At 40.0% G+C, this 72,089-nt stretch overlaps 4 protein-coding genes and 1 long non-coding RNA gene across 6 annotated transcripts; 2 read left to right on the forward strand and 3 right to left on the reverse strand.

Annotated features, from left to right (window-relative positions):
- Positions 1-5,601: 5,601 nt before the first annotated feature.
- camk2n2a (calcium/calmodulin-dependent protein kinase II inhibitor 2a) lies at positions 5,602-7,286 on the reverse strand. Its single transcript, XM_079613921.1, has 2 exons — positions 6,768-7,286; positions 5,602-6,168 (listed from the first exon to the last, which is right to left on the reverse strand). Exons 1-2 carry the CDS (start codon positions 6,934-6,936, stop codon positions 6,098-6,100), a joined length of 240 nt encoding a protein of 79 aa, XP_079470047.1. The 5' UTR covers positions 6,937-7,286; the 3' UTR covers positions 5,602-6,097.
- A 6,811-nt stretch (positions 7,287-14,097) lies between these two features.
- mul2 (mitochondrial E3 ubiquitin protein ligase 2) lies at positions 14,098-17,747 on the reverse strand. Of its 2 annotated transcripts, none has more exons than XM_079613901.1 (5): positions 17,427-17,747; positions 16,596-16,746; positions 16,198-16,285; positions 15,972-16,092; positions 14,098-15,386 (listed from the first exon to the last, which is right to left on the reverse strand). In XM_079613901.1, the coding sequence occupies exons 2-5, from the start codon at positions 16,710-16,712 to the stop codon at positions 14,675-14,677; spliced, it is 1,038 nt and encodes a 345-aa protein (XP_079470027.1). In that variant the 5' UTR covers positions 16,713-16,746; positions 17,427-17,747; the 3' UTR covers positions 14,098-14,674. The 2 variants fall into 2 exon arrangements, with proteins under 2 accessions (XP_079470027.1, XP_079470026.1); XM_079613900.1 differs by having other exon boundaries at positions 16,596-16,743; positions 17,427-17,695.
- On the forward strand, positions 17,718-23,652 carry alg3 (ALG3 alpha-1,3- mannosyltransferase). Its single transcript, XM_079613893.1, has 9 exons — positions 17,718-17,941; positions 18,333-18,432; positions 19,313-19,460; positions 19,954-20,114; positions 20,426-20,546; positions 20,658-20,863; positions 21,021-21,096; positions 21,213-21,358; positions 22,485-23,652. Exons 1-9 carry the CDS (start codon positions 17,758-17,760, stop codon positions 22,651-22,653), a joined length of 1,311 nt encoding a protein of 436 aa, XP_079470019.1. The 5' UTR covers positions 17,718-17,757; the 3' UTR covers positions 22,654-23,652.
- A 1,496-nt stretch (positions 23,653-25,148) lies between these two features.
- On the reverse strand, positions 25,149-55,461 carry vwa5b2 (von Willebrand factor A domain containing 5B2; the record flags this gene model as incomplete). The annotated part of the gene is made up of 21 exons (XM_079613849.1): positions 25,149-25,712; positions 26,705-26,822; positions 26,901-26,976; positions 27,254-27,304; positions 27,981-28,109; positions 28,309-28,443; positions 28,555-28,875; positions 28,997-29,234; positions 29,737-30,014; positions 30,924-31,161; positions 31,257-31,442; positions 40,678-40,792; positions 43,981-44,183; positions 47,005-47,115; positions 47,403-47,579; positions 47,686-47,810; positions 49,047-49,178; positions 52,028-52,185; positions 53,342-53,567; positions 54,781-54,987; positions 55,323-55,461. The coding sequence occupies 21 exons, from the start codon at positions 55,459-55,461 to the stop codon at positions 25,149-25,151; spliced, it is 3,927 nt and encodes a 1,308-aa protein (XP_079469975.1).
- Positions 47,724-52,104, forward strand: LOC306999345. The gene is made up of 3 exons (XR_013797829.1): positions 47,724-47,839; positions 51,823-51,898; positions 52,002-52,104. It is a non-coding gene; the product is annotated as an uncharacterized lncRNA (long non-coding RNA).
- Positions 55,462-72,089: the final 16,628 nt, after the last annotated feature.

The following is a 72,089-nucleotide window of genomic DNA, read 5'->3' on the forward strand; positions in this document are numbered from 1 at the left end:
AGTTTGAAATTTGATTTTCAATGTTTCCAAGTTCCATTCGACCCCTTGCTTATCATTTCCTGTTGTCTCTCTCCAATGCCTAATAAAAAGTAGAAAATGGACAAAATAAAAAAGGAGTTTTGCTTTATTTCAGTGGCATACTTTTCTGTATATTTATGGTTTATACGATCCAGTTCAAACACCTTCACTTTGACTCACAGTGGTGTAAAATGAGGATTTACCGCAATAAATGTGTTTTTATCATCTCTAATGAGGGAGATCAAGGGAAGGTTGGTGCTCAACTGAGAGCAACAAGCTGGGATGAATCAAGGACAATGCTCTTAAATCAAATGTCTTTCTCACCGGCAGAGAGCTCATTCTTTGAGAATCTTAGAATGTCATCTCTCACTCTTTCTTCCGTTATCACGCTGTCATTATCTGCCGAGAGTTGAGCTTTCCATATTGGGTCAGGCCACAGCGTGGCTCAGTCACTCCAGAGCTGCCGCGGGCCGCCTGTCTGTTCAGATAATGTATCAGTAATCTCCAGCTCTGAGCAGCCTGTGTGAAGCGGTAAGGATTCCCCTGGGCATTGGAGCCATTCAGGAACACTGCAACAGCCATGCAGGTGTATTAATAGACTGAGATGGTGAAGCTGAGTGTCCTTGACTTCGGTTGAGTAACTGACTGATGGACTTTCTGCTGTGTGAGGAGTCTTTTCGAATAAACACGCACGGATATCGGGAGTCTGAGGTTAAACTGACATTGATCATCCAAAAAATCGTTTGAAAATTTTACTGGCCAAACTTGAGCTTGGGTCAAGTGGAGTTATAGAACGTTATCAGGATTGGATGAGTATTGGAGTTTAAATTGATTTAGGGCAAGCCTGACTTGTTTCCAGATGGATCCTGAGCCTCATTGCACTCATCGGACATGGCTGACCCAAAGGCCACTCATGGGCGCATGACGGCACAGATCACGGATAAAAGCGATTGATTCTCTTGCGGTTGAATCACACACATTGTAGGGAGGGGGGAGGGGGGAGGGGGGGAAGGGGGAGGGGGGGTTGTATGTGAGTGTGTGTTGAAGGAAAACATCAATATTGCTGTGAAATTTAACTTTAGATGTTTCAGAGCGTTCGGTGTAAACATAGATTTATCCAAGCTGTTTGGAAGTAATAAATGAATAACCTTGCCAGAGAAAACCTTGAAATTACCAATAACATCCTGATAACATCCAAAAATGAAAAATCTGTCATCATTAACTCTCTCTTATGTTGTTCTGAACCTGTATGAGTTTCTTTCTTCTGTTAATTACAAAAGAAGATATTTTGAAGAACTCTTTGATTACCAACATTCTTCAAAATATCTTCTTTTGTGTTCCATAGAAGAAAGAAACTCATAAAGGTTTGGAACAACAATTTTTGGGTGAACTAACCTTTTAAGGTGCCACATCTTATATTAAAGGGAAAGTCAGATTACTGTAAACAAGTATTCCTGTAGCTCATAGTAGGGCATGGTGCTAGCAACACCAAGGTCATGGGTTCAAGTCCCAGGGAATGCATGTACTGATAGAATGTTTACCTTGAATGAAATGTAAAAGCTAATTGACATTGGACTGGCAGACGCCAACCAACAGCAACTGACATGTTCTGCAGGTTTTGTCGGATCAGTAAAGAAAGAAAGTCATACCGGTTTGGAATGACATGAGAGTAAGTAAATGATGACTGCATTTTAATTTTGGGGTGTACTATACCTTTAAAGATTTCAAGGAAACCGTCAGATGATTTACCTTCAGTCTGCTTCATCAAAGCCTATAATCCATCTTCCAATGTCGATGTGCAGAAGGTCCTCAAGTAAATGTAGCTGCACAGCTCAAAGCTCTCATAAGGCCTTGTGCCACACGAACAGTCTCCCTGTCACCATGACCGTGAGCTTAGCCTGAGATCAGTCTGAGCGTGATTATGGGCATCAGCACTGGAGCCAAACTTCATGTCCTTTAGGAAATACAGGCCTGGGGTCTCATTTATAAAGCGTGCGTACGCACAAAACGGGGCTGGAAACGTACGTACGCCAGTTCCCACGCAAAGGTTGTGATCTATAAAAAACAAACTTGACGGGAGAATGTGCGCACCTTTAAGCAAACTTTGAGCCGTGCGTACGCACATTCTGGAGACAAAGGGAATTGGCGACACCGATGGTGAGCTGGAGTTAAATGTCTTTTTGGTCACTTTTAGACAGAAAATCTAAATAAAATTATACATGTACAGAAAGATAATACAAATATAATTTCACTCACCAAGCCTATCGCTTGAAGCAAATATCCATACATATATTTGTATACAAATATATATACAAATATCCAAATATCCAAATATCCCGCCAGCGAGCGCGTTGGGCCGTTTAGTGAAACTGACGCATATCTAACGGCAGATGAAGTAAAACTGTAAATCTTCATTATGAGTCCTAATCATAAATAGGCTACAGTGCATGTTCACAATTACAGTTTAAATAAAATAATGATTTAAACTGTTTTACGATATAAACATTTAGATTAAATATGCCATTCTCATTAATGGAGTTAAACACTTAAACTAGCTACATGACATTTACTGAAAAGTTAAAATATATATATAAATAGCCTATAAATATTTGTTGTGGATGCATATGCTTTTCAACACTTTTCCTTTGGCATGCTGTGTTTTAATGTTTTAAATACAGTGATAATTGCTGCCTATGATAATAGCAGATTGTGCAAATATAATGCACAGCAAGGTCTATCGGTTTCCATTACAAATATAAATCAATTAAAAACACTATTTGGTCAGTGGAAAAGATTGAGAAAAACTTTATCTGAAATGTATTTTACACTATTTGATTTATTTATTCAAAAACAAGGCAAGGATAGGCTACTAAATTATTTTTATTAATGTAATGTGACGGCACATCCGTATTTCATATTTTCCTAATGTCTTGTACCATTAAACATGTTATCACGTCGGTGAATAATCATATGCAAATGATATGCAGATGAGGATATGCATAGTAAAACTAGGCGTTGTAAGCTCCATATATGGTTATTTCGGGGAGGAGACGCATGTGCGCACAATCTTCCGCTGACTGGGATTTATAAAGTGAATCCTGCGCAGGTTCTGGCGTACGCACAGTTTTATAAGTCTGAATATTGTTTTGCGTACGCCATTTTTGGCTTTCGGGCGCACGCACACTTTTAGTAAGGATCCTACGCACAGTTTTATAAATGAGACCCCTGGAACGCACCAACGCTCACACTCCATGTGGTTTCAATCTCATAGACAACTCCAACACTAAAAATGTGAGGAGACAACAGGCTGAAGAGGATTGCAGTTCACTGACTGAGATCCACGGTAAGATATGGCCATGAATTTCATTGAAGCATTAAAGGTAGCATTACGCATTAAAGGTAGTGTAGGCAATTTTCTAATCTGCTAGCAATAGCAAGTTAGCTTTGAAAGCATTAGATCCCACCCTTCCTTCAGAGCGTCTCCAAAGCCATGCCTTCTTCATGAAAACACACAGCAGAGTAAAAAAAAAAAACGTTTCGAGACCGCGTTAAACTACCTCATATCTCAAAGCACATAACATTGCAATAATAATGAACATAAACAACTTGAAGAGCGCTGACCTGTACCACCTGACAGCTGCAGATTAATTTTGGCGTTGAAACGCATAAATTCGAGTCACGAACCACTCCGAGTATAACGTCACAGGTTTCCACCTCTTCCGAATGACAGTGGTTACGGCGTGAATGCAGCATAAGCTGGTTGTTTTGGTTCAGGAGGAACTGTAAGGTGGCTGCTGTTTTGGTGCTCGGTGACTAACGTCTGTCTAACTCTGCATAGCATGAAATGCGCTGAAGACGTGTGATGTCTGTGTAAGCAGGGTGTGCGTTGGTATGGAAATACATATGTTGACAGGCAGGTAGTAGGATATCGTATCATCGCATGCGGACCAAATGCAATGATTGGACAAACATTTTATGGTCCTACACCTTCCACAGACGATATATATATATACATATAACTACAATTAGACCACTTAGTGATTGCTATCAGGATGTGAAGAGACCAGCATAACACATTTTTTTTCCTGGAACAAGTTACATACACTTTAATACACTTCTGGAACTTTAATATTTAATTAGACGACAACAGCTTGATCTGGTCATTTAAAACAGCATGTGGATCTTTTTAAGCATGTGACTACTTGTTTAATAATTTTATGGATAGTATTTGTCTTTTATATATATATATGCTCAGCTGAGATGCAAACATCAGTCTAGTTTATTAGTAGGCCTGTCTCTAAATGCAGATGAGTTCACCAGGAGACTGTGCATGTGTAGCGGGGCCTCAAAATCAATATGTGTCAGACTTGTTTACCTCTTTGTCATGCAGTCAAATGACGACAACAATCCATATATGTATGTTCTTCCACCATTTATTAGTTCACCAAATACAGTGAAAATGGTATTTTAATATGCAATGATTCATTCTTAGAATGTCATGACATTTTTTGTCGCTTTTTTGCTTAATAAAACGATGTTCCATTATTGAAAAGTATTAAGGTTTCATGCACAACAAACCATAGTCAGTTTCCTTAGAATAATGGTACAAACAAAGCAAAAAATAAATAAATAAAATAAAATAAACGAAAGAAACATCATTTCCAAAAACCTGTCGAGTGACAAGTTATTTGAAGATATTCGTAAACAGCGCAGTATTTCTAATATCGCCATTTTTCTAACAAATTCAACAAAGCTCAAGTCACAGTTTACGATTTCCATATAACAGTAGTTCAACACAGATGTGTAGGTGTGCAAAAAACCAGAGAAACATTCATTCATCAAGTCTTTAAAAAAAAAACATCCCAACCAAACTGAATTATCCTCTCGCCCCTGTCTAAAGATTTTTTCTCTGAAATATAAACATCCTTTGTTGATGAATCTTTAAGACGACATACTAGCATATCATTTTAAATAACAAATATTTAGATATAAAAATACAAATATGACTTTTTTAAAAAGAAGCGTGCCAGGGTATACGATTCATAGTGGCACCTCTGTTGGCACCGGAGTGAAAGTTCATGCAAAGAGATGGACACGACAAAAGAAACGAGGAGCTGATGAAAAAAAAAAAAAATCGAAATACATAAAACATAAAAGGGCTTGGAAGAAACCAAGATGCATTCATGTTGGTTTAATTACAGAGGTGGTAATGCACAATGTTCCTCTGTGCTGTACTGATGATGTGAATCCGTGGCGCAGGTGCGCAAATCAGCTGCAGTGAAGGGCAAAACAATAGATCAGCAAACGACGCTTCAAAGACTATACGCTTCAACACCTGTGGGCATGTATGATAATATTCTCAATTTCTGAAAAAGAACATGATGCAAAATATAGCCAAAGAAAATATTCACATTGCACCATCCCTAGCCTACATAGTTCAATTATAATGAGAGCTCAATATATTTGTGTGTGTGTGTGTGTGTGTGTGTGTGTGTGTGTGTGTGTGTGCGTGTGTGTGTGTCTACAAGTCTATTGTCTCTAAAAGCAGCAGTCGGATTGAAGTCGACGCTCAAGGCAGATTCCTGTGTGTGTGTGTGTGTGTGTGTGTGTGTGTGTGTGTGTGTGTGTGTGTGTGTGTGTGTGTGTGAAGGGGAAGGTCTTTGAGCAAAGATACTGTACAGCTATAGTAACAGAGCGTCAGATGCGGTTCAGTCTTCGGTTGAACTTTGTGTTGCTTACAGCGCTTTTGGAAGATGATGGTCGTGGAACAATAATGACAAGTCCATCCATCTTTATTCACAGAGCCGCAGCGCGCGCAGCCACAACAACGTCTCCGACATCTTCCTCGTAGCTTTCATTCGGGTGTCGTTTGTATAGGAGAATTGCCAGCAAACCCCAAAGGAAATTCCTTCTCTCCCTTCTTTAATTCTCGCTTTCCCTTTTTGTTTTTAGCCTCCTCGTGGTTCGAGCGTCGTGCCACCGTCCTCCCATCTCTTTGCAATCTTCTTCACATGCACAACCGACAAGTGCTTCGAATCGGTGATAAAAAATTGAAATGTCTGCAAGGCATCGCGCGGGTTTAAACGCCTGGTGATGATTTGTCGGTCATGCCTTTCAGCACCTCATCTATTCGGTCGTCCTCGATGACCACTGTGAAGAAGAAGAAGATAGACAGCTGATGTCAAGACCCACAATCTTCCATCTGCGTAATTGCGCGCTTTGAAACTGCGCAACTAGGAGACTTCAACACATGCCGCACAAACGAATTAAAATGTTAAAATGCATATTAGATGCGTTTTCAGATCAACAATAAATTACGACTAAATTACCTAAATTACGACAATTTCTCAGTCGGGTTGCATTAAATATTATTGATACATTGAGGAAGACTGATGACAGATTAACTTCTTTACATAAAAATGGGTTGGCTTGTTTGGAGATCTGTCCTAACGTCACCAAATGTTCCAATCGTATATAACATGCAAAAATGAATGTCACTTTAAAATTCTATCGTTTGCTCGCCTTGATGTTGTTCCAAACCTGTAGCCTATGACTTTTTGTGAACTGTTATGGGCTGACACTGACAGTCTCGGTCACCATTGCTTTTTTTCCCCCGTGCAATGAAAGTGAATGGTGACCGAGGCTGCCATTCTAACTAACATCTCCTGTTTTGCACATCGCTAAGAAAGTGAGTAGTCTCTGTTCCTTTAACTTCAGTAAGTTATCTTCCATCGGCATAACATTCTCACCTCTCTTCGCTCTGCCGATCTGTCCAAGTTTTGGAGGTCTTTTCGCTTGCGACGCTCCGAAGAACGAGTTGGTGTCCTGCAGCCCGCAGCTGAAGGACATCTGACTGACATCGTTGTCCGCTCCGTATCCGCTCATTTTCCCCTCTCCGTACGGCAGAACCTCGGACATGACTGCTGTGAAGGACGGGCTCGCGACGCAGAAGGCGCTAAAGAACTGATGTAGGTAGGCAGCTACGGTGGATATGGCAACTATCCCCGCAAAACAAGTGCACTTCTTCTTCTTTTTTCGTAGATATCCCCGCGCGTAAATGTCAGACTCCTCGCACCGCCAACTTCCAAGTGACTGGAGAGCTCAGTGCAGAGTGCGTCGTGTTGGGGAGAGCGAGCGAGTGAGAGAGAGAGAGAGAGAGAGCGCGCGAGACTGAGTGTACGGCTACACCAGCGGTCAGGTGAAGTCTGCTGTAAGATACGGGAGATCCCGCGATCATAAAGGAAACCCGGGCGGAACAGTGAAGTCATCCATCCGGGCGTGTGTGTGTGTTTAGGAGAGAGAGAGAGAGAGATGGGGACTCCAAGAGGCGCAAGGGTGGCCCCATCAGGCGAAAGCTGAGAATGGCGAGAGGAAACACTGAACTGCGCTCTGCAGTGCTTTTGCATGTGACGGTGTTCGCATGGACCACTGGAAAGCCTGTGGTTTGGGAGCTAAAATATACAAATATAAAAGATAATATCGCAAGAAATAGCCGATTTATGGAGCTCAATTGAACCTCAAGAACTGTATACAACAACTTTTATTAACCTATATCTGCTGTTACATTTGCATTGTTGTCACTGTTTTGCTGCATAGCATATAGGCCCTATGTGTAATTTGTCAACTTTTTGTTTTACTTTTTTTTCTTAAATGTTTTAAAATAAAAATAAAGTTCACATTAGTTTTGTCCATGCCTTTATAATTTATTGTTGCTGCTTTTCAAACGCATTTTATATAGGCCTATTGTTTTTGTATTGTACACTGTTTTTTTTAGCATAGCCTACACGACTCAGACTTTCAAACCTAAACTATGAAAACTCATAAAAATATTAACTGATACTTTTTTTGAAAGCAAAAAGTGATTTGTGTGAAAATCACCTTTTACCTTCTTTATTAAAGGTTTGTTCTTCTCCTGTTTATGTTGTCATCATGTTGCCAATTAATGGCCTTTGACTTATGTTTCCCGATAAATGAAAGTTAAGAAGAATCTGGGAAATGTTTTGTTACTATTGTTTTGGTTCGCTTAGCCCGATTACATTGCGTACCTGAGAAATGATCACCGTAACACGACAGTGATGCCTGCTGCTTTGGATGGCGTCATCAGCGCACGTCACTCACATACACGTCGCATGATACCGTCGCACGTCCTCGGCCTCCAGATGCCGGATGTTGTTCGTCACCGTGGCTGATGGCTCACCTGTTGCCTTTACTTCCTTTCAATAAACTTGTATATAGTGCCGAAAATAGTTCCGGCCCTGAGATATATTTCAGCACCATGGATAGAGCTCACAAGGTCCAAAAAAATAATGTCAATACAGGAGAAATACATCTCTATAGCCTATATTTTACTGTGTCCCCTGCAGCATAACAACTATAGGTTTTTTCCCCTCAACTCATGCATTTGATTGTTGGCATGGCAACAGTCCTCAGAAAACTGCAGTTCTCAAAGCTCATTTTCATATCTTCACTGTCCTCCTGAGCAAAAGGATTTTCATAATCTGTGCTGCTCCACTGCTCAAGTAAATGAATGAATGACAGTAGGCCTATCCACACAGACAGGTAATTTGAAAACCAGTGGTCTGGTCTCTGAAATAAACCATATCTTATGGAATCTACAGAAAATTCAGAAAATGGGTGAATGTCTGTTTTATTTAGACATTTCAATGTCTGCTAACTGTACTGTACTGTACTGTACTGGTACTACACTGTGTAGCCTAACTTTTTTTCAATACACCATCAATCCTTCTTCCAAAACCTGTTTGTGTCTTATCCTGATCCACTATTGTATAAACTATAAGTGTTTATATTTTAGAAACGTTGAGATGGTTTCCGCGAGAAATTGCACACATAGCCTACGTCACTCGTCCCTGCGTCATATCCACTAATATAGAGAAAAGTTGCTCCAGCTATTTGACGCCTGTGTGAGATTGAGGTTAGTTGTCACAATGAGTGAAAAAGGTTGACATAAAGCACGCTAAATCCCGAAACCGGCTATGGAATCACCCGTTTCAAAATAACAGGACAGAGGAGAGACTGCTGGCAAAAAGAGAACGCGTCAGAGCTATAGAATAAAACGAGAATCAACATTGACTTGGCTTTTCGGAGATGGCAAGAACTGAGGGGTTTGAACTGTTGTAAAAGCGGTGGTTTTATTACTCAGCGATGAGTGAGGTATCCTATTGAGCAGATAAACTGCCATAGCTCTCTAACAGAGATCACTGTAAAGCATTATCTATCGTGAAGGGTCATTTCCATCCGCACAGTCAAGCGAGTCAAGTACATACTGTAACGATGTTCTGCAAAATGCATGCAGTTTTTTTTTTCACTGCTGATTTGCATATTGTGCCTTTAAAAAGCTTTGAAAACAGTTTGTACTGTTTACCGTTTACTGGCCAGTTAAACTATTAAGTTTAAAGGGCCAGTTCACCCAAAAATGAAAATTCTGTCATCATTTAATCACCCTCATGTCATTCCAAACGATCTATTTATGAACTTTTTGGAGCATCAAAAGGGGTTGGATTAAAAAAACAACACTGATGTGTTAATGAAAGTTTATATGTACATAATTGCCTAAATTAAATCTATTCATCATATAAAGCAATCGAGTCTCTTCAAAAAAATGTGGACTAAACCGCTCAATTAATATAGATTAGTATTATGATCTCTTTATAAACTTTTTGAAGTGTCAAAGTAGAAGTTGCATATAGCTGTCAATGGAGGGACAGCTGAAATGTCTCAGTTTTCATCAAAAGATATCTTCATTTGTCTTCTGAAGAAGAATGAAAGTCTTACAAAAGTCTAAATGTCTGTCAATTAATGACAGAATTTTCATTTTTGGGTGAACTATCCCTTTAAGGTAGTTCGAGGCTGGATCGTCATTTCGTCATAACTTTGTCTTCAGTTAACTCTTTATCAAGTAATTGAACTTCAACTTTGATTCCTGATCTTCATTAAGCAAATTGGTCTCTTTATGTGGTTTAACTGTAATTTCCCTACAGTAACACGAGGGTGAGTAATTAATAATAGACTTTTCATTTTTGGGTGACTAATCCTTTAATAATGTTCTTCTTCTCACACCACAGCAATGCACATTAGTGAAATAATTAACAGCATAATTTCTAAATCACTTGATCTATCATTCATTGCACCTTTCTTTCTTTCTTTCTTTCTTTTTCTTTCTTTCTTTCTTTCTTTCTTTTTCTTTCTTTCTTTCTTTCTTTCTTTCTTTCTTTTTTCCTTGGTCTTCAGGTGTTGTGAGCATTGCGTTTTGAAGTCACAGAAGTGGGCTGTGTGTTTAGGTTTGCACGGAGAGAAGTGTTTATGGTCACACTGGTCTCTGCTGACTCATGCAACGTAACTGCTGACTCACTAGCAGGGGGGAAAAACACAAAATCCTGAGTCAAATGAAAAAGTGAAAGCAAAAATTAGGTTTTAAGGGAGATAAAATGGGTGATAAAATGTACAGATGTAGTACATGTGAGAATTGGATAATATAGGCTACTTACCTTTTAGCTGCTGGTCAACAAGGCACAGGTTAAAATTAATAAATAAATAAAAATCAGTTATGGTGCAATGTCCACCACAATAAATAGTTTTGCCATGGCAAAGTTTTTCCAAAAGTTAGTGTAGTTACAAAGGCAACAGCAATGTCAGGTAAGAACATGCCTAAAATGAGCGAGAAAGTGTGATCAGTGAAGAAAACAAATTTTTTTATTTGAAAATTATCAGATATTGTATTTAGCCTACATAAAATGCTATCTATAAAATTATGAAAATAGGCTACATGTTATATTTCAATTGGTCTCGTTTTTAGAAATCAATAATATTGTTATGATTATTTTCATATTTTAAGATTGAATGTCAAAAGTGTAAAACACTGAAATATACACTACTGTTCAAAAGGTGTCAGTACGATTTTCTTTCTTTCTTTTTGTGTGAAAGGACTAAATTAAAGAAAGAAGGACACATTAAATTGATCAAAAGTGACAGTAAACACATTTTTTATTTATAATAACTATTTTTATTTCAAATAAATGCTGTTCTTTTAAACGTTCTATTCATCAAAGAATCCTGAAAAGAAATGTACCACTGTTTCCACCGAAATATATTAAGCAGCACAATTTTCAACATCGATAATAATACAAAATATTTCTGAGCACCTAATCTGCATATTAGAATGATTTCTGAAGGATCACGTGACACTAAAGACTGAAGTAATTATTCTGAACATTCAGCTTTGCCATCACATATTAAAAAATATTCAAATAGAAAACAGTTATTTTAATTTGTAATAATATTTCACAATATTACTGTATTATTGATGTGCACAAAACACTCAAAAACATTAACAAATCTTACTAACCGCAAACTTTTGAATGGTATTGTATGTGAAAATCATCAGATATTTTTTGTAAAAGGTTTCCAAGGCAAAGAAAAAAATCCCTCTGACCTAGCAATATATAGTTGAAATAACATCTGTAAACCTAAGAGAGGAACAACCTTCTTCTCTGCCAGTTTCACTCAACTGGCTCAAATGTGGGAGAGTTGGCTCTTGAAGACAGTAGTAATTGGCACCAGCTGATGAGTGTCTTTGAGAATTTGTTGCCCAGTTCACCTTATTTTCACACACACCCACACATTCTTCCCACTGGAGCTTTTAGTCATAAACACTAAAGCAGGAGCATGATATACAGACAGCCTGTTTAAGCCTGTGGCACAGAAGCAGGTCACTGGAGATGAGATGAGAACAGCTGGCACACAGAGACCCCTCCAGGGTTTCAGGAGTCACACTGAGAAGCATAAGGAGTTACGTGGCTGGGAAAATGCCATCATGTTTTTTTTTTTTACTCAATGTGAAATTCTCTCTGAGCTTTTGTGCTCCTGTCACATCATCTTTGAGTGTGTGCTGTTCTTGTCTTGTCAGCTACTTTATTTTTCCACATTATCCAATGTTTCATTAACAAAGCTCGGGAGGAGCACGTTCAAATAATCTATCCAATCAACTCGTCATCAGCAATTACCACGTCTATCCTATCAGCATGAGAGGAAGCATCTAAATTCCTTGACAGTTTTCAGCATCCCTCCACCACCCGACTCCTCACTCTTGGTTTGTTCCTTCCACAGCCAGGAATACGGGGGGAGTACTCTGGGTTCGGGTCAAAATACCGAGCTCGGAGTCCTCTCCTCGGATAGCATGCCAAATACGCATACTATTTATTCTATCTGACTAATTTGTTAGTGTGAATTCGTGACCCCAATATGGCAGCCGATATCAATAGGCTACCCCATGGTGTAGGCCTATAAAATGCCTTGGCATTACCACCCAGTTCCATCATTCTACCACAGTACCACCACAAACAATTTTCAATAGTTTTAGTTAACAATATCCCAGACAGCAACATCAAGATCCTGCTCACATAGGCGCATGGAATCTACATGTACCAGATGTGGGCCGGATTTGGGCTGCTGTCTGGGATACCATGGTATTAGAGGCAAAAGCTACCTCATATCTCAAAGCAAAAACAAAAAACAACTTAAAGAACACTGACCTGTACCACCTGACTGATGGGGGTTATTTCACTGTTGATAATGATGCCATTGAAACGCATACATTTCCATAAAACTCTGAGTACGTCACAGGTTTCTATCTCTTCTAAATAGTTATGACGTGACCGCAGCATAAGCTGATTGGTTTGGTTCAGGAGGAACTGAAAAAGGTGGCTGCTGTTTTGGTGTTCGGTAACTAACGTCTGTCTAACTCTGCATAGCATGAAATGCTCTGAAGAAGTGTGATGTCTGTGTGAGCAGGGTGTGCAGAGGTATGAAAATACATATGTTGACAGGCAGGTAGTACATCGTCATTGCACTCGGACCGAATTCGATGATTGGACGAACATTCAATGATCCTACGCCTTCCACAGGTGATATACATATAAATACATTTAGACAACTTAACTTAGTGATTGATTGCTATCAGAATGTGAAGAGACTTTCAACCAGCATAGCAAAATATATATCTGTATATTGGAATAAATCACCCACCTTGCCTTTAAAAGTAGCCTACCATAGTATTATCAGCTGATGAGTAATAAAACAAGCCAAATAACCAAATAGGCTATCAAAACTCTATGTGCCACTCCCATACCTGATACATATTTTACAGTCACTGTTTTGCGTACACAATTTGAAAATCACTAGTATAAACAGTCTGTTTTCATTAGCAGCTCAAAGGCCCCTCCCTCCCAAAACTCATAATCTATCTAGCACAGTTGTATAGTTGGTAAAATGAAAAAAAAATACTTCAATACAAGCATTTTAATCAAATACAGTTTTATACAATATGTTAAACCGCGGGAAAAAATATACCCGCGGCAAAAGTTTAGCTCAAAAGTATCTCAATTCCGCGGAAACCCGTGAACTTGGCAACCCTGGTCATCAAAATACTCCTCCCCAGTCAATTCTGCATTTTTACTTGTGAAATTGATCAGGTTTTCAAATTCTCTATAAATGAATGAAAAGATAGAAAGTTAATCAATTGACAGAGTTAACTAATTGGAAAGAGTGAGATGCAGAGGAGGCAAGCCAATCATGCTGTTTAAATTCTTAATTTAATGCAACATGTTTTGATTCATGCAAATATTTTTTCTTCACTTTTCCAGAGTCTGACACTCTTTTGCCTACTAGTGGTTGAATGTAGAATGACAAGCGCTGCTGGTAAATGCAGCATCATAAGAGGTTCAACTTGACCTCAGTGAAGGTTTTTTTGTTTTTCCAAGTATTCCTTCTGCATCTCATTTACTTAAATTTACTACATTTAAGAAAGAAGACAGAGGGAGAGGGGGAGGCTGTTGTGGGTGATTTACAGAGGTTACGCGTGTAACAGGATCACAGCAGCTGTTGCATAAGAACCCTTGAAAGATTCTTTGCTGGCAAACACACACACCTCTCTCAGAAGAGAGAGACTTTCCATGCCATAAGCACTAATAAATCAGCAATATCACTGAGTGTAGCAACACCTGAGTTATTTATGCCTTAGAATCTGTATGTGAAAACTCCAAATAATGCTGAAGCAGAAGAACAGCAAGTAAACAAGTGTTTTTATTGATCAAACACAAAGTAGCCCAAAACTTTACATGTTGAGCTGAACATTTAGACTCTGGAAATCATCCAAAACTCTCATTCATAAAGTAAGGCACTGAGCTAATCATATTAAATAACTTATTATTTTAGGTTTATTTATATGAGCCATTCAATACAGTATTTAACAAGAGTAACCATTTGATGAGTGTCAAACATGGGATGCACTAAAATAATAAACAGGAAGTCAAAGAAATATTTCATTCACACACATCTGCTTATCAGGATATTCAGTAAAATAACAAAGTATATTTCCTCTGATTTTATGCTATTTTATCTCAAACTGTGTAATGATGACAACTTAGTGCTCTGAGAATCTTGACATACATTACCATCACTAAAACGGTGAAACTAAAGTGCGTATCAGGAATCTGTGCTTCCATCGCAGGTGTCCTGTTCACAGTATTTAAGTTTAAGGCTGTTTCAACATGTAAATCCAGCATGACTGTGGATATAACATTAAACCATGTTTAGTTGTTTGAAATTTGCTCAATGCAGTGGATAGTTGTAGATCAGTCTCTCAGGCCTGGTATAAAGGCACGACTCGTTTGATGTTCTGTCTGCAGATGGGACAGTTGGGTTGCGGCAAGGCCTGATAGCAGCGGAAACAGCAGCACACGTGACCGCAGTCCAGCAGCACGCAGCTTCGTGGATTACTCAGGCATATCACGCACGCATTCTCTGGAATATCCATGCCGTTCTCATCCTCCCCTCTTTCTCCCATCAGTTCAAAGTCCCTCCTCATGTTCTCTTGCTCCCAGCGCAGCTTCAGTTGCCGGTAGTACCTGCGTCCCGCCCACATCAGCACGGCTACACCCGCCAATGCGCAAATACACGCCAGCACCCTCCACACCTCCGCCTGCCCTTCCTGCTCCAGCAGCAGAGTCTCAAAGTCTGAAGTGCACAGGAAGTACTCGGAGCCGTCGGTGGGTGGGCGGAGTTTAGGGAGGCGGTCCGTGTCCAGGATGAGCTCGCCCACTGCGGTTAAGGATGCACCCACTTTCAGCATCTCCTCTGTTTCAAGTTGACCTTTGGGCTTCTCTCCGCTCAGGTACTGACCTATCAGGTCCGTGAAGCCATAACTGGCCTGGTGGAACTTCTCGTGGATGATTTCCATGTTGGGACCCGTGGCCTCCAAGGGGCAGAGCACCCGCACAAACGCCTTGTTCACACCCAGCAGGTTAAAGGGCACAGCATTCACGCGCTGGTGAATCACACGCTCGCTGTCTGTCCTGAAGGATGTGAAGGAGAATTGCTGTTAGACTGACGTATATACACTGTTGTTCAAAAGTTTGGGGTCGGAAGTTTTTTGAAACATTTTTGAAAGAAGTCTCTTATGCTCACCAAGGCTGTATTTATTTTATCAAAAAATACAGTAAGACTGTAATATTGTGAAATATGATTATAATTTGAAATAACTGTTTTCTATTTTAATATGAAATAACATTTTAATTTATTCCTGTGATGCAAAGCTGAATTTTCAGCATCATTACTCCAGTCTTCAGTGTAATATGATCCGTCACAAATCATACTAATATGCTGATTCAGTGCTCAAATGTGTTTTTTGAAAAATGTTGTGATGCCTAATTTTTTTAAATCTTTTTTTTTCAGGATTCCGTGATGAATAGAAAGTTCAAAAGAACTAAATTTATTTTAAATCATTTGTTAAAATTATAAATGTCTTTACTGTCCTTTTGATGCATCCTTGCTCAATAAAAGGATTCATTTGTTTTTATAAAAGATACATCTAAAATCTTGCTGACCCCAAACTTTTGACCGGTAATGTATATTTATAACAGCAAGGGACCAGGTTTTACCAGGTACGTGCTAAACTGTTCCACACAAGCTTGTGTTCTCGGAGGAGCAGTTTCTGGATGACACCGACACTGCCTTCCTGAAACTGACTCCTCAATGGTTCCCCTACAGGCTGAACTGTACCTACAGAGACAGAAAGACAGAAAGCAAATCAGTGGAATTGAAAGAGAGACCGAGTTATATTCTTCACATCAGCTGAGACACTATTTGGTGAAAAATATAGGTTACCCTCGATGACCACATACTGCAGACACTTCCCCGGTGAGGCATTTAAAAGATCTGTTAACTTCTCATCCAGCGGCAGAACTGGAGCTTCCTAACATAAAAAAAAAACAAGTGAGTTTCTTTTTTAGAAACAATTAGGAACAAAAATTTGTTTCTCTAATTCTCATACTCTTTCACTTCATGTAGCAGACACTTTTAATCCAAAGCAGCACTATTTCCATATATCTGAGTTTAATACAAATTAAGCTTCATTAACAGTATTGTGATCCTATCTATCTATCTATCTATCTATCTATCTATCTATCTATCTATCTATCTATCTATCTATGTTATTTGAGCTATAAAGCTGTCTTAGTTATCATTATTGCACTGCTACTCTATGATTGCTACTCAGTACTCACGTTAAGCTTGCCCACAGTTTTGCGTTTCTTCCTGTAGATGTAATAAAACAGACCGGAGAGAGCCACACTTGAACCCAAGCACACAATCTCCAGTGTCCGGATGGGGAAATCCTCCATCTTCCACCTCGCCCTCTTCCTCTTCTCTAGACTACTGAACACAGAGTCAAATAATAGTGAACAGATGTAAGCACCAAGAGGAATAAAACAAAACAAATGGGGATTTGATTCAGCATTCATTTCCATTCTTTTTTACTACATTTTTTATTTATACATGTATTCATTTGTTGGCAGTCTCAGAAAAAAACTCAGACTGACAGATCTTCTAGCTGAGTACAATAAGTTGCTAGGCTGTTCATACTAGTTTTGAGGAATTGTTAGGTTTTCTGGTGGTTGTTAGGCATTGACAGGGTGTTCTGGCTGTCATGGATGGATGGATAAAAAAGCAATAATAAGAGAGAGAGAGAGAGAGAGAGAGAGAGAGAGAGAGAGAGCGTTTACATTATATTTGATAGTTGCGCGTTATAAACATTCCGACAATGTTAGCCCATGGGATTTTAGGGTGTTTTTTTTATTATCGTCGATTTAAGGAAAACCGACATAAAACACGTCCAACACCTCCACAATAAAATACATAACAATAATAACAGTTCTCCAAACATGGTGAATAATTTGTCGGCTGTCAAAATGAAATGTGTGACCCATAAATGACCTTTAAATATTTGAATCAATGCTTTGACCACTATTACATATGGACATGCTCATAAACAAATATTAAAGTTCTGTCTGAAACAACAGAAATGAACATCGCGTGAATAAGGAGCAGAACATCACCTTTATCACTCACACGATCCTCCTGATTTCATTACCGGAAGAAACGATGTTGTTTGGGTCACGTGGTACGTTAACGTGGGTAGCTGCGAAATTTGCCTGAATGAATCTGGTAACTCAACTCTATGTAGCGAAACACACGATTTAAACATATACTTTATGTGATAATTATAAGTTTGTTGTTTATCAGATACACATATTGACAATAAAAAATAAATACAACATATATAGGCATTCAAATTGCCTTAGTGACTTTTAATTTGCTATTCAGTATTTCCGGTTTCGACACGCGTTTGTTGAAATCGCTGACGCTGACTTCACCAAGGCGGCCAACATGGCAGCAGGAAAGAAAAAATCATCTAACGTTACTCTTCCATCAAGATTTCAAAAAACACTTTCCTCCATATGGCAGGACAAACACATGGTGTTGTTCAAAGCAGAGTACACGTTCTTGATCACGGCCGTACTTTGGCTCCTGGAAATTGTGATTAACATATGGGTGATCCAAAGAGTTGCATGTAAGTGCATTAGAAGTCAATCACTGACATGATATTTGAATAATTATAATAGTCAACAAATCATTTATGGAACTGCAGAGTAAAGAAACAGAGCATCATTCCATTCTGCATAATCTCTATATAATAAAATAGGATAGTGCATGCTGTTGATGCAATTGTTTATTCATTTTATTTTTTATAGACTGAACGGTTACATTTACGTTCCACTATAAACTGTATTAAATTAGTGTTATTTATCTCGGAAGGGAGCACGTGTAGAGACACACTGCTCGTGTCACTATGAGTCACGCGCACCATAAAGACAAAATGACACTGAATTGCAAATTGATGCCGATCAAAAGACATGTGCTATACTGATTCATCTGTCTAATGATGTAAATGTTATGTGTAGACACTGAGATTGACTGGAAGGCGTACATGGATGAGGTGGAGGGCGTTATTAACGGCACATATGACTACACACAGCTGAAGGGCGACACGGGACCGCTGGTGTAAGTGTCAACTTAATTATGTATATACCATCAGAGTTGGAAAAATATTTATTTAAAATCCCGACTTATTTATATGCTATTTAACACACACATATCCCTTTTCAAACACCTGGCAAAATCTTCTGGCCCTTGTTACTAATTATTACTAATTTTGTTTTCCGCTACAGGTAATATGGCGAATTACATAAATTCTGCATGGTATTCACGATTGTTCAGAATGTCAATAAAGGGATAGTTCACCCAAAAGTGAAAATTCTGTCATCTACCTTTCCTGAAGTTGTTCCAAACCTGAATGAACCTTGTTGTTTCTTTCTTTTGCTGAACACAAAAATATATAATTTGAAAAGTGTGTTTAACCAAACAGTTGATGGACCCCATTGATTTCCATAGTATTTTTCCCCAATCTATTGAATTCAATGGGGCCCATCAATTGTTTGGTTACAGACATTCTTCAAAGTATCTTATTTTGTGTTCAGCATACAGGTTCGGAACATTGTGAGGGTGAGTAAATGACGACAAAATGTACATTTTTGGGTGAACTATCCCTTTAATGAGGCTAGAATACACTACACAACTTTTAAAATCTGAACAGATTTGAAAACACTTGGCATTAAACTTGACGACTTTTAAATGTTTTCAGAGAAAAACTGGGCATCAGACACTAAACAACTGAGAATGTTTAGTGTCTGCAAGATTGGATTTGATTTTCAGGAACTAGCATTGACTCCTCCAGAATGCAAATCGGGGCAAAAGTCATGAAGTGTATTCTAGCCTTTAGATGTCCAGTAGTCTACTTGTTCTTGTACAGCTCTGGGAATGACATATTAAATGGAAACCTGGCCACTGATCATTTGCTGGATTGTTTGTATTTGTGTTTCAGGTATCCAGCTGGTTTTGTGTATATATTCACAGGGCTGTATTATCTTACCGATCATGGACAGAATATTCGTTTGGGTCAGTACGTGTTCGCTGTGTTCTACCTCATCACTCTCCTTCTTGTTTTCCGCATTTACCATCACACCAAAAAGGTAAGAAGAACTCCATATTAAACAAATCCATGTCATTTATCATTATGCGTAATTCTGTCCAGTCATACATGTACTTTTTTTTTTGGTCTAAGTTTGTTTTCATGATGTTATACTTATGATATTATGTTTATTAAATGTTTAATATGATGCTGATATGGCAATAAACTCAAAAACTACTACTGTCCAGTCATCTTTTTTTTCTTCTTTTTTTTATACCCAAGAATAGCCAGGATATTTTCACTTTGAATTTGAAGTGTACATGCTACCATTCAAATGTTTGGGGTAACTAAGATTTCATAAAACAACTTTTGCCAGACTTGAACCTTTGAATTCAAGCATAAGCAACTACTCATTACTACTTAAAATGATAACAAACCTTACTAATATTTCAATACATTGCTGATTTCTAGTGTATTAATGGTTTTTAGATATTTACAGAAGATTGCTTTCATTGTTCTGATTTTTAAGTGCGTGTCTGTTTAATCTTCTCTAGGTTCCTCCATATGTGTTCTTCTTCATCTGCTGTGCTTCGTATCGGATTCACTCCATCTTCATCTTGCGTCTCTTTAATGATCCGGTGGCCATGATGCTGTTATTTGGAGCCATCAATCTCTTCCTGGACAGCCACTGGACTCTAGGATGTGCCCTTTACAGGCAAGTAGAAACAGCATCTTCATTCTACATTGTGTTTTTAAAAAAACAGCAATTTTCATGGCCCCCAGAATATTTTGTTGTAAGTGAACATGCAGTGTATCAAAGGAAAGAACAGAGCTTCTGATTTTTAACAAAACAAAATAAAAGCTGAGAAAATCTCGTTTTTCGTGTGATCCAGATCCACTACTTCTGTATATTACAATGATCTCTTCAAAACCACATAAGAATAATTATTGATTTATATAGGACTGGTCATTTCAGCGATGTGTGTGCATGTATTTAAAGTAAATATTTCTCTGTTCTATGGACAGTTTAGCTGTGTCTGTGAAGATGAACGTTCTGCTCTTCGCTCCTGGTCTCCTCTTCCTCCTCTTGAGTGAGTTCGGTCTATGGAAAACTTTACCCAAGCTCACTCTCTGTGCTGTCATTCAGGTTAGACACGCATAAGTAAACACATTCACTTATTTAATAAGTGATTCAAATGTCGTCTTGCAGTTTCACACCAACTTTTCATGTACCACTCTTTTTCTCCCTCTCTAACAGCTGTTACTGGGACTGCCGTTCCTCTTAGTGAACCCTCTCGGGTATGTTAACCAGGCCTTTGACCTGGGCAGGCAGTTTCTGTTTAAGTGGACCGTGAACTGGCGTTTTCTTCCCGAGGATGTGTTTTTGAGTCGATACTTCCACCTAGTGCTGCTTCTGGCTCACATTACCACATTGCTTCTGTTCGCACTGAAGAGATGGAAGAGGTAAAAAAAATCAAGGTCACATTTTACATTAGGTGGATAGTTCACCTTCCATAGTATTTTTTCCCCCATCTTTTTAGTAATCTAAACATGCTACAGGTCTGGGAATATGGTTTAAATGAACTGACTGCATAGTTATAAAAATGTGTGTTCATTACAGGTCTGGGAACAGCATTTGGTCTATTCTAAAGGATCCATCTGAGAGAAAAGAGACTGTACACAAGCTTGATGCTGATCATATCCTTTTTATGGAAGATTAGTTTAAAATCGTTTAAATATCCCAGCTATTCCTTAAACTTACATTAATAGTCCTAGTTGATAAGATGAAAACAGATCCTTAACTCCGATAATACAGACAGTTCTGGTTTTGTTCACCTCTAACTTTATCGGCATGTGCTTCAGTAGATCTCTGCATTATCAGTTTTATGTCTGGTACTTCCATACGCTCCCCTACCTTCTGTGGAGTGGAGGAGTCAAGAAGCTTGCACATCTTCTCAGGTACAGCACAGACATGTTCTAATGTGTTATTTTGTCCTTGTATAACTTTTTTAGTTGTTTGTTCTTGTTGTGTTTGTATATACACGGATGAGCCAATTAATGATTACCAGTGACAGTTGAAGCAAATTATGATCTCCTAACAAGACCACATATCATAGTCTGGGTAAATTAGATGTAAGGAAACACTCAGTTCTCGTAATTAACGTGTTGGATGCAGGAGAAATGGGCAGGAATAAAGATCTGAGTGACTTTGACAAGGGCCAAATTGTTTTGGCAAAGCATCTGGGTCTGAGTATCTCTTTAACGTCTAGGTTTGTGGTGATATGCTGGGAATCCCTGGGTCCAGCCATTCACGTGGACATAAATTTGACAAATATTGTTGCAGACCAAGTAGACCCCTGCATGACAATACTGTTCCCTGGTGGAAGTGCTTTCTTTGAGCAGGATAATGCGCCCTGCCACTCTGCACACATTGTTCAGGAAAGGTTTGAGGAACATGATGAAGAGTTCAAGATGTTGCCCTGGTCTCCAAATTCCCCAGATCTTAGACCAATTGAGGATCTGTGGGATGTGCTGGACCAACAAGTTTGATCCACGGCGGCTCCACCTCACAACCTACAGGACTTGAAGGATCTGCTGCTAACGTCTTGGTGCCAGATACCACAGGACACCTCCAGGCGTCTTGTAGAGGCCATGCTTTGATGGGTCAGCGCTGTTTTTGGCAGCACGCACAGGACCGACAGCAAATTAGGGAGATGGTCATAATGTTTTGGCTCATCGGTGTATATGTATGCATATGTTTATAAGTAGAAAAAGTTGAGCCCTGATTATGTATCATGATTCTGGATTAAAAATGAACAAATTTCACAGCATATTATTCAGTGTTTGTTGATAATACATCAACAAATGTTCATTTATACAACTTAAAATGTAAAAAATGCATTAGTACATGTAGAAATGTACGTTTTTTTAACAATATTTTTTATTGTTAGTTCGTAATACCTCATGCATTAACGAATGTTAACGTATGGAACGTTATTGTAAAGTGTTATCAAGCTTGTCACACACAACTGTGCACGATTATAGCCGATTAGGAATCATCCATGTATGTTTCACTCTCTTTTAGGGTGTTGATTCTGGGTCTGATAGAGCTGTCCTGGAACACGTATCCGTCCACCAACTACAGCTCTCTATCGCTGCATGTCTGCCATCTCATCATCCTGCTCTGTTTGTGGCTCAACCCAACCCCAGCTCTTCCGCCTCAGAGGTCAGAGAACAAGGCTAAGCGCCACTGAACCCTGGTGTGACCGGGGCACTCGCTGTACCAGAGTGACAAACGGCACCTGTGCCCCGAGTATGATGCTCAAATCGTATCAAGGGGTTTTGTTAATGGAGGTAGTGTGATGTTAATATATGGGGGTACAGAGAGTTTACAATGCTTCTCAGGATTCTTAAGGACTAATGGAATGCTCTGTCTGGGATGTCGGAGCGGGAAATGTGAATGTTGTGTGGATCTTTATTGGAAGGAAATTTGTAATTAAAAAAAGAAATTTATGCAGCGTATCAACACTGTTGACCTTTGAGACATCAAGGATCTCTTGTTGTCAACCTTGGACGTATTATATTAAGTTACAAGGGCCTAAAGATGCTATATATATTATATATAAATATAAAAAAATATATCTGCATTTCAACTGTCAATTCAATTATGAATCAAATATGAATTCAATTAAAGTTAATTTATAATTATACCTTTATTCAAAGCTATTCAGGGATTTGTTTCCATGAAGATTATAGTTCATGCCCTGTGTTATTTACTCACCCTCATGTAGTTCCAGAACCTGTATGCATTTCTTTCTTCTGTGAAAAAAAACAACAACAAAAAAACTTTGGGCCCATTGGTTTACATTGTATGGACAAAGAAAAATCTCAAAATCTCATATTTTGTGTTCTGCAGAAGAAATAAAGGGTGAGTAAATAATGACAGAAGTTTCATTTTTGGTGAAACATCCCTTTAACTGTTTTCCAACCATGCAGAGTTGTGACTGTAAGCTCAACTGGATCACATCCACTAGTTACTGTACATGTATAGGGCACAAAGGAACAGCATAGATCTGCTTTTCCATTTCTTTTTAATTTAAGGCAACCATAAACCTCCAGTAGTGCCATTTTTTTTGTTTACTGTCTTGAGCCTTTTTCATTTTGTGTTCTTTATGGTTTTTTCCTTTTCTAGAGTGAACCGTTAGATGGAGTGCTGAAATGCTTAACATTTTGGGTGATATTAAAATTTTTCTGTGATGAAGAGTGAATGAGTGTTCTTATAAACATCTGTTTGCAGTTGGGTTTTTATTTTCTTTGCATGAAATACATTTGCTTAATCCAAAGTGTTATCGCTAATCACAACGCAACTGTAGTCCATGATATTATTCCATTTCCAAGGTTAATGACAGGCTCACAGCTACAAAAGTCTGGGCAAAACCAGGTTGAAGGTACAGTGAACGAATACAGCCCTTACTGTTTGAAATTATTCTTGTATCTTAACCTGAAGAAGCATCATTTGGTATCATTCAGAGCATTTTATTGTATAGATTTGTAAGTGATACAAAATAAAAAGTCATAATTTCATAACATACATTGTATCTCTAATATACTACCATAGTTATCATCCCTTTTTTTGCACATGAAAAAATATAGCCCCGTGGTTTGCACATTGTTTATGTGGTGTTCCCAGAAAACTCTTACATTTATGCAAACTTTAAAAGGAACAAACTAAATGCCTAAATCCAAAATATTTCAAGGAGACTAAAAGCAAGCAGTCAAAATAAACAAACAAATGATCCTAAGAAAATGGAATTTACTAATATTTTGCAAAACTGGACTGAGAATCAGTCATTGAAAGAAAAAGGTGGTTTAAAATTGTCCAGTTTAGTCTAAAATTTGATTAAACTAAAAAAGAAATAAAATAAAATTCTGATTTATCAGATTCAAGCAGCTGTACACTACCGTTCAAAATGTAAATGTTTTTTGGAAAAAGTCTTATATGTTCACCTAGACAGCATTTATTTGATAAAAAATACAGTAATATTGTGAAATTTTATTACAAATTAAAATAACTTTTCTTTTTTTAATATATTTTAAAATGTAATTTATTCCTGTGATTAGTAAAGCTGAATTTTCAGCATTATTACACGCTGAATTGTTGCTCAAGAAATAGTTCTTATTATTATCAGTATTGAAAACAGTTGTGCTGCTTTATATCTGTTTGAAAACTGATGATTTTTTTTCAAGATTGATGGATTGAAAGCAAAAAAACAGCATTGATTTGAAAATGAAACATTTTGTAACGTTGTAAACGTCTTTACCGTCACTTTTGATCAATTTAATGCATCCTTGCTGAATAAAAGTTAATTAAAAAAAATTAATTAAATCTTACTGACTTCTGATTGGTAGTGTAAATTAAGGCAAGAATGTGTCATTTTGGCCTGCTGTTTATGTTGGTTTTATAAAGCATCCAAAACTAGTAATTTTGCTATTGCTACCATAAAGTGCTGTCAGACCTGCAGTTGATAACGGTGAACTACATTCTACTGCATAATTAAACTGAAGCCCATAGAAGGCAAAGCTTGTTGTGGTCTGGACATGAGAGAAACCGAAACACAACCCACAATTCAGCTTTATCTCTGTTCCTTTTTAAAGGACATCTTAGATGAATTCGATTCTGCCAACAGGATTAATTTCCTGGTTTAAATTGAATTAAAGACCCAAGAACTTCATCTTTGAGGTCAGCTCCTCACATGTTATTGGGGTTGTAGCAGAGCACGTTCAGTTTAATATTTTCGTCCCAGTGACGCAACAGCAGAAAAAGCTGCCTGGCCGCTGCCCTCAACCCTACCAGGTCGACGCTCTCTGGCAGCGATTGACACTTCAGCCAGAAATCTGCCTTGGCAGCCACCAATTCCCACTCCACAAAGAAGCCAGCGCAGCGGTGCTCCAGCCAGGCCAGAGCTACCGCCGTGGCCCAACTGGAGCTTTCTACGTCCATCTGCTCCAGTTTCTCTCCATGAGGATCTGCAGGATCCAACGGAGGACCTTCACACGTGTCCGCCTCAGAGCCACGTCCACTGTCAACCTGTGGGACTTTTGGAGAACCCTCCTCCAAAGGGTTGGACCATGACTCCTGCATGTGTCTCGCTGAAGCGCTGGCGGGTGGTGAGGTACAATGGAAAGGAGGGCTCAGACTGCTGCGGTGGCTCAGGTATGGGGACGCTCTTTTTAGGCGGTCCAGAGGGATCTGGATGCACTCGGAGTATGATTCGGACAGCAGAAACGCACCTGACGCCAACTGAAGGCGTACCTGTGGGGACACGAGAAGTAAAGTGGGTGACACTAGCTTTACATTGTAAATCAGTATGCATTGCTGGGTAATAACTGATTACATGTAAACTGGATTACAAAAAAAAAAAAGATGTACTTGTAAATAGATTATATTATGTTTTAAAATGTGCATAATCAAGATTACAGTTTTTATGGATTACATATTCACATAATGACAGTAAATTAAACCAAAAAATCTAAAATTCTAAAAAATCCTATTATGTCATACTGTTTAGCTTTGACTATATTCACAATATAGAATGGTCATGTAAATTAATTTGCGATCCATGCTTCTAAATTTGTAGACAAAAGCAATGTACTGTACGGCTATAAAATACTATGCCGTCATCATTTCCTGTGACCTTCACTAATTGATTCTGGAAGTCTGGACAAAAATATTTAAAACCCGGCAGACTTTGGCCATGTAATTCATCACTCTTCATCTTTATAAATGTTTTTTCATATAATGCTTTTTTTTGTCAGCCGAACCCCTTAGACCTAAAATATTTACTTGAAGTCACCTAATGTTAACATTTTAATAAGTTGACAACACATTTGCATGTTTGCATTTCACTGATGTTGGTTATTGGTCACACTGACATGCAGGTAAACAAATCAAATATTTATATTTTTACTAATCAAGTGTTTTATTTTGATTTGTTTTTATTTTAAAATTATGTATTCATTATAATTGTACATATTTAAATAATTATTCAAAATATGATTTAATATTTGATTGAATTTGATATGATTTAATTACTATTAATCAAAATGGTATACAATAATCCCATTCAAATCTGTTATAAACGAGTTAGGTCAAAAAGTAATCAGAAAGTAGTCTGATGTGATTACCTGAAATCAGTAATTAATAGATTCTGTTACTAACTACAATTTTCATAATGTAATTTGTAATCCTTAATGGTTTACAATTTGTAAGAATCTACCCAGCGCACAGTATGCAATTACACCAACCAATGGCAAGTAGTCAGGCGTGTTTCTCTCCATGTGTCTGTCAGTCTCTGCAGAGAAACAGTGAGGTTTGAGAGGAGCTTGTTTTCCATTATTGCCCTTTAGTCTTCCCAGATTGAACCTGGAGAGAATATAATGAAATTCAGTGTGATTGCATAATAAAGTATAAATCATTACAATTTGTGATACTTATGCAGACTTGGAGCCGAAGAAGCTCTCCACAGAGCGCTGAGAGCGAGACGACACCGCTGATGGACTGACGCTCCCTCCCGTGCCTGAAAGACACCTTCATCATTACTCCCACAATTCACCATTCAGATGTTGGTTCATTTTCAAGGTATAAATAATACTATAGGTGTGGTCACACTTAATGTTGTTCGGTGAAAAAGTTTCCTACTCAAATTCCACAGCAACGACCAGCAGAAAATTCTTCCTTTGAAAATTAATTCATGCTTAATGCATCGCTACACTATAGACATTGGACCTTTATTTGTCTGCGAAATTTAATGTGACCGCACCTTAATGCATCCTTTTCCCCCCTCATATACTCACTGCAATCCCAGGATGTCATGCTACAAGGGGATGCAGGTGTGTCGTCTCTGTCTGGGTCCAAGAAAACAGAATAGAAATTCAGAGTTGCACAGCACAGAACGCAAAGATGTTTTTATAGCCTCATGGTTTCTTGTCCTGCTATTTCAGATTATTTTCCTTTTCAGGTATCTGCATTGGTGTTTATGGAAGTGCTTGTTGAGCCTTGGGGTCTTTTTATGGACTGTTTAATGCATATTGCGTGCAAAAATGGCAAGAGTTAGCTGAAATCGTAAGCTCCAAACTAAAAAACTAAAAACAGTAATATTGTGAAATATTATTACATTTAAAATAACTGTTTTCTATATGAATTTCTGTGCTGGAAAAGCTGAATTTCCAGCATCATTACTCCAGTCTTCAGTGTCATATGATCCTTCAGAAATCATTCTAATTTGCTGATTGGACACTCAAGAAACATTTCTTGTTATCAATGTTGAAAACAGTTGTGCCGCTTCATATTTTTGTGGAAACCATGATACATTTTTCAGGATTCTTTAATGAATTGAAAGTCCAAAAGAACAGCATTTATTTGAAATGGAAATCTTTTTCACTTTTGATCATCTTAATGTGTCCTTGCTGAATAAGTGTTAATTACTTTTAAAAAAACACTGAAAATTAACTTGTATGCTGGTATGTGCCATGTTATTTAAATGTACTATATGTGGGTGTACATATATAATTGATAAGATACCTGTCGAGGTGTGTGTATCTTCTGTCTCCTCACTGCCTCTGCTGGAAGGGTGGCGCCCTAATCCCACCGAGCACAACTTTTGTCTTCTGCTGCCGGAATGAGAACTGAGTCTGGTAACAAACCGCACACCTGATACACACACACACACACACACACACACACACACACACACACACACACACACACACACACACACACACACACACACACACACACACACACAGGGGAATTTCATTTCATTCATCAATAAAATATTTTAGATTATCTGTTTTGTGTCACAATCTTTATGTGAGATTGTGTGTGGTGTACGTGTGCTGTTTGTGTGTACCTGTGTGTCGTGCATCTGTGCCCTGGGGTTGATTTCTTGCATTGGTGTCTGTAGTGAAGAAGCTTGTGTACATGCAGACAATTCCACAGCTTTTGCTGGTCTGGATCGCTTTCATTCTGTACCGCTTGGAAGGTCCTACATACACACCCGTACCAGAATACACATTCAAACGAGAGAATATGTTGATGGATCAGTTTTCAATTTAAAACCCAAACATTTTGTTTTTTACTCTTATTCCTATCAGACCTCTTTCAACTTCAATTTCTGTTTCTTTCTCCGCCATGTTTTCAAAGTCTGTGATGACAGATCGTGCGGTCAGCTGGTGGATAATCTCATCCCAGGCCCCGGTGCTGGGTGGCAGGGTTGCAGAGTTCTCCGTGTCCCACAAAAGGGACAGATCCACATGGACCTCCCAGGATACGGCCCGTCCTCCCAGCTTGCCGTGGATCACCGAGTGACACTGGGCCCCTGAAGCCTGGAACTCGCCTGGGGGAGCGGCTGAAAACAGGCATTCAGGATCGGTGAAGGTGTCCCAGTCTAGCGGGGAAGCAGGGAACAGGAGGCCATCTGGATAGACAGTGGTAGGTGAAAAGAAAAATCTGATTTAATATTTGGAGAATATTATATATGCATCTGTGTATTTATGTTAATGCATAAAGGTATATGACTGCAGACTGTTTTCCCTCACTGGAGTCAGTCAGACTGGGGTGGGATAAACCTCCTCGTGAAGTGCTGTGGGTGTCTGTGTCACTCTCCTCCAGTCGGCCCCCCAAGGCCTGCTCAAATGAGACCCTCTCTAGTGCCCTCCTCAGGCGGTGCATGTCCAGGTCACCCTGCGGAGATGAGAAACTTCGGCCAGCTAGAGCAGAGCGAGCTAGCGCCCTCTGCCTGAGACGAGAATCATCACGGTCTAAGAGCTTGTCAGCCTACAGAAACATGCATAGACTACCAGTTAGGATTATACTTTTGAATCTTTTTTTTTCTATTTTATGTTAAAGGAATAGTTCACTTAAAAAAAATATTTTATTATTAATTTATTGAGACATCCTGTATTCATTTTTTTCTTCTGCTGAACACAAAGGAAGATATTTTGAACAATTTCAGTAACCAGACAGTTGATGTACCCCATTGACTTCCATAGTAGGGGAAAAAAATACAATGGAAGTCAATGGGGTACATCAACTTGGTTTGGTTACCGACATTTTTCAAAATATCTTCTTTTGTGTTAAGCAGAAGAAAAAAATGAATACAGGTTTGAAACAACTTGAGGGTGAGTAAATTATGATATCATTTTAATTTAAGTGAACTATTCCTTTAAGGCTGTCTTGTCTTGTTTAGATTACTGGTATTGCACATGTAAACTGATGTTAAACTCTCTCTACTCAATGTGAAGTGAATTCTTAGTTACAAATGTCATGCTGATGTCACCTTCCCTGATGCAGAATCTGTGTCCCCTGAAGAGGTGGCATTCTGAGTCCACGGAGATTCCCAGCGGGAGAGGCCTCGACCCTGTGTTGGCTCCATTCTCTCCAAGCCATGTGGCAGAGAACCCATGCCCAGCACAGAGCTCTCCGCTTGGGGAGAAACAGACGAGAAGGCCCTCTCGCTGCTCAGTGAACAGTGTGTCAACACGTACTGATCTTGAACATAAGAAGCCTGTTGAATACGCCAGCGCACGTCGCTGGTGCTGTAGTCGGTGTCACCACCTGTAGATAACACACACGTAAGGTATGTTTCGATTGGCTGCTACTGCTTTTTTAAAGGGACAGTCCACCAAAAATGATCCATCCAGCATTCATCATTTACTTAAACCGCATTGTGTTTAAAACCTGTGTGACTTTCTTCTGTGAAACACAAAAGAAGATTTTGAAGAATGTTAGTTACCAAACAGTTTCGGTTCCCATTGACCTCCATTGTATGGACAAAAAAAATACAATGAAAGTCAATGGGAACCAAAACTGTTTGGCTACTAACATTATTCAAAATATCTTCTTTTGTGTTCCACAGAGGAAAAAGTGCATAAATGTGTTTTTTTTGGATGGACTATCCCTTTGAGTATGCATTATGTCAAACACTATTTTAAACATTATGTTATTTTAAATATGAAATTTAATTGTAAGCTTGGCGAACAGTTTTGGAGAATTTGATGTTTCCCCATCAAAAAGATGGGAGCTGCACTTGCATGCCAGAGAGGTGTTTCGACGACAGCCGCCGAGTGAAATGACTTGTCTTAAAAGGCCTCGATTATTTATACTGTGCTCTATTACTACGTCAGTGGTTGTCAACCAGGGGCCTGGGGCCCTCAACAAACTTTCAAGTGGTCGAGTTAAAATAAGACAAAACAAGCATTAAAATGAGCTAAAACCATTAAAAAGCAAGATATTTATTATTATGTGGTTGTTATTTTTATAATGAATATACATTTAATGCCAAGTTCTACAATATTTTCTCATGTAGAAATTAAGTGAGGTGGGCCTTGAGATATTGTTGTGGACAATGTGGGGGCCCTGAAGTCAAAAAGGTTGAGAACCAATGTAATACATACAACCTGAGCACATTATGTGCTATCCCACAATGCAATGCACTTAAATCTTAAACAGATCCCATAGTCTTACCCGGGCTGATAGCAATATCGGTGGCATGTGCGCAGGAGAATTCCGACGAGATTTCTCGAGAAATTTCCCGCAATGCTTCTTCAAAGTCTCCCTCCACCCCGCTTTCTTTTACAGCATCTCTCTCGCGCTCCTCCGGGGGAACCAGAGGCTGAAGGAGCTCGGAAGTGGAGGGTGAGAGCTCGAAATCAGACCCCGCTGAACCACTGGGGCGGCTTCTGTATGAACGAGGCTTCATCTGCTTATGAGAAATTGTGCACACACTAACTAAGACTTTGTACAAATATATGCATTTAGTTTATATTAACATTTGGCATATATTGGCATGTGTCTCACCTCAATTTTCTGGGCCCTGAATCCAGATACGTCATAGAGAGTGCAGTAGCCAATCAGGCAGTTGCCAGGATAGAGTGGAGGGATTTCATTTGGTGAGAGAAGCGCCTCGACATTGTCCGGCACATACCAGTCAATCCGTACATCCGTCAACACGGGTTCCAGAGCTTTCTTTAGACATTTAATCAACTGTAGAGAATAATTGAAACATAGTAACTAACTACACAACAGCAGCTCTGCTGATGTCCACAGAAAGTTTCAAGGCACTACCATGTTTTGGGCATGGTAACGCAGTACTTTCATAGTATATTGAAGAAGTATCATGATAGTACCATGGTATTTTTCTCCAAGTACCTTGGAGCAGTGTTGTACTAGAAAGCAATACTTGAGTAAAAGTACAAGTATGGTACTAGAAAAAGACTTTGGTAGAAGTAAAAGTTACCTTTTAGAATATTACTTAAGTAAAAGTCTTAAAGTATCTGATTTATACTGTACTTAAGTATGAAAAGTAATTTAAGTAAAAGTAAAGTTTTTTTTTTTTTTTTAAGCAAGCGGTTAACTTTGATTGTGAACTTTATTGTGGATTTCTTATACTAGGCATACTATTAACTGGTACAACCTGCTGTTTGTGTTTTGTAGCCTGTACTGTACTTGTGTTATCGTTTATCTCGCACTGCATGTAGGCCTACTTTAAGTTAGCTGCTCTACTAAGAAAAAATCAGTCTGCAATAGTGCACTGTTCTGTACCTAGTTCTGTAATTCATTGTATTTTTCAAAAATATAATTTTATATTCAGTGCAATAGCCGTACACAGGGTTTTATAAATACAGAGGTCCCAAAAGTGATCTTGCTAGGGCGTTCGGGGGCATATTATTTTTCCACTGTCATTGGCAAAAAACATATGTATATCTGTGTTAAATAGGAATCCATTGTAATAAAGTTATTCTCATTCTGGGCACAGTATGCAAAAGGCTATTGCTCTACCTGCTCTCCTTTCTCATCTCCATCTCTCGTTCTTCTTCCCTCAGTCTCTTTATCTTTACCTGTAAATAGTCTCCCCTTACCGAAGATGAGCTTTGCAAACTGATTATTTATGTCGGTCGTTTAAAACTTCTATCGTAAATCAGCGGTTTAGTTTAGCCACTTGCATCTTATCTCGTAAAGCGGCGCGCGTTTGGGATTCGCGCGCGGCCGCGGCTCGCGCTTCCACGGGTTCAGTTGTGCATCCTCCTCCATGGCAACAAACGTACTCGGTTACTAACGTAACCTCGGTTCTCTCTAGAAGAGGGAACGAGTACTGCGTCGAAGAACGCTACGGGAAAGATATTTCTTTGTCGAGATTGAAGCCAAAAATTAATCCTTAATTTTGTAATACAGTGCTATGCATAAGTTTAGACACCCATGCTAAAGTTGACTAAAAAGAGGAATAAAAAATCATCTTTTGGAAATTGAACTTAATGCCTTAATTTAAAAAAATAGGAAAAATCCAACCTTTAAGGACACCAATTTTCGTTGTGAATGAATAATGTATCGTAAATAAATAAATGTTCTTCCTTAAAATACAGGGTGCATAAGTTTGGACACCCCTATGTTAAACTCCCATAGAGGCAGGCAGATTTTTATTTTTAAAGGCCAGTTACTATATGGATCCAGGAGACTCTGCATCCTGATAAAGTTCCCCTGGCCTTTGGAATTAAAATAGCCCCACATCATCACACACTCTTCACTATACCTGGAGATTGGCATGGAGTACTTTCCATAAGATCATCTCTCAATGCAAATCAAACCAGCTGTTAGGCTAACTGAAATAAAACCATGCCAATCTCTAGGTATGGTGAAGGGTATGTGATGATGTGGGTCTATTTTAATTCCAGAGGCCAAGGGAACTTTATCAGGATGCAGAGTATCCTGGATCCATATAGTAACTGGCCTTTAAAAATAAAAATCTGCCTGCCTCTATGGGAGTTTAACATAGGGGTGTCCAAACTTATGCACCCTGTATTTTAAGGAAGAACATTTATTTATTTACGATACATTATTCATTCACAACGAAAATTGGTGTCCTTAAAGGTTGGATTTTTCCTATTTTTTTAAATTAAGGCATTAAGTTCAATTTCCAAAAGATGATTTTTTATTCCTCTTTTTAGTCAACTTTAGCATGGGTGTCTAAACTTATGCATAGCACTGTATTGTAAAACGCTTTTCTGAAGCATACAACCTAGGCGGAGCAATACAGCTCACCCATTGGCTGCTCTGCCAGAAAAGCACAGCCTATGCGAGGCCAGGACGCTGACCAATGAGGGCGCTTCGCGCCCTTCTGCGTCACCTCCCGCCCAAACAGGCGTGGCCTAGGCCTATAAATACGAGCATAGCTGTCTAACACGCCGATTTTCGTCAATGAAGCGACGCAGCGCGGACACGCACGGCCATGAGACGCAGTACTCGTTCCCTCTTCTAGAGAGAACCGAGGTTACGTTAGTAACCGAGTACGTTCTCTTACGTAGAGTTCTCTCGTACTGCGTCGAAGAACGCTACGGGAACCCCATGTAAAACGCCGTGCGTGCTCTTGGACCGACACAGACACCTAAGGGCGCGCGCGCCCTGGTATACAAGTGCCTACCCCAAGAAGTATAGGGAGAGCGGCTAAATTAGCATCATCCCTTTATAGTAGTGCCTCTTAAGGCATAATAGCATATATATGTAAATATAGATATATATGAGGGGTAATAGCATGCTCATGGGACACATTGTCAGTGAGTGATGCTTAAACATTGAAGTGACCTGGGCCGCAGCGCGGGGCAGGAACACTTATACACATTAAACATTGAAGTGACCTGGGCCGCATCGCGGGGCAGGAACACTTATACATATTAACATTGAAGTGACCTGGGCCGCAGCGCGGGGCAGGACACTAATACATAGTCTTCTAGACCGAGAGCAGTTTAGCCTGCAACGCAGGAACCTCTAGGTTATAGAACCTAATAAATGTAGACGGGGAGGCCCAGCCTGCCGCCATACAGATATCTTGTAACGAGATTCCGCTATACCAAGCCCATGAAGAGGCCATGCCTCTCGTGGAATGTGCTCTGATGCCCAAAGGGCATTCCAAACCTCTAGATGCGTAGGCTAGCGCAATGGCGTCCACTACCCATCGAGACAGACTCTGTTTCGTCGCGGCTCGCCCCTTGGAGCGTCCGCTGAACGAAACAAAGAGCTGCTCCGTCTGTCGAAAAACAGCGGAGCGGGACACGTAAGCTCTTAATGCCCTGACCGGGCAAAGGGAGCTATTTCCGTCCTCTGAGGCCGGCAGGGCCGACAGGGAGATGACCTGAGCCCTGAACGGTGTGTTGAGGGACTTAGGCACGTACCCATGCTTCGGTTTCAATACGACTACAGAGTCGTTTGACCCGAACTCCATACAAGAAGCTCTCACTGAGAGCGCTTGCAAGTCTCCCACACGCTTCACTGAAGCGAGAGCCAAAAGAAACACGGTCTTGAAAGACAGGTGTTTCATGTCAACTGAGTGAATAGGCTCGAAAGGGGCCCCTTTCATAGCGTTCAACACTGTAGAAAGGTCCCAAACGGGGACTGAGGGGGGCCTTGGAGGGTTTAACCTCCTGGCGCCTCTAAGGAAGCGGACCACCAGGTCGTTCCTGCCTAGTGAACGGCCAAGCGTTGGATTAACGAACGCTGATATGGCAGCCACATAGACTTTGAGCGTGGATGGGGTTCTTCCCTTATCCAATAGCTCTTGCAAGAAGGAGAGAATCTCCGGTTCTCCACACTGAAGTGGTGACAGACCTTGATCTGAACACCATCCAGAGAACACCGACCATTTGGAAGCGTAGAGCCGTCTAGTAGACGGAGCCCTAGCTTGTTCGATCGTGTCTAACACTCCTCTTGGGAGGTTAGCGGGTACCCGTTTATGGCCCATACGTGTAGGGACCAAAGCTCGGGGTGAGGATGCAGAATCGAGCCCTTGGCCTGTGAGAGGAGGTCTCTCCTCACTGGAATCGGCCACGGGGCAGTACTTTTCAGTCGCATCAAAGCTGGGAACCAGGTCTGATTCGTCCAGAATGGAGCAACTAGCAGTACTGAGCATCCGCTCTCCTTGATACGCTCCAGCACTTGAGGCAGGAGTGAGACAGGAGGAAAAGCATAGAGCGGGCGGCGGGGCCAGACTCTGGCCAGCGCGTTCGCGCTCTTCGAAAAGAATTCTGGGCAATGAGCGTTTTCCTGGTTTGCAAACAGGTCTATTTCCGCTCTGCCGAACGTTTTCCACAGCAGACGCACTGTCTGTGTGTGTAGGGACCACTCTCCCGTGGGAACGTTGTTCCGTGAGAGTCTGTCCGGGCCTACGTTCAAGTGGCCTGGCACGTGCATTGCTCTTAACGAGCGCAGGTTGTGCTGGGCCCACACCAGTATGCGTTCCGCTAACCTGAATAGGTTCCGGGATCTCACGCCACCCTGGCGGTTTATGTAGGCTACTACCGACATGTTGTCCGAGCGGACCAGGACGTGGTGTCCTTTTATCCGGGGACAGAAGCGCCTCAGCGCAAAGTCCACTGCCATCATTTCCAGGCAGTTTATGTGCGGTAGTTCGGCTCGCTCTGACCACTGGCCAAAGAGCGGACTGCCGTCGAGCAGTGCTCCCCAGCCTGAGGTGGACGCGTCCGTGGACACCACCTTCAGGCTCGAGGAAGTCCCCAGGCTTACACCTGACCGGTACCAGTCTGACGCTCTCCATGGTGTCAGGGCTGAAATGCATTCCTGAGTGACCTTGAGGCGATAGCGACCGTGTAGCCATGCTCGGCGCGGTACGCGCGCTCTCAACCAGAACTGTAGTGGGCGCATGCGCAGCAGGCCCAACTGCAGCACTGTTGAGGCTGAGGCCATGAGGCCCAGCATTTTCTGAAATCTCCTGAGTGGCACTATGTGGCCGCTGAGGAAGGATTTCGCCATTTGCAGGGTATTTCGCCTGCGCTGTGATGACAGCTGTGCTGTCATAGACAGTGAGTTCAGATCCAGTCCTAAAAAGGAGATCCTTTGACTGGAAAACAGTGAACTTTTCTCCCAATTGACTCTCAGACCTAAGCACTCGAGGTGATCGAGTATTAGTGTCTTGTGGTGAGCGAGTTCTGACGGCGATTGAGCCAGAATTAGCCAATCGTCCAAATAGTTCAGAATTCGAACGCCCCGGAGTCTCAGGGGTGCCAGCGCCGCGTCCATGCACACTGTAAATGTACGAGGTGCTAGGGATAGGCCGAATGGCAGGACTGTGTACTGATATGCCCGGCCCTCGAAGGCGAATCTCAAAAATCGCCTGTGACGTGACGCAATTTGTATGTGAAAATACGCGTCTTTCAGATCTATTGCCATAAACCAGTCTCCTCGGCGAATTTGCGCGAGGATACTTCTGGTCGTGAGCATTCTGAACTTCCGCTTTGTTAGCGTTTTGTTCAGACGCCTTAGATCTAAAATGGGTCTGAGACCCCCGTCTTTCTTCGGTACCAGGAAATATCTGCTGTACAGACCCCCTTCGCTCTGAGCTTGAGATAAAGGCTCTATGGCCCCTTTGCTCAATAGCTTCGCTATTTCGGCTCGAAGTAGATGTGCTACTTCTGTTTTTACCGTGGTTTCGACTTTTCCCGTGAAACGGGGAGGGCGTCGATGAAACTGTAGCGAATAGCCTCTTTTTATAGTCTCTAGCACCCATTCTGAGACCCCGGGAAATCCTTCCCATGCATCTGCACGTGTGACTAGGGGTTGAATGTAATCTGGGCCCTGGTCGCGAAATGGCGGCGACACGAGAGCAACCGTGTGCTGTAACATGGACGCCGTGGCGTGTGAGGCGGGGGGGCATGTTTAACACAGTATGCATCCCGCGCGCGCTCGGCTCTCTGTGTCGAGAGAGAGCGCGCGGGACGAGTCCCGTAGGGCTCGTTATGCTTGTGAATAAACGTGGGCGCTTGGTGGCGGGCACATTTATAACACCGGGGACACTGTGTTTGTGTACTGACTGACCGTTCGTTAGTTTCGTTTATACAGAAACCGCGGAACGTGCAGTGTGTAGTGGTTGTGGGCACTTGGCAGTGGACACGCTTACTACATGTAAAGCACAATCGATCTGAGTCGATTTTAAGTGTGCAAACCCTGTGTTGAACGGGGCTGCCCGTAGGGCTCGTATATTTGTGAATAAATGTGGGCGCGTGGTAGCGGGCACATTTATAACACCGGGAATACTGTGTTTGTGAACTGACTGATCGTCCGTTGGTTTCGTTTTTACAGAAAAACCGCGGAACGTGCAGTGTGTAGTGGTTGTGGGCACTGGACAGTGGGCACGCTCACTACATGTAAAGTACAAACGACCTGAGTCGTTTTTATGTGTGCAGACCCTGTGTTGTACGGGGCTGTGCTTGCATGGGTTGAAAAACCGGGCTCTGGTCGCGAAATGGCGGCGACACGAGAGCAGTCGTGTGCTGTAACATGGCGTGATGCGGGGGCGCGCTTATCGAGCGGGCAGCCCGCGCGCGCGCTCAGCTCTCTCAGCTGAGAGAGAGAGAGAGAGAGCACGCGGTGCGAGCTCCGTAGAAACCATGTTGACATGTAGCTTGTAGTGATTGTGGGCACTTGAAAGCGGGCACGCTCACTACATATAGTGCACAATCGACATTGAGTCGATTTTATGTGTGCAAGCCCTGTATTGTGTGGGGCTGTGCTTGTGTGTATGAATGGGCACTGGGTCGTGGGCATTGCAGTTACACACATTACATCATCGGCTGTGGCCGGGACACCGTGTAGCACAGAGAGTACTGTCTATCAGAACCGACTGACCGTGCATTCGTTTCGTTTTTACAGAAACCACGGGACATGCAGTGTGTAGTGATTGTGGGCACTAAAAAGCGGGCACGTTCACTAACTTACATGTATTGCACAATCGACACGAGTCGATTTTATGTGTGCAAGCCCTGTATTGTGCAGGGCTGTGCTTGTGTGTATGAATGGGCACTGAGTCGTGGGCATTACGGATACACACATTACACCATCGGCCGTGGCCGGGACACCAGAAAATACATTTTCAGATTTACCTGGGGCGTCGTGAAAACGGCGTTTGTGTGCAGGCAAACGAGCATTGATGCTGATTTGGTGACTGCAAAATACACTGGCACGGTCGCGTATGTTGGGACTGTGCGAGCGAGACATTTTAGTGAAATCCGGCCGCGGCGGGATTTTAACACTGTAGCTTCCCTCGAAGCAGAAGTGCGCATCCTGGCTAAAGACGGGGCTTTCCGGGACTCCGCGCTTTCTTCGTGAATTCAGGAAGAAAAGGGCGCGGGTCGTGAGGACGGTAACGTACGTTCCTCTGCAGAAAAACAGCCATCCAGCCGGTAAGCGCATCGATGCTGGTCTTTCTCCGTCGACGCTCATGAGCGGCGGGGGAGGGGAGATCCTCGGAGCTCGCCCATCCGAAGCGGGAGAGAAAAGCAGTCTTCCTCCACAGACGCGGCTTCACCTTCCTCGTTCATGACGGACGCGGCGGCACACAGCGGCCCTTGTCCGTCGATCATAGAGTCCAGCGAAGCGGGCGGAGAAGCTGGCGGCAGCAGCGGCGAGCACCTCGTGGTGAAGGGAGGTTCCGGGCTCTGCTAAGCACGGCGCTTTTCACGGCGCGGCACTACAGCAGGCGGAAAAGATGCAGCTTCAGTAAATGAACGCCAGGCGAGTCCGCAGAGTCACCGTAGGCATCAAATTACAGCGATGGCAGCCGCCATCGACGAGAGCTGAAGCTGCGTGATACTCACAGGCAGGAAACACAAGCACGTGGTCCCTGTCGCTGAGCGGGGCTCTACACGAGCCACAGGAGGTGCGAGGCATCTTGAAAAAGACGCTCGGCTCTTTTAGTGGTGGAAAAACTGTGTGTCGCGACGGCGAACACACACACAAAACACACACACATAATGTAAAGGATATTCCACGCCGGAGAAGCGCAGCAGGGAACGGCGGCTGAAGGCGGCGAAGACCAGCGGCTTCAGGTAAGAGGCGCGTCCTGCTGAGGTGCTTGTTCCAAACGGCTGTGGCGGCTCGAATCCAATCCAACGATGCGTGTAGCTCGTGAATTTTAGAAAATCGGCGTGTTAGACAGCTATGCTCGTATTTATAGGCCTAGGCCACGCCTGTTTGGGCGGGAGGTGACGCAGAAGGGCGCGAAGCGCCCTCATTGGTCAGCGTCCTGGCCTCGCATAGGCTGTGCTTTTCTGGCAGAGCAGCCAATGGGTGAGCTGTATTGCTCCGCCTAGGTTGTATGCTTCAGAAAAGCGTTTTACAATATTACAAAATTAAGGATTAATTTTTGGCTTCAATCTCGACAAAGAAATATCTTTCCCGTAGCGTTCTTCGACGCAGTACGAGAGAACTCTACGTAAGAGAACAAGCTTTACGCTGAAATAGAGCGTGCGTCATGCAATCTAGGAGCAGTGATTCGCCAAACCTCAAACCCACATTTCTTTTGATTTTATTTTGTAGTAACGAGTAACGAAGATGCTTGGTGGAAATGTAGCGGAGTAAAAGTATACATTTTATCTAGGAAATGTAGTGAAGTAAAAGTAAAAGTTGACATAAATTTAAATAGCGAAGTAAAGTACAGATACGTGAAATTTCTACTTAAGTACAGTAACAAAGTATTTGTACTCCGTTACATTACAACACTGCCTTGGAGTTCAATGTAAATACCGTGGCACAAGAATTTCAGTACATTTACAATTAGTTTATTAAATATTTTGGCTAGATTAAAATGTTCAGCTACCAGTAAGATTTTTTTTGTAACCAAAATAAAAGCTTTACAGTAATTAAGAAATTAAGACAGTCATAAATAATAGTATTGACATTTTACTGTTGTTCTGTAAAATAAAATAATTTGTATTACTATTAAATATGTATTTGTTAAATATGTTTTTGTGTTATAGTACAATAGTATTATTGCAAAAGTAATATACTGATATATTGAATGTTTATTGATTTGTTTAATTTTTATAATTTAAGTAATACAAATATTATTTTATTTTATAATACATTTAATTATTATTATTTCTAAATAATTGTTTTTATTTGATAATACAATAGTATTATTGCAATAGTCATATACTGATGTATTATTTAAATATTATTGTGAATAATATTTATTATATAATATAGTCTTATAGAATGGGGGAAAACAGGTTTCCTTTTTTTTTTTCCTCAACTGATCACATGCCTGACAATATAAGATATTGTACTTGTACAACAATAACAAACAATAACAAATATTTTTTTTAACTTGCATAAAAGCACATTTTAAATCAAATTGTCCTCAGCATGGCATAAAAGCAGAGTTGATAATAGCGGTTCTGTCTCTACTCCCTGTAGAGGGCGCTGTGTACTCTCGCACCTTCGGCTGAAGCCTCTCTTCTTCACTGAGAAACTCCATGCTGCCTCCCGTAACCTTGGCAACGCCCTGCAGTAGCCTTCGACAGGCCTGAGGACCAAGACCCAGGCCGAAACACCTGTAACACCAAAAATAAGTTATAACATAGGTAGGAAAATATACTTTATATCATACAAATGTACTATATATATCTTTTCTCTCACTCTCAATCCCTCATAGCACATTGTCAATCCATGTTTTTACAAAAAAATTATAATTCAGTCACCGGCCACTTTATCAGGTACACCTGTTCACCTGCTCATTAACACAAATATCCTAATCAGCCAATCACATGGAAGCAACTTAATGCATTTAGGCATGTCCTGTGTTCGAAATCACCCCGCTATACCCTCATTCACTATTCCCTACATTACTTCACTAATATAGTCCACTTGAAGGAGTGAATGAAAACGAGTGAGTGAATTCGGACACTGGGTGCGCTGGAAGGGCTGCCGCTTTTGCATAGTTTGTGCCTGCTGTTTAATAATTCATTGACACGTAGCAAACTGGCAGCTCTAGTAGTATTGACATTTTTTTTCCTGAACTCTGCTATGGAAACTAGCATGTATGATATTCCGCTGAACCAGCGCGGTTTGGAAAATGGATGGATGATTGATTCAGCTGCGGCGCCATCTCCAGGCGAGACGCGGGAATTCATTCAGCGACAATCACTGTCACAGTGCATTATGGGTATTCTATAGCCATTGAGCATACATCAGTTGTACACTCGTTATTGTAGTGCATTGTGGGATTGAATGAGTGAACTCAATAACGTCCACTATGGGTTCAGACACCACTACAAATGGCTGTCCCCTCAAATAGTGCCCTATTAAAGGGTATAGGGGGCGATTTCAGACACAGCCATGGTGAAGACGACCTCCTGAAATTTAAACTGAGCATCAGAATGGGGAAGAAAAGTGATTTAAGTGATTTTGAACATGGCATGATGGTTGTTGGTGCCAGACGGCCTGGACTGAGTATTTCAGAAACTGCTGATCTGGGATAGAAATATTTGTAACCAGAAATAACAATACTGTGTAGTTGAAAAGCCTGTTTGTGAAGCTGTTTCATATCTATACATGACAACTGCTCTCTCTGGCTCAGCGGCAGCGCCAACGCAGATATGAATATTCTGGTTTGATTTTGTCAAAGGTTTAATAGAAATAGGCGAATCACTGTCATTTAGGAATGAGATCGTGTGGGTGTTCGCAATCACAATTTTTTTAACGATTAATCATGCAGCTCAAATATATATGTGTGAGTGTGTGTATATGTATGCATGTGATTTGATTTCTCATGACTCAAGACACATATGTTTGTCTCTGATGGATTGCCAGTCTGCTATGAGGGATTGAGAGTGAGAGAAAATAGAATATGTTTAGTATTCCCCTGACAATAATCTGGACCATTTCGCTAATTAAATGTCTGAGTGGAAGCAGAATCCAGACGACACACACACAACACAAGCTGTTTTGAATTCAGGTCTGCTCCGTCTGGGTCGAAGGCTTTTAAATGTCTTGACTGAGTATCAATAACGAGTCTGTGTTGCAGTACAGTGAAATCTATATCTGAGCGTGTGTGTCTGTGTTTGTTGAAGAGCATTTCTCTCTAAACATTAGTCAGTGATTTATGGGAGGGGAAACTTCGTGCTGTGTAATGTGAACCACGGTACAATTAAATTATTTCTCTCAGCTTCAGCTTTACAAGGTCATTGTGGGATATTCATTTTAAGGTGACCGATACTAGAGTGTATAAGACATACAAGACACCAGAAAAATTGTTCAGAAATCGACTTACAAAGTGTTTTGCATTTAGATACATTGTTGAGGCATGGGGTGTTTCCATGGTAATGCCTTGGATAAAATTGATTTGAGTTTAACTGGCCTAAGTGTTTAGCCGGTGACAAAAGTGTTTGCCAGTGAGCATCTATTGCTGTAGTAAAAGGTGTTTAGCTTTTATGTTTGGATGCTGATAGGATTTTTTTTTTTAAATAACTTTTAAGGTTAGTTTTTGAAAGTATTTATTTACTGATGTAAAATGTGTATAGCTCGTGTTAAAAGGGTATTATTCAAGTTTTAAAACAAAGGTGTTTTCTGCATCCCTTTTGAATAATGTACTGACTGACTCTATATATAGGGTGAACGTGATTTCACCAAGTACAATATGTTCTTAGATCAAATTAGATCTTTGTTGATCCTGGAACAACATTCCAGTCAACCAATATGATTTGAGGGACAAGTTTACAGTTTATAACAAGTTTAGGCTTACAACCAGGGTTAGGTGCTTCTACATCAGTGTTAGGCTCAATCCCAATTCACCCCTTGCCCCTACCCCTTGTTTTCGAGTGTACCCCTTGGCCCTTAAAACAGAGTTACAATGGCCAAGGGGTTGAAATATTCCCCTACGAAATGGAACAACCCTTCATGAACCCGATACGTCATCAGACGTCGACGATGACTCTGACGTTACGGAAGCGAAAAGTTTTTACAGGATTTCTCCATGACAACGACTGACAACAATACCAATATGCCGTCCTCCACTGTGGCAATATCTGTCGTATGGGCTGTAAGCACCTTTCCGCACTTTCAACATGCTAGCGGGTGAATTAGCAATCTCTTTTTTATGATTGTTTTGAAGAAAATCACCATACTAGGCTACGTTAGGTTACGTAGGTAATGACCATAGCATTACAACCATGGTTATTGTACATTTTACGAAGAAAATACTTACATTTGTGGCTTTCTTTCACCGTTTGTGAAGCCATCTCGCTGGTGATTCGCGATGCATTCTGGGAACTTTCTTGTAGCCCTCCGTTCGGAGTGTGCCTCTGAAAAATCTCCGTTTCGAGGGTACCCCTTCGCCCTACCCCTCTATCGCAACAAGAATTGGGACACCCTACCCCTAGACGTGAACACGCAAAACGGGGCCAAGGTTTAGGGGCAAGTGGTGAATTGGGATTGAGCCTAATTCACCATAATTTCCCTCTGATTTTAGGGATAAGTTATGAGTAGGGTTAGTTATACATTTTCAGGCAGGAATGTTGTTCCAGGATCACCAAAATACTTATTTGACAAAATATACAATTAAGCCCCCAACCGAGTTTGATCTGGCTTTTCAGATTATACCTGTAATATTTGTGTTATTTTTTTTTTTTTTTTTTTCTGAAACAAAGTGTTTGTTTAGATTTTTTTTTTTAAATTATTTTATAGTATATGTGTCACCTGGCATAGTATTTTCAATGGCAATTTAATCTGACGTTAGTTTTACCTGACGTTGCATGCGTTCCTCCTGACCAGTTCTAACACACGGCCTACATTGCTAAAGGTTCCGTCCGTGATGATGAAGAGCTGTCGTGGGCAGCTGCGGTGGACGGGCTGCTGATAAACCCAGGACAGTGTCCCCCACAGGTTAGCACCACCTTGGTCAGTGCGCATCTTCTGGATGTACTCCAATGCCTGAGTCACTGTGCTCTGAGAAACGAGAGAGGGGGAGGATGGCAGAATTCCCATTAGCCTTGAAAACAGTGACGTTTTAAAGAAATATCCCAGGTTAAACATAGCTTTATCATAAATAACAGCACTTGAGGCATCTACAAATAATTTTCAGAGTTAATCAACAACGTCTACCCACCACAGCCTTGGTAAAAAAATGATGTTACAAAAAGTAAATATGGTTCATAGGGCTTAAGTTTACTTGAAAAACTCCTCTAGAGAAGCCTTTCTTGATGTAGATGTGGAGCAGTGGTGCATAATGGAGCAAACAAATTTGTTTTTGATCATTGCGTGCTGTAAAATGCATGACAGTGCCATATGGCTCTCGCTGTTTTAAAGCACTTTGTCCTGCCAGACCCTGGACCTGCTTGAACCTGATATTGCAGCGTCATGGAAACCAGTAGTAGCAAGTGACCTGGACAGAGATGGTTATCAATTGGCCCCAGGTCCCTCACAGGTAAACATCAACCATCTCGCACACATACAGAACCCTATGTAGCCTCCATCTGAGTTTCTCTTGAAATAAACACATTGATTTGTCTGGCTACTACAGGTAAGATGAGTCTGGAGAAACGCATACAAATCTGACTTGTGATGCAGCTTGAATTAAATGTTTATTCATTTGGCCCTCCAACTTAGCCTGATTTCTCCCAAGTATTTTTTTCCACTGTTGCCTTTGGCTTGCTTAGTTGGGGTTTAAAAGACGCTTGGGGCCAGATTTACTAACAGCTTGCATCAGTGCAAACAGCAGACTTAAAGCATATCTTAACCCATTTTGTGCTTGACATGGCTGCTTCTGTGTTCTTTAATTTGCACATTGTCAGTAGATCACCTGTCGAACTTTCCACTCCCATTGCCCCTTTTATGGGATTGGAGTCTCACGATAATTTGCCCTGTTTAGTAAATCTGACCCCTTAATATTCAGTAAAGGCCCGTTCACACCTAGAACGATAACTATAAAGATATCTATAGATAACTATTTTGGCGTCCACACCAGCGGATGATATTATTCTCTTTGTTCTAATTGCGTATTTGTCTGCCGCTTTAAATGCACAAGCTTGTTACAGCAGGATATTGGCCGTCAACGTTTTTATCGTTCATCAGCTGGATAAAATCATTCTGAAAGTGATTCCAACGATATTGTTTCTCTGTGCCGTTATCGCTATAACTGTGGTGTGAACTCTGCTGTTCTTTAATATTGAGAATGCATTTAGAACTATATCTTTATAGTTATCGTCCTTGGTGTGAACGGGCCTTAATACTGCATTATCGATTTAACTACATTGGCACTATTAGATGAGAACAATGAATTGAGCTGGATGATGACACTACACTCTTCTGTAGAGCTGCTTTATAGCTGAATCGACCATTTTATAATTAATTCATTTAGCAACATCGACGCTGTTATTGAACTGAATTGAATCAACATTGAACTGACTCAAAGTGAACAGTGAGTGACACTATTGTCTTCTGTAGAGCTACTTATAGCTGAATTGAACTCATTTCATAATTGATTAACTTTAGGTTGCTTTCACATTAGCACTTTTGTTGTGCACCCGGGTTCGAATGACATCTGAGTTTGGTTCCTTTGGATGATGAGAATGCTGTTTTCTGAACTCTGAGTCTGGTGTGCACCCCCGAACCATACCCGATTCTGCCTAAAAAGGGTGATCTGGGGTATGGTTCATGTGAAGTCTGGTACTGTTTGCTGCTGATATGAACGTTCTCACTCACTTTCCTGATGATTGTATGTCATTTCTGCTCGCCTTGAGCAGAAATGGATTCCTGCTTTCTTTAGAACATTTGCAGTACATTTGCAGCAGATAAATGCAAGTGCCATTATGGGCTGAATTTGGAAACAAAACCAAAGGTTCAAAAGTCAATATATAAAAGGCGAGCAACGCTATGCATTTTGCCGTCTTCTCTTGTGTTGTCGTTACCAAGCAACATGAGTAAACAGCTGCAAACGCAAAGCACAGAATAAAAACTGTGAACTGTGAACACAGTCCAGTGGGGGCAGGGAGTGGAAGCAATTGAATTATTGTCTGTTAAGATAGTCACCGTGTCAGATTATGCGATTTTGACTCCTAAATTCTTGTAGTTTTCGGGACAAGAAACATCTCAGGCACATGTTGCTTCCCGACCAATTATTGCTTGCCATCTTTAACGATGTGCGTGATGTCATCGAGAAGGCGGAGCTAGCGACTGACTTCTCGAAACAAGAGCTAAAAGAAAGAAGCACTTACCATTACCAATACCATTGTCTCTTTTGTTTCGCCATGAATGAAAGCTGTGTATGAAAGAGCTTCTGTGCTCATATTGGTCAACATCACAAATGTGATTTAAACCCGTCGTGGAGGAGTGGGAATTTTTTTAACATGCTAGTCTTTCTGTCGGAACTTCATGAAAAGACGCAGCATCGATTGTCGTCCACTATGACACTATATGAGATATAACTCTTTATCAATTCTTGCGTCCAAATTCTTGCGGTGGCCATTGTTGTTTACAAAATCACCACAACACCATACGTCAAATGGATCTTGCCAAAATCGGGGTGATATCGTGTAGTCTGAACCCGCCATTACAGTTATTGAACTGGACTGAACCAACACTGAACTGACTTGAGTTGAATAATGACACTAATGTATTTGTAGAACTGCTTTACAGGAGAATTAGAATTTGTCCTATATTTGGTCAAGTTTGCATCATTGATTGTTGTTTTTATTACTGTGAAGCTGATGTGAAACATTCTGTAGTGTATAAAGCGCTATAAATGTAAAGGTGACTTGACTTGACTCACATCTGTGCAGGGCTTGCTGGAGCCGAAAAGAGGCCTGACAGGAGAGCAGATGCCAGCGATGTTCAGCATGGTGCGGCTCGGCAGACTCTTGATGGCCACTAACATCGCCTCCTGTCAAAAATATGAAAGCACAAGAAACATTTATGGTTATTTTCAACTTGCATAATACTGCATATTCAGAGTGGAATCCTTTCAGGGCCATATTTAATTAGCTTAATTAGCTTTTTCGAGCTACTAACTTCTGGTGGGAACAAATATTTTAAGAACCAATGATCTATGCTTTATAACAATGACAACATTTTGAGAAAAAAAGTATGTACTCAAGCAATTAAGACAAAAATAACTGCATGCCACTGCACTGTTCACACACAGCAGCTCATACAGTAGGTCGCAAGAACCTTGATCTTGTTGATGTTGTGCTGTGTCATTGTGCTGCTGTTTTCAATGAGGAAGATGAGTTCCCTGCTGGCCTGCTGCAGTTCTGTTGGTTCTGACAGCAGATCTGGGGAGAAGTTAAGCATCAGGACCGGGTTCAAGAGCAGATCCTTATGATAGCGTCTCCGCACGAAATCCAGCTGGGGGAGGCACATGCACACATGCAGTAACAAATATATTATACTGTTCTTAAAAGACAATCACGATGAAGTCAGCAATGCAAGTGTTTGACACCAGTAATCTTACCCTCTTCTCAGACTCGGACTCCTTTCGGGCACAGCGAATGAAATCACGACGAGCACGGATCTGCTGCTCATATTCACTAAATGTGAGCTGGCCCCTCTCTAGGATGACCAATGGGCTGTGAGGCTCTGCAGGCAACAGTGGCAGTGACTTGCAGGTGATTACATTGATGGAATTATCCCCATCCAAGAAGTAACCGTTTATAAAACCTGATGCCTAATGGTCATATTTTGTTCTAGCTGATCAAAAAGCTTTTTTTGTCAGCCTTCTGCTAAATTGCATAGAGTATGATGGGTAAGCAGTCTAAGGCCTCATCCACACTACTGCGTTTTAGTTTAGAAACGGAGAATTAAAACGAATACGATCTCAGTCCACACCAGCGTTTTAGCTGCGTATTAGAATTGATCTCCATCCACATTAAAATGACTGAAAACGCGGATCACGTGACCATTCACCAACACTGGGCATGCGCGTGCTGGTGTAAACAGGCACATGTAGGCAGTTATAGCATTGTAAAATTTTGCAGAATTGACTTGCACAACAGCTGCTAGCAAAGACATCAAAGTCAGTAACGCTTATAATTCGTTATCCATGTGCAGTCACTAACGTTACGTAGTCCAGGCTGTTTTTGTATGTTTTCTTCCCGGGGACGGGTCATGTGATTGGTGGCTGACGAATCAGGGAAGGATACGCCATGACTGATGATGACACCCAATCATAGAGCCGAGCGGCATCTTTCTAAAGTCCTACGTTTTGACCCGTCTGCACTAAAACGCTCTCCGGGGATTCAAAACGCAAAACGGGGTCGGCAGCGTTTCTAAACTTCTCCGTTTCAGGTCTTCGTTTTTGCCGTTTTAGTCTGGACGGGAGCAAACGTAGCAAAAGGTCTCCGTTTCTAAACGAAACTGCAGTAGCGTGGATGGGGCCTAACTGACGATTCAAACTTTAGATTGACCATTTATATTTCAAAAGACTTCAATGTAAAAAAAAACAGCATCACAGGAAAAAATTCAATTGTTAGGTATCTATTAAGTTGAAAGGAAGTCCCACCTTTCGGTTAAAAGTCTATTGTCTTACTAGTAAAGGCATCAGCTGTATTTTTTGCTATAAAGTGTACATTTTCATTAGCTGTAAAAAAAAAAAAAAAAAATTATGATTCAAAATTCAGAATGTGTTGCTGCTTTGAAATATCAATACGTTACTGAAATGCAATCTAATCATCTCCTAAAGTTTTGGAGATTTTGGTCTTTCTGCATTCAAGCAGATAATGGCTATATGACATGCACAACTAGAAAATAGCTGTGGAGGTGTTACCAGAATGACCAACAAGTTTGTGATTTTAACATTTTAGGCCTAGCTCTCACCGCTAAGGTGTAGTATTATTTCCAGATGTCGGTCACATGGATGCTCCTCGGCCAGTGTGATGTAGGTTGCAGACGCAGACTGTGCACTGGGGTCAGCATCCGCACGCAGGGCATGGGTTGGGCTTTCCAGACCTGCAAATGCAGAGACAGCATAAAAAGAGGTCACAGAGCCTGTTCACATGACATTTCAGCACTGATTTGATTAGTTGCTGTTAAAGAATATTATTGGTGAAATCTTTGACATCTAAGCCTCAGGGAACTAAAGCTATAATAAAATTGATCCTGAATCTCTTGAATTACATTTCAGTCAGACATTTGATATAAACCTTGATATGCATCTAAAACATCAATTAAACTAACAAAAATGGTTAGAATTTTATATAAAACAAAGTTGTTGGCTTTATAAATCAGTTCAACCATGTACAGTTGTTTGCTGTTTTCAATGAACAAAAATAATAATAATAATTGATATTACTGAAAATGCAACTTTTAATGACTTCTGCAGCCTAAAATTATATTTAATCCCCTGAATAGAATCCCTCACAACAACACAAATCTGCAAAACAGGTGTTGTCTCAAGCACACCTGATGCAACTAATCAAGGGCTTCAATAGTTGCACCTGGTGTGCTTGAGCTAGAGCACATGAAATATTTGAACTGGCTAGGTTTGTTAAGTGTCATGTTTGACTGCATTTTAGAAACACTGCTATGTAAAAAAAGGATCTAAAAAGTTAAGAGAAGATATCGCCCTTAACAAACAAGGAACGGGATACAAAAAGATAGCAAAGGCACACAATGTTCTTAGAGGAAGCATAGTTTGCAAGTTCAAAGTTGAAGGAACAGTGGTTACACTACCTGTACGGGGCAGAAAAAGGAACCTATCAACGGCTGCAACAAGATTTCTGAGAAGGCAGGTTCGGAAAAACCCTCGAGTGACTGCAAAAGACCTGCAGCAAGACTTGGTGGCAACATGCCAGAACTCCAAGACGTTTACCACTACTGACCCAAAAGCACAAGAAAAGTTGGCTCCAATTTGCTCAAAATCATATAAATAAGCCACAGAAGTTTGGGTATTCTGTTCTGTGGAGCGATGAAAACAAAACTGGAACTTTTCGTCCCTATGGTTCAGCCGTATTTCTGGAGGAAGAAGAATGAAGCATATGCTGAAAAGAACACTCTGTCTACAGTTAAGCATGGTGGGGCTCGGTAATGCTCTAGGGCTGCTTTACATCCTCTGGTACTGGAAACCTGCTGCAAATGGAAGGCAAGATGCATTCATTGAAGTATCAGGAGGATATACTATAACGTCATGCCGTCAGTGAGGAAGCTAAAGCTTGGGCGTCATTGGAACCTCCAACAGGACAATAATATGTGGAGGATACAATGATCCCGAGCATACCTCAAATTCCACCAAGGCTTGGTTGCAGAAGAAGCCCTGGAATATTCTACAGTGACCATAGAAGTCACAGTCACCTGACTTGAACCCCATAGAAAATCTTGATGAAATTTGAAGAAGGCTTTTGCAGCGCGCAAACCCAAGAATATTACTGAACTGGAGGCCATTGCTCATGAAGAATGGGTTAAGATTCCTCAGAAACACTGCCAGAAGCTGGTGTCTGGCTATACATCTTGTTTGCAGCAGGTCATAACAGCAAAAGGGTGTTCTACTAAGTACTAAAGATGCTTGCCATGAAGGGGTTGAATAATTTTGAGACTGCAGAAGTCATTCAAAGTTTAATTTTCAATTGAATTTGAAGCTATTCAAAAGTTTAGGGACAGAAAAGAAAAGAATAATTTAGCAAAGTAATGTTACAAAATATTTCAAATAAATGCTGTTCTTTTGATCTTTCTATTCATCAGAATATCCTGAAAAAATAATTGTTTCCACAAATATATTAAGCAGCACAGCTGTTTTCAGCATTGATAAAATAATAATAATAATAATATTTTTAATAAATGTTTATTAAGCACCAGATCATCATATTTGAATGATTTCTGAAGGATCATGTGACACTGAAGACTGAATGATGCTGAAAATTCAGCTTTGCATCACAGGAATAAATTACATTGAAAATATATAAAAATAGGAAACGGCTATTTTTATTTCACAATATTGCTGGTTTACTATATTACTGATAAAATAATTGCAGCCTTGGTGAGCATTAGAGACTTCTTTCAGAAACATAAAAAAATCTTACCGACCCCAAACTTTTGAACCGAAAGAGTACCATATTCATATACTACAGTATACTGTATATATACAGTATACTATATGATATTACCAAGGTAAATGTAAAATTAAAACTATATTACCAAGGTACATGTCTAAAAAAATATAATAATCTGATACATGTACAAACAAATATTGTATTAACATGGTAAATGTATATTGTTGGTATTTTATATTTATATAATATAAAAATTTATATTACCATGGTTCAGTTTTCAAAAAAATATTTATTTGGAGTGTCCAGCTCAATGTCCATTAAAGTCAAGACGGCTGAAACAGAGTGGCCACTTTCCTCTGGAGCAGAACAGTGTCACTACTGTGATTTAGGACTCTATATCACCCTGCCTCAATCTCTCTTCTCTGTTCTAGTGGCCTGGAGCCTGAGCCAAACACACTCTCGCTCTGCACACACCCTCCCCCACACACACACACACACACACACACACACACACACACACACGCTTTGACTCCTTCTGGCAGGCTCACTGATGTCTATCATAATCACTGATGTCCATGCCAAGTTTTACGCTAACTGGATTATTTCAGATCACTAACTGGACCTGCATGAATGTACAATGCTCTTAAAAGGGGGCTCTTGTCCTTCTGCGACGGACAAAGACAGGTAAGAGACAAGCCCACTTTTGTCTCCTCCTCCAGATATCATAGTTCTAGAACTTTCCTGCTTTTACATGTAAGCTCTTGATGTAGTGACTTATGTTTTATAGATTGGACAGAAAGATTTAAATGTTACCGGCCAACAGACATGCTCCTCGAACCAGCAGCTGGAAGCTGAGCTGATAAGGCGAGAGGTTGGTGGCTGAGCTGGTGAGCAGAGCATGTGTGCACTGGTGCCCGACTCCCAGCATCCTCTCCTGCTTTCCAGACACATTGCCAAAGCACATAGTCGGGCTGAAGGAGAGACGTTAAATAGGATTCTTGGGAGGTCAAACTCACAATTTTGTTATTCAGGTGGTATAAATAATTAAGCAAACAGTAAGGGTGTTTTATCAAATATATACCCTTACAAGCCATTGATAATAATAGAATAATAAGAAATGTTTCTTGAGCACCAGATCAGCATATTTGAATGATTTCTGAAGGATCGTTTGACACTGAAGGAGTAATGATGCTGAAAATTCAGCTTTGCATCACAGGATAAAAACATTTTAAAATACATAAAAATAGCAAATTTTTATTTTAGATTGTAATAATAATTTCCACAATATTTCTGTTTGTATTGTATTTTAATCAAATAAGTGCAGCTTCTTTACAAAACATTTTTACTGACCCCAAACTTTTGAATGGTAGGGTTAAAATGTCATGGAAATGGACTATATAAGCTATATTGACGTCACCAGACGCTAGTGATTACAGTTTATAAAGTTATAATTATGGATATTTTTCTTACAAAAACGCATTGCTTCGCTTCAGAAGGCCTTTATTAGAGCTGTATGGATTACTTTTATGATGGATGAATGTGCTTTTTTGGGCTTAAAAAAATAAGGTACCATTCACTTCCATTAAAGCTCAGAAAAGCCAGGATATTTTTTAATATAACTCTGATTGTGTTTGGCTGAAAGAAGAGAGTCGTATACAAGGATGGCTTGAGGGTGAAAATTATGGAATATTTTCATTTTTGGTTGAACTAACCCTTTAACGTACCCTCATGTTGTTCCAAATCCGTAAGACTTTCATGTGAATAAAAGCCTAAATTAAATATTTTCATAATATAAAGCGATTCTGTCTCTTCAGAAATATTTGACTAAACTGCTCAATTCATATTGATTAGTTTTACGGTTTCTTTGTGAACTTTTTGATCTTAAAGTGGTAGTTGCGTAGACTGTCAATGAGGGGGACAAAAATCTCTCAGATTTCATTAAGATCTTCATTTATGTTTTGAATATGAACGAAAGTCTTACAGATTTGGAACGACATGAGGGTGAGTAATTAATGACAGTTTTCATTTTTGGGTGAACTAACCCTTTAAATGTGGCTATAATTTTTAGGACCACTGCAATTATTAATAGTAGTAACAATAAAGAAGAGTTAAAGAGGTTAACTTTACCTGTTCTCCTCTGATTTCCCCCCATTTTCACTTTTTCCTGGTTGGATTCGTGTTCTGACAATAGGTGTGAGCACTGAGGGATAGACCAGGCGGATTGCACCATTTTCAAGTGTAGGAAGTTCAAGGGTGGTACTGATGACAACAGACACAATTTCTAGCGGTCCAATCTGTCCTGTGCTCACAATAAAAGTGCTCCTCTCCAGATCCTCATCCAGCAACAGATGACCTGAAATGAAAAAAAAAGTGCAACAATCTCTCAAAGACCTGAAAAATTATGTTGTTGGAATGTCAGAATATAATCTAAAATGTTTCAAAAGACAAAATAATAATGTTCAATATTCCACATTTTTACAAAAATACCCAAATTGAAATATTTGTATATTGATAAAAGGACCATCCAAGTGCAGGCACAGAGCCAACAGAGCTCTAAGCAATAATGAATGCTGCCCTCACACTTCAGACTGTACAAGTACAAAGCACTATAAAGAGAGAATGGCAAGATTTATGAGAACACCAAATACACTTCTGTAGTGTGTGCTTGTGAATTGTGACAATAGAAAGATCTGTTTTTTCTTTATCTGGAATCAGTGTTTCAAGAGAACAGCAATAAAGATCAGTGGCGATGGCATGTCTTGTCATGCTTCTCTTAGCTTCTTAGCTTGGATAACCTTTAAATAACTTCCATAATGAGGCAGTTGTCATAATGAAATGTTAATGTTGTTAATGTACCAAGTGTGGTTCTGGTAAACCTTACATTATGGGGACAAAATGTCCCCATAAGAATGGCAATACCAGAAATATTTTGATCCCAATGAGGAAAACAGCTTCTATATCATTCAGAATTATGTTTTTTGATTATGTAAAGGTTTTCTGTGAGGGTTGTGTTTCGGTGTAGGTTTAAGCTAAGGGGATATAATACAGTTTGTACAGTATAAAAATCATTATGTATATAGAAAGTCCCCATAAAACATAGAAACCCAACGTGTGTATGCTTGTGAGTAAGCTTGCAGATTCCTTGTTGGAAAGTAGGAGTAGTGATTGTGTGTGCCAGCTGAAGTGCACATGCAAGTCCAAATTTCTTCCTACCCTAATCCTAGAGAGATTATTATTATTACAATTATTTCATCGTAAACAATGGTCCAATATTACAGTTCTCCGATAACTCCACACCACAGTTATAACAGTAATGACACAGACAACACTATATCATTGGAATCTTTTTCAGAATAGGAATGATTTTGGGGAGAAAAACATTGACAGCCAATCAGAATCTACAGTACCGGGCGTTAAAAAGCTCAAGCGTTTAAAACGGCAGAAGACATAAGCGTGCTTACAATAAACAAAACGTTATCGTCAGTCAGTGTGGACGCTGATGTAGTTGTTTTTATAGTTATATTATAGTCATCGTGCTTGGTGTGAACTGGCTTAAAAACGCTCACCGTTGGAGCACTGCATCTCCAGACCTGTTCCTCCACAGCATCCCCACTCCTTGCTGTGACCACACTGTGTGTGCAGCGCTGACCCTGGGCAGCAGTCCAAACAGCAGTCCGCTCGGCTCTGGAGCTCCACACTGACCAGCCTGCCAGACACCACTGCCTCAAAACCCACCACGACCTCCTTCTCCCCCAGAGGATACACAAACATACCTGAGCAGGTGACGAGGACATTGTTTTATTTAAGTCTTTGTTTTCTTACCTTTTACATATTCAGTGTGTTTGAATTGTTCTGCAGTACACTGTCAAGGCCAACTACAATTGTACCTTTATGGATACAACATTTCACTGGTGCAGTACCTTTAAAAGGACAACTTTGTACCTTATAAACCCCTAAAAGGTGCCATAATGTTTCCTTGAGGTACTGCTATGAACTTGTATGGGTAAAAAAGGTACAAAGGTGTCCCTTTAATGGTCCTGCACCCAGTGACATGCTGTTGTACACCTACAAGTTTTGTACAAGAGTGTATGTGTGCATGATCTCTTACCCTCCACAGGTTCGGGGTCAGTATTCACATATGTCAGATGAGCTGTAATGCCCAGAGAGCAGCCGTTGGCACAGGAAGTGATGTGGGATGTCTTCAGCAAAAGTGGTGCCCATGTGGTTCGGCTTTTCAATCCTGGCATTTTCCTCAAGAGAACATTATCAGCCTAAGTTAATTATGCTTGTTAAGTGGATGTCAGCAACAAGATCCCTTAAGAATATTAAACATGATAATTAATACGCTTCATTTAATTAAAATGTTGACTTTGGTAATCATCATGACAGTGTAGAACTTTATTTTACAGTCCTGTTCCCCATGTACATACTATGTACTTATTACAGTAATTACAACATTTCTCCCTTTTGTTTAGTAAAGGTTAAAGTACTAAAATTAATCAAACTAAAACCTTCAACTTAATTAAAATGTATAGGCATATTTAAAAAAACTATAAGCTAATATAAAATTACAAAAACAACAAAATTACTAAAACTTTAAAATGAAAACCGATAATGTAAAAACATAAAAATTTAATAAAATTACCATTTAATATAATTCAATCAAAAGTCTAATGATTTATTTTAAAAAAAAATTAACAAAAACTATAACATTAAATTATTATAAAATAACTCTGTTTACAGCAAACCCACCAGAGTTAGACTATTTCAAATACAGTAGATGGGTGGTAAATAGAGACTGATTATAAACTTTCTAAACCAAATCTACACAACATATCAGAGTCAGTAGCAGCAAATTTCCATTAGATTATTTGCTTCAGCAACCATGAAACATTTTAAGAGCAGACACAAGCTCTCCTTCACACTACTGGACGTGTCCACCCCACATGCTGCCTGGCAACCGGACGGCTCTCATCCTGTCACAGTGGGAATGTACGTGTCAAACATTAACCGACTGGTCAACATGCATACAAACATAATAATGTCAACAGCCTGCTGTCTCTGCACAGGTACAGATGCTAATGTTTGGTGAATAAACTAAAGACATACTGTATCTGAAATCTTTCAAAAGCATTCCCCTGATGACACCTAAACCCTGACAGATGTCTAATGCAGTCTAATTACTATTATCATGTTCTGCCCAATGATCAATCTAAAGGGGGAATTAAATATTGAGGATGTAGAATCCACATGAAACACTAGTAAATGAGAAAGCTGTGGTGTTTGTTCTGTGTCTCACAGGTGCTCCTTGAAAACACCTGCCATCTGGACACTGGTCCACTTACTGAGATTTACTGTGCCGTGATTAAATGTCAAGCGCACACGAATACAATCATCACAGTAGTGAGTGTTTGCGAGTAAATTGCTCTTATTAACATTGAAGATTCACTTTTGACTTTTTGCAACTAAATACGTTGTATTTTTGACAACATTGTTGCACACTACAATATTTCTAAAAGCACTTAGATAAATTATTTGTATTTCTTTTAAAAAAAGAAAGAGAAACTTTTAAACTGTGATGTACAGTGTCTCTTATATAGGTACCAAGCACATGGAACAATGCCACCACAATCAAAATGACCTTAATATGCAAGATGGATTGCTAAGTAAACCATAGGTAGATGCAAAAGTCAAAGGCAACAGAGCAAATGAAGGTGGGAAGATTTGATTTTCATGAATTGGGAAGTTTTATACAGTGATCATCTTACTTACTGCACAATGCTGTATTATTTTATAGTTACATGGACCTGATGGAGTCAGAGTTTTTTCTTCTTCTAGCTACACAAATAAACAAAGTTCCACTTGACAGTTTAAATCCAGAGCAGTTTGACTCTCTGTTAGAAGATATTGCATTTATAAGATGACAGAGAAAATATAATCAGAAAACTATAGAATAGATGTGGTTCACATATTTTAATATCCAAACCACACTGAACATTTATACTGTAACCATAGGCTACATAAACAGTTCGATGCAACAAAAGTAAACATAGACAACATCAAATTCGCAATTTAAAAATGGAATAAACAAGGAAAGATGCATAAAAATCACTTTAGATTTTGAGTAAATTGCTCTTATTAGAATTCAAGATACTCTTTTGACTTGCTAACTTTTAGTTGTAGCTAAACATATCTTGCAACTAAATTGTATTTTGGAAAACATTGTCGCACACTCTTGTCTTTTTTAATGAAATGAAGTGACATTGGTAAGCTACAGAGACATTTTTTTGTGACTTCAAGCTTTAGGGCTTTACCAATAACGAAATAAGGAAAGGGACATCAAATTAAATTATAAAAATAAAATAAAAAGATTAGCGGAAGTTGCTAAAAATTAATTTGCAAGTATCATTTGAGGGAATATATCACTGAATCATTCAGAATATGTTTAGCCTATATCAAATACCTGAGAATCATATCGGTAACAAAACATTTCATATTTTGACGACAAAAGTAAAGTTTACACACATGTATTGAAAAAAAACTATTATACACATGCACTTATCATTTGAGGGTGTTAAGTTCATAACACCAGAGTCCGTATGATTAATAACAAATAATACAAATTACAACGACTGAACTGTTTTGGTATGTTTTGAAAAGGATAAAATTATGCACTTTGGGTACACGTCGAGTTTTGACTTACTTGATGAGCTGCTCCCAGATTTTTTCCCGGTTTGCTGTGATTCGGACGGTGACGTGTTACAGGTCTCTCTCCATCTCTCCATCACGCTCTGGGCGGAGGGACTCGAGCGCGAGCACACTTCACTACAGCTCGCGTTCACGCACGCGCAGGGAAACCAGGACTAATGCATCTTAACAGGTCTCCATGATTTACATCTGTCATTTTATACCGAGCTCTGCGTCGTGTGAAATTAACAGTTCTGCTTGCAGAGTCTACATTATGGGCCTCTGACACGCCAAACTTTTTATCTTATCAGTGTATCGGCTGAAAATGAGATCACAACTCACAATTTCATATTCACGACTAATGTAATTTTTTACTAGGACAATACCATAGTACACTAAGGTTTCAACCAAAAGTATAAATTGACAATTACTTCCAAACAGCCTGCACTTCAAACTGCTCGTAACACACAAAAATGAGAAATTATGTAGGCTACTCTAAAGCCTAAATTCGGATTCATTGTTAAATGGCCACATAAACATCTCGGAGTGTCCCTTTACACTAAGTGCAAATAGCCCGTCTTGTTTTTTTTTTTTTATCTTTATTTATTGCAGCTCGAATAGGCATATTTCACTGCATCAGCAAATACTGCATGCTGAATTGTTGTGCTTTTATATAATAAACTTTGATTTGACACATTTTATTGATCAGGCTCTATACAGTGAAATTGAGTTGCTTATTTGGTTTGAACTTAAAAGATCCACCAGAGGGAGACAAGAGAGCTCTTAAAAAAAAAGAAACAGAAAAGAAATAACAAAAGAGAAGAAAAACTTAAATCTGTTAATAGTCAAGTTAAAATATTGCCATCAGAATGACTGGTCTTGACTCACATTAAGACCAGGCACGAGGCATCCAAAACCAGAATATTATATATAATTTAAAATAACCTAACGTTAGTTCGTATATTCAGCACCATGGACAGTTCTATTATATTTTGTGACACAATTTGCCGTTAGGGAAGATTAGAATTACCATTATAATTATTAATGCTTCAGCAATATAAAGCTTATTTTTATCATATAAAAATCAAATAAAATTCAATAAATTTATCAAATAAAGTACATTTTTATTATGTCAATAAAATAAAACATCTGTGTGTGTATATATATATATAGTGTGAATGCATTTAAGAGGTTTGTCATTGCAGACAAATCAACTATGCAATGTATTAATCCAGATATGCAATTTAATTTAGGCCACAATACAAACAGAAAAAACTAAACAAATAAACAAACAAAAAAACAAACAAAAACTTGGATTCAGGGCCCAATGGAGTCAAACTTTAAACTACTTTCTCATAATCTGAACTGAAAGAGAGACTGAGCTCAATAAGGTTAGTAGTCATGTAAGTTGCAATAGCAATAAACAACTTTGTCATCAAGCTTGTTGAATGTTGACAATTTTATTGGAGTTTTTATTACACAGAAGAATTTGTGTTTGTGTCTAGAGGAGGTTGTGGTTTGATACAAGGCAGGGGTTTGTATCTGTTAAGCGTGTGAGGGGCTTCATGAAGAGGAGCTAGAGACTCTGTAATAATCTCTGATGAAGAAGGTGGAAAATAAGTTTGCCCCTTTTCAGTCATAAAGGTGGCCTGACCTGTCTGGCTGCTGGGGGAACTTTGAATATAGTTTACATCTAGTCTTGGGTGCCCCTTGGATTCTTTAGGTCTTGCTGGTTTGTTTCTACTGGACTTCTGGGAAGTTTTCTCACTGACACTTCTAAACTGCTGATTAATGCTGCACGATTGTTCAGAATTTTGCTGGCTTTTAAACAAATGTTTTCTGTGACCTCTTGATGATTTGACCCTAATCCTAATCCTTGGATCAACTTGAGCAGAAACTCTATTCAAGGTCTCTTGACGATATTCCAAAGATATTTTAGTCTCTGGTGAGAAGGCGGTTTCATTCTTGTTCAGTGTGCTGTGCCAGTCTGTGATACTCTTCTGGTTTGAGTCTTGTGGTAATGCCCGTTGTCTTCCTTTTGCAGATATTGGGCGCGCCAGGTTTGCTCGCTCTGCCCATTTCTCCTGAACACAGGTGGCACTGTAGTCTTGCACACGCTCTAAAAAACTGTCTCCCATTAGCCTGTGTATATAAAATGTAAGATTGATTCTTTAACTCATATGTGGTAAACGGTGGATTAAGGAAATATTTCAGATCAATGAATTTGGCTTTTAACAGCATTTCATTAAAATGAAAATAAACTTTTACAAATGTGAATGATACACAAGGGGCATTCAAAGACACAAAATAAGGCTGATACAACAATGATTTCAAGAGATGTAGATTTTCCATATAGCCCTTCCAAATGCCCTGTTGGGTGTTGTGTGTGTGTGTGTGTTAAATCATTTACTTGAGAAGCAAGTCTTGCATTTTGTCTGTGTCACAAATAAGTGAAAAAAATAAAATAAAAAATAATAATCTGCTAATGGGGTAAGAAAAATAAAATTGTTTTCCCTTTAAATTAAGTTTATTATTCTACCCAACTGGCAGATATTTTTTCTTGTTTTAAGCATTACGTCACTTAATTTTGATCAGGTTTTCATAAAACAAGACTTAATAACTTAAATGATTTTGTAAAAACTCATTATATTTACAAAAAGCCTAACAGCTGACCAATAGCCTACCTATATTATGGTGTATTTGGGGGGAACACTTATGGTAGCCTATAAGAAAAAAATCATAAGAGAAAACAACATTGAATGAATCACGAGAATGTTCTCACCTCTACCTGGATGTGTATTCTTACCCAAATATCTTCAATTGGAAAGAAGATCACTTTACACTGTTGGATACTACCCTGGAGATAGCTAGGCCTACTCTGTTGTAGAAGATATTTGTAATTTGACGTGGTTTTACAGTCTATGGTACGAACTGATAAGCAAGAACTGAACTTTCTGGATTGCCTAGCAACATAAACTGCTCCGACCTATTTTCCTTTTGACGTCTTTCTGACGTTTCTCCCATAACGGTATTTATAACTGTAACATCAGTGAGTGAAACATTCTCCTAAAATCATTAATACTATTAAACAATTTACCTTTCTGAAAAATAAATAATTAAATAATAACATAATTTTCATTGAAATCATAGTTTGGCCAAATAAATCGCGAGCTCTCGACTTCCCACCCTCACGAAATTAACGCAGGCCCACTAACGACTGTGGAAACTGGTGGTAACACTTACAGCTCGCGGTAGATGATCATCTTGTTATGCCACGAAAAGCTTTTTCTTCCCTCAAACATGGTCTAAAATATTGAATTCGATCAGGACTAACAGTGTAATAAAATGTACTTTTTTTTTTTTTTTTTACAGTTTGGCTTTCCACTGCCATTTTGGTGCTGTTCAGCGGAAATGTGTTGGATAGCCTAACAACCTAACAAGAAAGTAAAATCAGGTGTAAACCAAAATTAATTGGTTGATTTATTAGAAATGGTGGGTTTTCCAGAAATCCTTTGTGAATCCTTTTTTACACATTCTTAACGTTTAAAGTCTTTATTTTCTTGTCAAACGCAGTTGCGGACTGGTCATCCAAATATAATTTTGGAGGTTCCTGGAGTGTAGCCCGTGTTTACCTCTGACAGAAGGTAAAATTACTTTAAAACAGATTATACGAAATCAAATCAAACTCATGGGTAGGCAATATCGTCATAGTCCGGTAGGAGGCGCTGTTGACATATCCTAACCTGTGAGCCTAAGGAACTTTCTCCTTCAAATTTGGCGTTGGCGGATGGTCCCAAATATGGATAATCCAGCGTTTTGCCTATGGCACCTATCATGATTATAAAGGTAAACATGCAGATAATTTAATATACTCTGCCTTCTCATAGGTTGTGTGATGTTTACCCTTTTTTAGTTGCATATTCTACCAATTTATTTGTTTGTGTTGTCAGTCACTGTCAGGACTTAAAGGGATACTCCACTTTTTTTGGAAATAGGCTCATTTTACAACTCCCCCAGAGTTAAACAGTTGAGTTTTACCGTTTTCGAATCCATTCAGCCGAACTCCGGTTCTGACGGTACCAGTTTTAGCATAGCTTAGCATAGATCATTGATTCTGATGGGACCAGTAGCATTTCTTTCAAAATGACCAACGAGTTTCAATATTTTTCCTATTTAAAACTTGACTCTTCTGTAGTTAAACCGTGTACTAAGATCGACGGAAAATGAAAAGCTGCGATTTTCCAAGCCTATATGGCTAGGAACTACTCTCATTCCGGCGTAAGAATCAAGGAACTGTGCGGCCGTACCATGGGTGCAGCAGGCGTAATGATATGACGAAGCACTTGCCGTCAACAAACCAACGTGACAACCTGCTTGCACAGGGAGCGTGCCTTGTAGCATGGAGACATTTGTGAGAGACGATTTAGATAACATCTAAACAGACCCGAACACCATACAAGGGTTAATTAAACTATACGCTACCTCACCAGAACTCTACAACAAAACTACTAACGTTATATACTGTACAAGACGAATGATCGAGGAAACCTAGCACTCACTGATTGCATTTCACAGGAAGATAACAACGGCAGTGCTTTTACAAAAAGTTAAATTGTTATACAGTAGCCTACTTCCAGTGGTGCGCGAGTTGATCCAAAATGAGCAGGTGCCTGCGGTCACCCGCGGTTACGAGTCATCCAAAAATATTTTTAATGATATTCGGGTCGCGGTCGGTCGTTTGAAATAAAGATGCCAATTAAACATTTGTAATTTATATAGTACTAGACACAATGTTCTATGAAATAAATAGGTGTACACTTTATTGGCTGAATAACTGCGCGAGGATGACGCACAAGCTCAGTCAGAGATGACAGTGGGAAATCCTTATTTACCTTTTGAATGTTGAGCGCGTTATTAACTTTTGAATAAAAGCTGACACGGGACAAAATGCCCGATTTCCCAACACGTTGAACTGAGCAATGCCATGTGCCAATTTAATAGGCTACTTTTTAAAACGCATATGTCAGTTTTATGTATTTGCTGAGAGGGGGCGGGGTTTTTGTTGGGAAAGTCGGGGGAGAGACGCACCATGCACTTCGATTAGACTGGATAAACACATGCAGCATCTTAATTATTAAGAAAATGAAACGAAATAAATGAATAAATCAAGCCTTTATTAAAAAACACTAATCATACAGCATTCATACAGCATTCAGAAAAATGCGCACCCCTAGTTCCTATGGCCCATGACGCTACGATGAGCATTTACTAGCTACTTAAAAAAAAAACGCGAGTCAGGAAGCGGGTCGGGTAACTTACAATATTTTCTTTCTTTTTTTGCGGTCCGAGTTGCGGGCGGGTTAGTTGAAAACGTCGGTCGGGTGCGGTTGTTTATACATTGACCCGCGCATCGCTGGTACAGCCATGGGTGATGATGATGATGCACTTGGACCTGTCTGTACATTGAAGATGGTTGGGATGGCTGTATCCTTTAGACGCTGTACCGTAGCCTACTGTCCGTGTTTTCTTTATAGTCATCTGGTCCAAAATGCTTTGAGCAAACACGCCATTTTTTTTGATCGATTCTATCGGTGTTTTAGATCAATGTTCAGAGCAGTCAACCATTGATTTTTTAGTTTCTTTTTGTTCGTTGGTATTCAGTGTATAGGGTTGCCACCCGTCCCTTAAAATACGGAATCGTCCCGTATTTACAAGTAAGATGATGCGTCCCGTATCAAATCAATAAGGGACGCGATTTGTCCCGTATTTTACATTAGGCCCACATATAGTTGAATAAAAACATAAGGATTTTGCAGTATGGATAATACTAATAGCAAATATAAAGAAATCAATTTCGTAGTAGAGAAGCCATATACTGTCTATGAGAAAAGCTCATTGCGTGATTGCATTTTAGCGTCTTTGTTTCTATAGCGACTGAGTCTCGTGAACATGCGCTGTAAACCGGCACGTTTTTAACCCCTCGTGCGCTGTTCGGGTCAAATGGCGTTTGCTGAAATAAATAAAAAATTATCTTTGTCCAAATGGCGTGAGACTTTGCACGGTTGACAACACTTTCTAGATCTACAATAAAAATTAAATACATTTGAATAATATCTGTTTTTTATGTTAGTGTGTGTGTGTGTGTTGGGGGGTGGGGTGGGGGGGTGGGGAGTCACACTTGTGTTGTTTCAACAAAATGTAATTTTGAAACAACATAATAGTTTTTTGTTTTTTTAGGATTTATAGTTTTAGGAGGATTTATTATATATATTTTTAATTTAGGCTATATAAATAAATAAATAAATATTTTTTATACAAAAACAGTTAAAAAAAAGTTAAATTCACTTTATAAAAGACCCACATTTCTAACGTTCATGGATATAGATAATTTGCCATGGTTTAGTGTAAGATTTTTGCCCATCTTTTGGAAAATGCCGTTTTAAAAGTAAAGAAATTATCACTTTAGTAGATGGCTGCAGAGCTACACCATTTGCTATTTGACTAAAATACATATTTTCACTAGTTAGGGCCCAAGCCTTGAAAAGGCGAAGGCCCTATTGTTTTTCTTCGGATTATTATTTATTATTATTATTATTATTATTATTTTACTACCTTTTGGGCACTTTTGGGGGCCTTAACGTGCTCAAAAACTCTTGAAACTTTCCACAAATGTCAGAACCTGCGGCCATCAGGGCCCGACTGAAGCTGGGACCCGGGCGTGGCAGGGGGGCTCGCCAGCGCCCCCTGGAATGGGATTCAAAAACATGTCCATATCTCAAACACGCTTGCATGTAATAATATGAAACTCGGTACACATATAGATCTCATCGGGCCGAACAACTTTCGTGCTCTAAGTTTTACGCCAGTCCAACAGGAAGTCGGTTATTATGGGCTGGATGGAAACGCATGTTCTGGCATTTGAAACACTTGTCCTAGAGAATTCATCGGATGACCACGAAACTCGGTGTGCATGAAGTCAAGACATGGAGGATGCTAAATTGCGAGGGGATTTTTGATATCTCGAACGGTTTGGCCGTGGCGAGGAAACGAATTTATGGCGAATATTGGAAACAGGAAGTGTGTTATAACATCCTCATACATTAACTGATCTTGATGAAACTTCAGCAGTGTGTTTGTTGTAAGAGGCCGATCACATGGATGTGACTATTGTGAGTCAAAGTTATAGCGCCACCAACTGGCAGCAGGAAGTGTGTCACTTTCAAAATGCTTTGAAATCACCCTCTTATTTTTACCCGATTTGCTTCAAACTTCATCTGTATAATGTAAACACACGGCAGATGTAGACCTGTGAAAGGATTATTGATATCTTAAATACTGTTGCCATGGCAACGCATCAAACTTTAATATTCTTTTTGGGTGCATTTGAGGCTCTTAACATGCTTCAAATTGCATGAAACTCAACATGCATATCAGATTTATTAGGTACTAGGCATGTGTGAAGTTTCAGAAACGGGCGCGGTGGAGGGGCTCAGTAGCGCCACCTTTAGTCAAAAATGGGGTATTAGTTTTACCTACAGTAACAAAAATCGGTATTTATATTTATCTCCCCGAGCCGGACAACTTTCTAATTTACAGTCATTAGCTCCGACCAACAGGAAGTCAGATATTTTGGTTTGAATGTGATTTGATGGGAATTTTGCCAGTCTCTCTCAGTGTCTGTGTGTGTGAGAGAGGAGGGGGGCTTTATTTTAACCCTTTCTCTGCTGTGTGGGACTTCTCGGGCACTTTTGGGGCCCTTAACGTGCTCGAAAACTCTTGAAACTTTGCACACAGGTCAGAACCTGCGGCCATTAGAGCCGGACTGAAGCTGGTACCCGGGCGTGGCAGGGGAGCTCAACAGCGCCCCCTTGAACGTGGTCCGAAAAACTTGGTCCATATATCAAACACGTTTGCATGTAATAATATGAAACTCGGTACACATTTAGATATCATCGGGCCGAACAACTTTCGTGCTCTAAGTTTTACGCCAGTCCAACAGGAAGTCGGCTATTATGGGTTGTATGAAAACGCATGCCCCTGGAATTTGATATACTCCTCCAAGAAAAATTATCCTATCGCCACCAAACTCAGTCAGCATGAAGTAAAGACATTGAGGAAGCTAAATTGCGGACGGATTTTTGATATCTCGAACGGTTTGGCCGTGGCGAGGAAACAAAGTTATGGCGAGAAAAGAAAAACACAATGTGTTATAACGTCTTCATACATTTATTGATCTTGATGAAACTTCAGCAGTGTGTTTGTTGTAAGAGGGCGATCACATGGATGTGGCTATTGTGAGTCAAAGTTATAGCGCCACCAACTGGCAGCAGGAAGTGTGTTACTTTCAAGATACTTTTGACTAAAGTGGGGGGGTTATTTTTACCTACAGTCACAAAACTCGGTCTGTATATTGTGCTTATCGATCCGGACATCTTTCTCATTTACAGTCATTAGCTCCGACCAACAGGAAGTCAGATATTTTGGTTTGAATGTGGTTTTGTCTCTCTCTGACAGAGTTCCCCCTGCCATTCTCTCTCTGTGTGTGTGTGTGTGTGTGTTAGTCCAGTGAGATACTGGAGGAGGAGGGGGGGGGGGGGGGGGGGAGGGAGGGAGGGCACACACACAGACAGCCCCCCCCCCCCTTTTCTGTGTGTGTTTGTAGGGGAGCAGAAAGACTCACACTGATACAAGCTCTAAAGCAGACTTCTTCTCGACAGTCAAAGCGGGGTTACGTTATTGCCCGTCGTGCACAGGAACCCGAAAGGCAACGGGGTGGCGGCTTTTTATATATATATATATATATATATAAATAAATATAGCTGCAAGCAGCGATGGAGGGCCCAAGCCGGTGGCAGCGCCAGCCCGGTGCCTTTAGTGTAACTAAAGGCACCAGGGTGGCGGTGCCACCGGCTTGGGCCCGTAATCGCTGCTTGCAGCTATATTTTTTAGTTGGATTAATATCTACATATTATGAAATCACAATTATAACAATAAAAATGACTTTGTCAAAGTTGAGCATTTTTTGTACTGACAAAAATCTGTTTTTCAATAATGTTACATTATGATTAGAATCAAATTACATCAAGGTCGGGCCCTGTTTAGAAGATTGACAAAATTCATCCTCAAAATGCAAAACACACATAAAAAGTGGCAAAGTGGCAAACTACAGATGATATTAAAAAACAGATGTTTGAAATTAGAAAAAGTCGAAATGGGGGGGATGGGGGTTTGGGTAAATGGGTGTCCCTTATTTTGCCACACCAAAGGTGGCAACCCTATCAGTGTAACATTACGGTAGAATATACACTCGCCTTACTATCACAGCCCTTTACTACGCACAGAACCATGCGCACAGTAATTTGCCACCTAAAAACTACACAAACTTAGTCCCGGTCATGTTGGAAGTTACCGAGCTGGGGACTATTTTCAGGTGCTTCGTCATATCATTACGCCTGCTGCACCCATGGTACGGCTGCACAGTTCTTTGATTCTTACGCCGGAATGAGAGTAGTTCCTAGCCATATAGGCTTGGAAAATCGCAGCTTTTCATTTTCCGTCGATCTTAGTACACGGTTTAACTACAGAAGAGTCAAGTTTTAAATAGGAAAAATATTGAAACTCGTTGGTCATTTTGAAAGAAATGCTACTGGTCCCATCAGAATCAATGATCTATGCTAAGCTATGCTAAAACTGGTACCGTCAGAACCGGAGTTCGGCTGAATGGATTCGAAAACGGTAAAACTCAACTGTTTAACTCTGGGGGAGTTGTAAAATGAGCCTATTTCCAAAAAAAGTGGAGTATCCCTTTAACGTTACAGTAACACATTCGAGTCAGTAGCTCAGAAAAACAGGTCAATGAAAATGGCAATTACATTAGAAATGACTGGGGTTGGACAATGAAACTGGAACACTTGGTTTTATTTAGACCTCAATAATTTATTAGTAGCCTGTGGTTTAGGGCCTCCCTTTGTTTGCGGCCAATTACAGCAACAATTTGTCTTAACTCTTGGGAATGACAGATAAATGTCTTTCACAGTGGCCAGAGGGATTTTTAGCCATTCCTCTTCCACAACAGTGGACAGGTCACTATGTGATGCTGGTGGATGATAAGTTTTCTGACTTGCTCCTCCAGTGGTTTACAAACATTTAGATCTGGTGGTGACCGTGCAGGCCATGGGAGATGTTCAACTTCACTTTCATGTTCATCAAACCATTCTATCACAAATATTGCTGTGTGTATTGGTGCACTATCATCATCATGCTGATACACAGCACCCCCTTCAGGGTACGTTTCTGCACATGGTCCTCCAGAATGGTTCGGTAGTCCTTTGCTCGTAGTCCTGTGCCCATCATTTACAGCAAGGAATGCCATGATATTGCAGCCCAAACCATCTCTGATTTACCCCGTGCTTCACTCTGGGCAGCAACAGTCCGAGTGTTTAGCCTCTTTGGGGCTTCTCCTCACCGTAACTCCCACCGATGTGGGAAAGACTGTGAAGCAGAACTCATCAGAGAAAAATACATGTTTCACATTGTCCACAGGCCAAGATTTGCACCAATAAAACTGACATATGGAATTGGCACGAGTGAGCAAATGTTTGGCTATAGAAGCCAGACCATGAATATTGACTTTGTGGAGCTCCCGACAAACAATTTTGCAAATGCAGCATCGTCAGTTAAGTCGAAATAACGGCAAACATGTCCTACATTTTTAAAATACAGCTACAGAGAGTTTTATTTTCTAATTTGTCAGCTTTCAGAACATTAAAAAAATCTACTTAAATGTCCTATTTTAACTAATGCTTAACACGGTCTATATGTTTTTACATTTAATTTAAAAACCATGTGCTAGAATAATCATAAATCTTTACAAATGGTCAACAATTTCATTAGATCTGTAAACATTGTTTTTACTGAAGTGTCACTGATGGATTTTTTTTGCTTTAAATATATACTGTAGATATTTTAGTTTGTATGTCATCTATTTCATATGCAGGATGTGATGATAGATGCTGATGTGATCCAGGGAAAGTGAAGCAATGGCATCGACAGCTTGTGAAGGAGGTCTGTGTTGATCGAGACATTCACGCAGATTGTGTTGAGGAACTGTTTGGCTTTGGACAGCTATGCAAGCTTTTATGTATGCATGTTCAGGAGAAGTATTATGTAAATTGTGTGAATGTGTTTTTAGCTGTGTGTTTGAGCACCGAAAGTGTCTTTATACAGTGTCTTTCTCACTTTCTGTTCGGTGTGTGTGTTTGTAGGTGTGCTTGCTGTGACAGTATGATGTCTAGAGTGGAGGTGCATCTTGACAGAGTGTGATGGTGTTTCCAGAAAAATGTTTGCACACAGGTGGGTCTGTCCTCTGATCATCATGATTTTAGACATTTTCTTTAAATCCTGTACTAGCCAGACTTCAGTTATTATGTGAGTGGAAGCATAGGCCACTCTGTATATCCTTCAAATGGATACCATTGAAACACGTGCTTAAATTGTTTTAACATCATCACTTCAGTCCAACCGTAAAACTTTGGCATTTTAGTACAAATTTATACTTAATTTGAGACTTAAGACTTAGTGTGTGTTCACACTTGGCAGGTTTGGTTTGATTAGAACAAACCCTAGTGGTTTTTTGCAAGTCCAAGCATGAATGTTCCCGGTTTTGAATGCCCCCCTTGGTGCGGTTTCACACTCAACTTGATTCTATCGAACCCAGGTAGGGTTTCACCAGCCGTTCGTAAGTTCTTTTCTCAAATTGGAATGTAAAGTCCACACTAGAGGCTAAGTAACTACTAGCTAGTTTGTAAATAACTCTGTACTTTATTCCGTTGCACCATTTGTTCTTAAAGGGTTAGTTCACCCCAAAATGAAAATTCTGTCAGTAATTACTCACCCTTATGTTGTTCCAACCCCGTAAGACTTTCGTTCATCTTCGGAACACAAATTAAGATATTTTTGATTCAATCTGAGAGCTGGATGACTCCTCCATAGGCTTCTATGGGATTGAAACTGGCCGGCCCAGAAAAATTAGTAAAGACATTGTTAAAATAGTCCAAGTGACTACAGTGGCTCAACCTTCAGTTTATCAAGCGTTGATAATACTATTTGTGGCCAAAAAACAACAAAAATGACTATTTTCAACTATTAATTTTCTTCTCTGTGGGCCTCTGAGTGAGTTCACGTAGTGTAACAGCGCAACGCTTCTGTGTTGTACGTCAGCAGGTAGGCTCACTATTGGCCGACGCTGGTCATTTGTGTGATGCGTGTGATGTAGTCCGCAGGTTGTCCTAGTCTCATTTTAACGCTCTGAAGTGTGCTCAGCAGCGTGCCCCCTTTGAACCCTTGAAGTGGTCTTCCGTGAAGCCCGCATGGATGCAGCCAGGCTCCACACGTTCTAACTTATTTCGCATCATGTAACTAATGTGTTTTTATATGTTAATAACATTCAGAAACTGTATTTGAAACTAAATTAATAAGGATAAATAAATACGGATTTCCAGAAATGCAATCTGAATAGGATTTATGGATGTAGCTTGAAACGGATTTGTAAAAATCGCATGTCATGTGATTTTTGTTGTTGTTGTTGTTGCTGTTCACATTAGCTAAATCTGATCAGATTTGAACCGGATATGCACAAATATCGTATTTGGACTGACAGTCTGAATAGACCACCTCCTCCAGACAGTCTTGGGTTCAGTACCTCGGTGCACTCCCAGGTCCGCATGACAGCTTTTACATCAGCAATTTTTCATGCGAACCGTGCCCCATTCCGAACTAAACTTCCAGTGTGAAAATGCCCTTAGAGTGCGGTTCATTTGAGTGTAAATGCTGTCATCCAAACGTGTGGTTGAAATATGAACGCAACACGGACCAAAGACTTGTAAACAAACCAAAAACAGGACATGATGTCACAAGATGTGACCCTACTAAGGACAGAATGCTCAAGCATACCTGTTGTTTCTCGTCATAGTCTCGATGTTGCCCATCACAGTTCAGTACAGGCATCAGAACCGCGTCTCCTTGTAGCAGATCTTCTTTTGTTGGTGACAGAGGGATTACTGCTGCTGTTTTGACTATACACATTTTATTTTATAAGCTCTTCACAACAGCTCCATCATATACCATCAAATGTATGCATATGCAGCAAGCGCATTTAGCCCAGCACACAGCATTGTTTTGGATGTTCGACAAGTTCCGTCGCCAAATATATGTCATAAAAGCAGGGGTTTTTTTTGTAGCTTTATGTTTGGTGTTAAAAATCACAGTGTGAATGCTAAGCGAACCAGGACAAAAGTTTTTTTGTTTTTTTTTTGGTCCGGACCAAAAGAACCACAGGTGTGAGCACCCTTAAAGATTATTGTGATTTTTTTTTTTTTTGCACAAAACAACTTGACTAACATTATAACCTTAGTGAGAAAATCAACTAATACAGACATATGTCTTCCTCCCTGAGGTTGTGTTCTGAAAGAGCTTGGTAAGTGAGCTAATGGGGTCGTGCATGTCACGCAGAAAACACTCTCTGGGAAAAAAATGCTCAAACTGAAATGTTAGGAGCTGATTTTTTTTTTTCAGCCCACTGACCCACTTTTCAATTGTTCTCTGCACCAGACAATAGAGACAAATGGTTTCATAAGTAGTACACAATACCTGTGTGTTATTCAACATTACGGTTGCGCAGGACTGTGAAGGGATTGTTTGGGTGTATTTTGTGTGTGTGTGTGTGTGTGTGTGTGTGTGTGTGTGTGTGTGTGTGTGTGTGTGTGTGTGTGTGTGTGTGTGTGTGTGCCTGCCATGTCTTTATGTAACCTCCCTGTATTGCCCCCTGTACATTGAAAAGGCCGACAACTTCTCACACACACACAAACTCAAGTTGCCCTCTCATTGGCTCCAATTGTGCGTCAGTCCCCAAGGCCGTTACGACATGAGTGATTTCACTGATCCATGGCTCAACCAACGACACACGCAAAGCTCATCCTTACAGCAGAATGAGAGAATGAGTAGCGTGAGTCTGTGAAAGATTCAACTCACACCCCAACTAGAGCTTATTTGCATAAGGACAGTGTTGTCTTCTGCGATTAGCCTGGGCTGTTGTCCCACAGATGATTTCTTTCAAAGAAATATTCTGGGTTAAATGCAAGTAAATCTTTTACATGCTGTCAGTTACCACAGAAAACAACTTAAATTTGTC

This window comes from Phoxinus phoxinus (assembly GCF_949152265.1).
Source record: "Phoxinus phoxinus genome assembly, chromosome: 5".
Classification (NCBI taxonomy): Eukaryota; Metazoa; Chordata; class Actinopteri; order Cypriniformes; family Leuciscidae; genus Phoxinus; species Phoxinus phoxinus.

Excerpts from the sequence above, each read along its gene's own strand:
- camk2n2a (XM_079613921.1), bottom strand. The coding sequence starts at position 6,936 with ATGTCCGAGGTTCTGCCGTACGGAGAGGGGAAAATGAGCGGATACGGA. Across the intron at positions 6,169-6,767 it reads GATCGGCAGAGCGAAGAGAG|TGGTCATCGAGGACGACCGA; the intron begins GTGAGAATGTTA and ends TCTTCTTCACAG.
- mul2 (XM_079613901.1), bottom strand. The coding sequence starts at position 16,712 with ATGGAGGATTTCCCCATCCGGACACTGGAGATTGTGTGCTTGGGTTCA. Across the intron at positions 16,093-16,197 it reads GCAGTATGTGGTCATCGAGG|GTACAGTTCAGCCTGTAGGG; the intron begins GTAACCTATATT and ends CTGTCTCTGTAG. Across the intron at positions 15,387-15,971 it reads AACAGTTTAGCACGTACCTG|GACAGACAGCGAGCGTGTGA; the intron begins GTAAAACCTGGT and ends CACATCCTTCAG.
- alg3 (XM_079613893.1), top strand. The coding sequence starts at position 17,758 with ATGGCAGCAGGAAAGAAAAAATCATCTAACGTTACTCTTCCATCAAGA. Across the intron at positions 19,461-19,953 it reads TTTACCATCACACCAAAAAG|GTTCCTCCATATGTGTTCTT; the intron begins GTAAGAAGAACT and ends AATCTTCTCTAG. Across the intron at positions 20,547-20,657 it reads CTCTCTGTGCTGTCATTCAG|CTGTTACTGGGACTGCCGTT; the intron begins GTTAGACACGCA and ends CCTCTCTAACAG.